This window comes from Pseudorca crassidens, chromosome 17, assembly GCF_039906515.1.
Source record: "Pseudorca crassidens isolate mPseCra1 chromosome 17, mPseCra1.hap1, whole genome shotgun sequence".
In the NCBI taxonomy this organism is placed as follows: Eukaryota; Metazoa; Chordata; class Mammalia; order Artiodactyla; family Delphinidae; genus Pseudorca; species Pseudorca crassidens.
Window position 1 is genome coordinate 36,555,207 of NC_090312.1, and position 72,089 is coordinate 36,627,295.

The 72,089-nt window shown below is 43.6% G+C and overlaps 2 long non-coding RNA genes across 2 annotated transcripts; both read right to left on the minus strand.

Annotated features, from left to right (window-relative positions):
* Positions 1 to 27,721: 27,721 nt before the first annotated feature.
* LOC137210525 (uncharacterized) lies at positions 27,722 to 36,831 on the minus strand. Its single transcript, XR_010936598.1, has 2 exons — positions 36,620 to 36,831; positions 27,722 to 28,861 (listed from the first exon to the last, which is right to left on the minus strand). It is a non-coding gene; the product is annotated as an uncharacterized lncRNA (long non-coding RNA).
* Positions 36,832 to 45,530: 8,699 nt separating this feature from the next.
* On the minus strand, positions 45,531 to 58,677 carry LOC137210526 (uncharacterized). The gene is made up of 3 exons (XR_010936599.1): positions 58,298 to 58,677; positions 53,384 to 53,480; positions 45,531 to 45,746 (listed from the first exon to the last, which is right to left on the minus strand). It is a non-coding gene; the product is annotated as an uncharacterized lncRNA (long non-coding RNA).
* Positions 58,678 to 72,089: the final 13,412 nt, after the last annotated feature.

Consider the following 72,089-nt stretch of genomic DNA (forward strand, 5'->3'; position numbering starts at 1 on the left):
AACATTACAGTCCCATGGCGGATCTCGGGCATCCCCCAGAACTTGGCAGTGAATGGTGTCTGACGTTGCTGTTTCTCTTCCCCCTTTCGGTATCCTCTTGCAGATACCTGATGGGCTCACGTAGCCTCCTGGCTGCCCCTTCCTCCCTTTTCCTTCCCCTGCTGCCTTCACCCCAGCCCTGAAGTTCCCTATCCCCCTGGACATGCCATGCCATCAGAATTCTCTTTCAGGCCCCATATCTTTGACCTTTCACATTCAGAATTAAAAATGAGCATTTATTACGTGCTGTGCCAGGCAACGAGCTAAATGGCAATGAGCCAACTAGAATGGACGACTATGTGACAGGCTCTGGTGCCAGACTTCCTGAGCTTGAATCCTGACTAGGAATTGGAATAATAGTAGGAATAATAATGGTTCTTACTTCATAGGACTGTTATACAATTTAATGCATGTGAAGTACTTAGAACAGCAGCAGGCACACAGTAGTTGCTCAATTAAGTTATTATTCATGGGTGAAGATAACATTGTTCCAACTTGAAGACACATGAGCATCCCAAGGACGCCAACAATTTGGTGACCCTTCAAAGCAATATTACTAAATCCCTGTTCAAATTGTATTTAGAGCCATGGTGCTCAAACTAGGCTGTACATTGGAACTTTTTAAACACTCAACTCCCGAGTTGTACCCTGTGGAAATAAATGAAGATGACCCAAGGAGAATCAAAGGCTATTTATTCAGAGCTTGCTCTAGCAAGAAGAAGAGCCACAATCACTTGCATTTGGTAGCGGCTCAAAGGCAGGCAGAAGAGTAGGAAAGCTTTATGGTGGCAAAAGGCAAGGCTCCAGGTGTGCCCTGCCTGGGGTTGTTGACGCGGGGAAGCTGGAAGCAGGCTCACTGGAAGAAGAGCTTCCTCCTGTGTTAGGGGCACATGTTTGACTTTCCCTGGCTCTTCCTGAGTTGGAAGCAGAGGCCAAAATTAGGCAGATATTAAGTACTGGGTGTTTGGGGCCAGTTGCTACAGAAGTTGTAGTTTGTTTTCCTGGGCTGGGTGCTGCAGACAGCGGGTCAGGGTTCTGTTGTCATATGTGGTCTCGCCGTTGTCCGTTTGTATATTCAGTCTCTCAACCCAGATCAATTAAATCAGAATTGGTGGATCCAGGGGTGCGAGCTTAAATCTTTTCTTATAAACTCTCCAAATGATTTCCTTGAGAGCCAGGGTTAAGAACCATGATTTTGAGAGAGAGCCTGAGTACTCTGCAGGGGAAGGGTGGAGAACAGAGGTACAAGGGAAGTGTGTTTCCTCTGCCCTGTTCCCCTCAGGAACAAGTCCCCTGGGTGAGGTGACCCACCCTCCAACAAGCTGGTTAGTGACCATCTTACACCTTGAGGTACCTTTAGAGGATGTGTCCCTAACCCCAGTGCAGAAACTTACCAAAAATACGACAGCTGGCAGGATCTTCCCTCTGTTTTAGCATCTCCTATAGATTGGCTTTCATTGAAATTAGAATAAAAATCCAAACTCACCAGGACCTACAAAGCCCCTGACAATTCTCTGGTCCATCGACTGTCCCTGTTTCCCTCAGTCTCCACACCCGCCCTTTACATCCCCAGTTCAGTCTGGTCCTGTTGCAGGGCCCGTGGTCCTCTCCATCGACCATGCTCTTCCCTCAGATCTTTCCATGGCTTGCACCTTATCATTCAGGATTCAGAGGAAATTCACGTCTCAGAGAAGACTGTCCAACCCCCCTTGCTAGGGTACTTCTCTCCTCTTGCAGTCCTATTGGTTTATTTTATTTTCCTCATAACACTTGCCTATCTGAAATTAATCGGTTTATATGTTTATTGCCTCTCTCCCCCAACAGCAGGATAAGCTCCCTGAAGGCAGAGGTTTTTGTCTGTTAACAAGACACAGCTGATTCTTTTTTATTTTTCCTAATGAGTTTAGAACTCAAACCTTTATTCATGCTGTAAAGGGGAAGAAAAATGATGAGCAGTCACTACATGGTGTAACAAGACTGGTTCTTCCCATACAGAGCAACATAAAAGTACTTTGTTTTGTTTTGTTTTGTTTTGTTGCGGTACGCGGGCCTCTCACTGCTGCGGCCTCTCCCGTCGCGGAGCACAGGCTCCGGACGCGCAGGCTCAGTGGCCATGGCTCACGCGCCCAGCCGCTCCGCGGCATGTGGCATTTTCCCGGACCAGGGCACGAACCCGTGTCCCCTGCATTGGCAGGCGGACTCTCAACCACTGTGCCACCAGGGAAGCCCCTCGACATATTTTTAAACATTAAAAAGAGAACCTAGAACGATCCCAAGTGTATAAATATTGGGGATTTAAAATTTTCAAAGTGAAATTCAGTGGGAAGAGGGACATGATGAAAAAGCCACTGGTATTACTTTATCACAAAGGATTCAGATCTTGCCCTGAATTTTCACAGACACACCATAATCTAGTAATAAAGCACCTCCCCATCCCCAGTTTTGCTTATTTCCCAAACTGATTTTGGCTGATAGTTTCCCCTCTAATACGGTTATCACTTCAAACACACAAACATTCAAACTAAAGATACAGTGGATTACTAACTGTAACCTTAGCAAGCCTACACGGATTGTTCGCTACCAAATATTACAGTAATTTTACAGTGATCACAAAAAGTCATTAGGTTCTCCTTGTTACAATGACGACGAAAAGTAAAAACTCTTGCACAGCTGTAGTCTTAGTGCTTGAAACGTAATAGGCGCTCAATACATGTTTGTTGAGTGAATGAAGGGGGTTAGGACTTTGCTCTTAATGCAGCCCTCTGTCATTTACTAACTGTTGTGAATTTGGATCAGTCACTTCAGCCTCTCCGAACCTCAGTTTTCTTATCTGTAAGTGGGAAGAAATACCTTCCTAGACTATCTTTCAGAGCTGCTGTCATGGCCCAATCACATTTTGATGGATTTAAGCTGAGATGTGCTCTTCACTGTGGGGGACACGATCTGCATTTCAAAAGGGGCTTCACCCAACATGATGAGTTGAATGTTCAAGAGCAAGTCTAGTGAAAGTGGGGATATTTCGAGGAGACCGGGCACTTCCAGGGTCCTCAAATTCTGCCACCTAAGCAACTATCATCTCCAGCTACACCCAGAGCCAGCCAATGGACTACCTTCCAACAGAGTCTGTATCGCCATGACAGGGGTGCTGCAATTTCTTGGGGTCCTTTGGGTGAAATCTACATCAGCTGGTTCAAGGGTGGAGGTGTGGCGGCCAAGGAGGTGCTCTCCTCCCATCTCCTTTCAAGAGGACCGGCAGGAAGCATAGGTAACTGACAACTTCCAGCGCTATACGTTTGTCTCCACCATGGCATTCAATGCCAAGACCGTGCTTTCCCAGCTAATGGCTGAGCACAATAAAGATTCTGGAGCTGGGCATTCCTGTCCCCAATGTGGGACTCTGTATTGTCCAGCTAAGACCTTCTCAACCTGCACCACTGTTAGAGGTTATTCTCATCTGGGGCCCCTCCTTCCCACTCTCCTTGCACAGGTGTCAGACCTGCAATGTGGTCTGAAGCCTCTCCCTGCCTACTCCTGATTCCTCCCCTTTATCCTTCACAGGTATTTCCCTCAATATATCTCTGGCACATCTAATCCCACTTTGGTATCTGTTTCTCAGAAGACTTGAGCTGACATAGAAGATTTGGAGACAACTCTATTTCTCCCTGTAACCATAACCTCCTCGTTTTGACCTAGGCCCTGTAACAACTGGCAAGGTATAAAATTTTAATAAGCATCATCGATTAGGAAGCATCCTGTCTCCTCCTCCTTTAATGGAGTCTGGAGAAAGCTGAGCTAATGGAGTAGATATCGCTTTCCTAGCTCAGGGCTGAGTGAGGCAGCCCAAGGGCCCTGGTAGAGTAGAGTTGTGGAAATCACAGAAATGCATACTTTGGGAAGTCCTCTCTTTTCTAGAATCCCCAGTGGACATACGATTCATTGTTCTTAAATCCAGCTCATCCTATAAGGAAAGAAGAGCTGGAAAAAGAGGGTCAGCAATTAAGACAAACATGCCAAGTAGAAGAAATCAATGATAGGATGCAAAGGAAGTCAGGGGGAGGAATTAGAAATGCACTTAGGAAAATGTGCCAGTGGACGAGATCCAGGAACAATCCCCACTCATCATCTGAAAGTATTCAGTAAGCCCCGAGTGCAGAAAGTACTGCTTGGAGGGCTTGTCCAGAGTAAGTGAGAGACGGGACCACAGGACTTTAGAGCAGGGGTCCTGAGAGAACATCTTCCAGCCCCGTGCATTTCAAACAAGCCTCCTGGCATTACCTCTGACATTTTTTGGAAGGGGATGTGGAGGTCCCTAAGGATATGAGTCTTGTCTTCTCACTCTGCAATCAAAACACCTCCACCACGAGGGTTCTGCCTCTCAAAACAAAGTCTGGAAATCACTAAGGTGGTCTCACCCTTTCCTGTTACCTACAGCATAATGGAAGCCCAGAGAGGCTGGGTGATTGCTCAAGGTCACACAGCCAGTTAACAGCAAAGGTGATAGGATTAGAACTTGGAACCCTTAGTCGACCTTAGTCGTTCCTGTTCTCTTTTTGCTTCATAATGCCACTCCCCTGAGGAATTTATAATTTCCATGTCAGCTTGGACATAATCCATCAAACTGAACTGACACATTAACCATACCAAGCAGATGTTCAGGCTGGGGTTGGGCAGATGTGTCAATTTTCTGTTCAAAAGGTGAGTCCAAAGAGATTTCCCTCTTTTTCCCTCAAGTTGTCAATTATACATACATTACCTGGATTTACTCATGGATATTTAAATCCATCATTTGACAAATGTTCTACTACAGAGGCAACAAAGTGATTGAAACAGGTAGGTTTGACAGTCGGACAAGTCTAAGGTTGAGCCCTGACTCCTACACCAGGACCTCAGAGAAGTTTGCACAATCTTTTGGAGCCTCAGGTCTTCATCTGTAAAGCACGGAGAGCACCTACTCTTAATTTTTTTTTTTAATTTTTTTAAAAAGTTATTTATTTATTTATTTTTGGCTGCGTTGGGTCTTTGTTTCTGCGCATCGGCTTTCTCTAGTTGTGGCGAGCGGGGGCTACTCTTCATTGCAGCGCGCGGGCTTCTCATTGCGGTGGCGTCTCTTGTTGCGGAGCACAGGCTCTAGGGAGCGCCGGCTTCAGTAGTTGTGGCGTGTGGGCTCAGTAGTTGTGGCTCGCAGGCTCTAGAGTGCAGGCTCAGTAGCTGTGGCTCACAGGCTCTAGAGTGCAGGCTCAGTAGTTGTGGTGCACAGGCTTAGTTGCTTCACGGCATGTGGAATCTTCCTGGACCAGGGATCGAACCTATGTGCCCTGCATTGGCAGGCAGATTTTTAACCACTGCGCCACCAGGGAAGTCCAAGGAGCGCCTACTTTTTTTACCGCTTGCTTTGAGGGTTAGAAATGATGTAAGTGAAGCAGCTAGCTGCTCCTGGCACATAGTAAGTACTCTGTAATTGGTGGAGAGTGTAATAGAAAGATTAGTTTTTTTGTAATTTATTTTTATTGGAGTATAGTTGCTTTACAATGTTGTATTAGTTTCTGCCATACAGCAAAGTGAATCAGCTATACGTATACATATATCCCCTCTTTTTTGGATTTCATTCCTCTTTTAGGTCACTATAGAGCACTGAGTAGCGTTCCCTGAGCTATACAGTAGGTTCTCACTAGTTATCTATTTTATACATAGCATCAATAGTGTATATATATATATAGCAATCCCAATCTCCCAGTTCATCCCTCTCTTTCCCCCCTCGGTGTCCATACGTTTGTTCTCTACATCTGTGTCACTATTTCTCTTTTGCAAATAAGATCATCTATACCATTTTTCTAGATTCCACATATATGTGTTAATATATGATATTTGTTTTTTTCTTTCTGACTTACTTCACTCTGTATGACAGTCTCTAGGTCCACCCACGTCTTTACAAATGACACAGTTTTGTTCCTTTCTATGGCTGAGTAATATTCCACTGTATATATGTACCATATCATCTTTATCCATTCCTCTGTTGATGGACACTTAGGTTGCTTCCATGTCCTGGCTATTGTAAATAGTGCTGCAATGAACATTGGGGTACATGGGTCTTTTTTTGAATTATGGTTTTCTCGGGGTATATGCCCAGTAGTGGGATTGCTAGATCATATGATAGTTCTAGTTTTAGTTTTTTAAGGAACCTCCATACTGTTCTCCATAGTGGCTGTATCAATTTACATTCCCACCAACAGCGTAGGAGGGTTCCTTTTTCTCCACACCCTCTCTAGCCTTTATTGTTTGTAGATGTTTTAATGATGGGTGTGAGGTGATACCTCCTTGTAGTTTTGATTTGCATTTCGCTAATGATTAGTGATGTTGAGCATCCTTTCATGTGTTTGTTGGCCATCTGTATGTCTCCTTTGGAGAAATGTGTATTTAGGTCTTCGGCCCATTTTTGGAGTGGGTTGTTTGTTTTTCTGATATTGAGCTGCATGAGTTGTTTGTATATTTTGGAGATTAATCCTTTGTCAGTTGCTTCATTTGCAAATATTTTCTCTCATTCTGAGGGCTGTCTTTCCATCAAGCTTATGGTTTCCTTTGCTGTGCAAAAGTTTTTAAGTTTAATTAGGTCCCATTTGTCAATTTTTGTTTTTATTTTCGTTACTCTAGGAGGTGGGTCAAAAAAGATCCTGCTGAGATTTATGTCAAAGAGTGTTCTGCCTATGTTTTCCTCTAAGAGTTTTATAGTGTCTGGCCTTACATGCCGGTTGTTAATCCATTTTGAGTTTATTTTTGTGTACGGTGTTAGGGTGTGTTCTAATTTCCTTCTTTTACATGTAGCTGTCCAGTTTTCCCAGCACCACTTATTGAAGATGCTGTCTTGTCTCCATTGTATATTCTTGCCTCCTTTGTCATAGATTAGGTGACCATAGATGTGTGGGTTTATCTCTGGGCTTTCCATCCTGTTCCATTTGTCTATACTTCTATTTTTGTGCCAGTACCGTACTGTCTTAATCAAGCTACCATACTGTAGCTTTGTAGTATAGGCTAATGTCAGGGAGCCTGATTCCTCCAGCTCTGTTTTTCTTTCTCAGGATTGCTTTGGCTATTGAGTATAATAGAAAGAATAGAACACTGCCCTGAAAACCCTTGAGGAGTCCCCGTGCTGTGGGGAAAACAATGCAAGTGGCAATGAGGGAACAATGGGCTGCTCGGTTATCTCCGGATGGTAAGGGATTCAGAGATGCGAGAAGAAGGAGAATTACTTCCCAAAGATGATTTAGAGAAGGGACTTGACTTGAAACTTAAGGGTTGAGGAGGTGGAAGGTATATGAGAAGGGCATAATAACATGAGCAAAGAGGCAGAGGAATAAGAATCAGGGGTTCCTGGGAGCGGCCTCTGCGAGCAGTGGCGAAATCGCTGGAGTGTCAGGAGGAGCTTTGGAAAAACCCATGTCACCGGGTAGATTTTTACCACCCCAACAGGAAGGAAAGTTCTGTGACGTTTCAGTGATTCCAGAAATGGTTACTTGTTGTTAATGTGAATGCTGCTTTGGTTTAAGAGCCGAGGAAGGCGTTAACCCTTGGTTTTCTCCTTTTCCTGTCTCTGAGCCCTTACCCCAGTTTTTCAGAGGTGAGGAAACTGAGAACCAAATAACCAAGTGCCTTTCCCAAAGTCACCCAGCTGGGAAGTGGCAGAGCTGGAATTGGAGCCCAAGCCTTCTGACTCCCCACGTCTATTGCCCCCTCCGGTTTCTCATTTCTTTGGTTTCTCCGTGGTGTCCAACACAGGACTGGGCAGATAGATGAGAAATACTTGGGGGGAAAGCAATTAAACCTTGACTGCAGTTCAAAGAAATCGCAAAGCCTACAACAGTGTTCTTCAACACTAAGTGCACACTGAAATCATCCAGGGAGCTTTTAAAAAAAGAGATGTTGATCTCCAGGCTCTGAAGCACCACGTACAGCAGAACCTCAGGGGCAGGGCCTGGGCATAAGCAGGTTTTAGGGCCCCCAGGTGGTTCTAGTGTGCGGCCAGGACTGTGAATCATCGAGCTGGACTGTTTAACACGCCTGGTCCAACCTACGTCGGCGTTTCTCAGAAGAGCTCTTGAATGACACGCCATCTGTTTGATCCACGGGCCCTTCTGTGCTCGCCTCTTCCGCAGGCAAGGATCTCCCTCCCTCCCTCATTCTCTGCCATATTGTCTCTGGATTTGGTCTTCATACTCGCAGTGGTGACTAATTAATCCTCCTGGAACAATCAAAGAAGACCTAATTGTGGGTGAGCCATCTGGAGGTGCTTTCTGGTTGACTTGGACTTTGGGGAGGCTGAGGGGAAGAAAGTGGGAAATGACTCATACTCAAGATGAAACGCAAAAATTGCACTTATTCAAGGAGGGTTGTGGTACTTGGGGCTGTAACTTTTCCTCCTGCTTTTCAGTGCTTCCAGATGGTCCATTTTCCCTTTCCACACCCCCGTGTCCACACTCACCGCCATATATAGGGATGGTGTTTGAGCCCTGCCCAGATCCCCGTGCCTGGGTCAGGGTGCTCAGCCCTCAGCTGCAAAGCATGGCGGCCGCAGATGGCTCGCAGCTACCTCCCTCTCTGAAGAAGGGGCCTCGGCCATTAGGTGCCTCCCCACCCAGGAAGTGGCGCCCCTCAGGCCGGCCCATAGCCCATGACTGATAGGGTGTACAAGATGCCAGCCCCTTGCTTCAAATCAGGGGTGGTTTATGCCCCTCAAAATCATGGCTGGTGTTGACCTGAGCCACATCCTTGCTTGGCACTTTCCCTTCTCTGTTTCGGGCTTCCCCTAACCCCCTTACAAGTCTTTTCTCAGGCCACTGCCTCTAAAAGTCACAGGCTCTGAGACCCTTTCTCAGAATCCTTTCAAGGAAACTGACCAGAGACAGAATGTTCTCTAGGTGATATGAGAGCTGCAAAGATGTTTAAGACCCAATTCTTATTTGTAAAATGCTTCTTGGTCCATTACAGAGGCAACGCATTGACATGCAAAAAGTGAAAAGGAAAAGAAGTGAATAACAATGAGATACTTTGGGACCTGTCACAAGGTACTAGACAATATTTAGATGAGTTTTAAAGGTAGAATGGCTTGAAGGAGGGTGGCAGAAGCATGTGGGAGGAGGAAATGGGATGAACAAAAATAAGAAAAACAGGGTACAGGAGGCACAGCTGTAGTGCAGGCTTCCCAAACGTTAGCATGCATCAGAATTACCAGCAGGGATTGGAAAAGCATGGATTACAAGCCCCACCCAGTTTCTGATCCCGTAGATGTGTGCTGGGATGCAAGAGTTTGTAATTCTAACAAGCTCCCAGGGGATGCTCGTGCTGCTGGCCTGGGACCGCACTTTGAGAACCACTGCTGTCATGAGATAAGTTTTGTGAATAAAGCTTTATTGGCGCACAGCAACACCCTTTCATATACATGTCGAATAGGTGCTTTCCTGCAGCAATGGCAGAGTTGAGTAGTCGCCACAGAGGTAGAATGTTCCACAGAAGCACCAATATTTAATAACTGAAAAAGTTTGCCAACCCTTGCCATCAACCACAGAGTAAGGAAAATAGGGCGTGGAAGAAGGGGTTTGATGATGGGAGAGCAGTTTTCCCATCTCTGAGAAAGAAGACCAATGTCTTACCAGCTGGAGGGAAAGTAGAAAATCATTCAGGTTATAATGAATTTCTCTCTGAGGCCCCTCATGAGCATACAAGCAAAGTTATGTTCATTTATAGGAAAAAAACTTCCACTTTTGCATTTCTGAATGATCTATAAAATTCATATCTGCACAGGGGTAATTTAGCAGGATCAGGACAGGAAGAGTGGAAGAAGGTGAGAGAAAGGTATGTGTGGGTCAAACTGTAGAGCGTCCCTGCACTTGGAGGGTGGGGACCGGGTGTCCAGCCCTGGTGCAGAGCAGGTCGCTGGCTGGGAAGAGCTGTGAAACTATCGTCATTCCAAAGCTGTCCCTCATGCTTGGCGAGCTGCTTTCAGGCACCTCATCTCATCGGAGGCTCACATCACCTCTGAGATGGGACTTCCCGTTCCCTCTTAGAGTGGAGTCACCAACGCTCTGAAAATCCCAGGGGAGATCATCTTGGGATCAACACCCAGGTATCTAACTCCCTCTTTGGGGGTCTCCCGCTTCTGCCCAAGGAAAGGAGAGGGTGGCACATACCCCAGGATGATGACGGCCGGAACTTCCTCCTGAACTGGGTAACTGGGTGTGAGAGAAGATAGAACATGCAAGGAGGCTGTGGTTCTATTTGTAGTCAAGGGAATACATTCACTCATTCATTCACTCACTCATTCATTCACTCATTCATTCATTTTCTATTTCCAGAGGAGTTATTCCTCCTGACTTCTGAGGAGAAATGCATTTTGGTTCTTTTTTTTTTTTTTAAGTCCTTAAAAGCTGTTGATCATCCTTCACAGTTACCCAATCACATTAGTTTAGTAAAGTGGCACAGCAGAAAAAAGAAAAGCATAACGTTCTGTAGTCAGATAACTTTAGATTTAAATTCTAGTCTTACCCATTTGTCTGCCAAGTGACCTGGGGCAAGTCATTTAACCTCTCTGTACCCCAGTTCTCCCTTCTTTAAATTAGGGTTAATAAGACCTGCCTTCAAGCCCGGTAGGTAACAGGTGTGTGAAGTGAGACAGGTAGGATTTTCTGCTGAGTGACTAGGTGCAAACTCCAGGTTGCCCGGTGCTGAGCTGCCTGAGACATGGGCTCCCCCTCCCCCAGGAGAGGGGCTGTGCTCACCCCCCTGCAGGGTTGTTGGCTGCTATCAGCTTGAGTGTGCACCTCCAAGAAGCCTTTCTCTGCCAGCAAGACCACGCTAAGGACCGCAGAAGCCTGCATTGTTATATGCTCACCAGGTGCAATTCTGTCCCCACCTGGAGTCCCTACATAAAAGGACTTCCCTGGTGGCGCAGTGGTTGAGAGTCCGCCTACCGATGCAGGGGACACGGGTTCGTGCCCCAGTCCAGGAAGATCCCACATGCCGCGGAGCGGCTGGGCCCGTGAGCCATGCCTGGACAGGGCCAAGCAAGGTGGGCCCCTCGTAGTTCCCACCTGTGCTGCACCAGGGGTTAGGATGAATCCCACCATTCACGTGGCATGGGTTAAGGAACGTGCTTTATGGGAGAAAGGGGCAACTTGCAGAGGCCAGTGGAGAACCAGAGAAGAGGAATCTCCCTGGATTCTCCCTTTAGCCACAGAGAACTGTGCCTGGACCCAGGCTCTGCTGTCCTGCAGTTTGGTCTGTGTCCCATGATGAGGCCCTGCCCCATGGGCCCCTCTTGGTCTAGGGTAATTGCAGGACAGTAGCCTTGACCCTGAGGAACAGCTAGGCAGCTGGGGCCAGTGGTCTGGCCTGGGGGGGGACAGGCAGGGCGCAGAGAATGTGTTTCCTGGCCTGAGGAGCCAGAGCAGCTCCAGGCTAGTCTTCCCCTTCCTCTGGGCCGGGGAAGCCTAGGAAGAGAAGGGGGCTCTGCATCTCGTCATTCTGCACGAATACCACCCACGAGGACGTCTTTAACACTTGGGCCTGGACCCCAGGCTCTCTTCCCAAGGAGGGGAGACAACCAGGCTGACAACATCGAGTACAACCAAGCTCCAGGCCTTCTGGAAACATTCACACTTCACAAAGCAGAGTCGGCTTTTAACAGAATCATGGGTTTCGTTGGGGGATCAAATAGGATCTCCCTCCCTGAGAAGTGAGTTGAATCAGAAATGCTCTATTTCGGGCTTCCCTGGTGGCGCAGTGGTTGAGAATCTGCCTGCTAATGCAGGGGACACGGGTTTGAGCCCTGGTCTGGGAGGATCCCACGTGCCACGGAGCAACTGGGCCCATGAGCCACAACTACTGAACCTGCGCGTCTGGAGCCTGTGCTCCGCAACAAGAGAGGCCACGATAGTGAGAGGCCCGCACACCGCGATGAAGAGTGGCCCCCGCTCGCCACAACTAGAGAAAGACCTCGCACAGAAGCGAAGACCCAACACAGCCAAAAATAAATTAATTAATTAATTAACTCCTACCCCCAACATCTAAAAAAAAAAAAGAAATGCTCTATTTTGACTCAGTGACAGAGTCGCAAGTCTGGGTGAGATTGGATGACTGAAGGATGGCTCACAGAAGGGTTCTTATTTAATCCTATTCTTCCTACAAGGTGGAGAGTCAGTGCACTCACCGGGCATTGATGCCACTGACAGCCCTGCAGAAGGAGGGACGAATAACGCCAGCTGATGGGTGAGGCCGGCTGCAGGCACTGTCGTGAGCACCCACAAGTCCTGGGGTGAGTTAAGGTAAACTATTGTATCCACTTTGGAATAAAATGACTAAACAGTAAGATCCAAGCCTTGTTCTGAAAGCAACGATTTATTTAAAAATAAACTTTCCCCAGGGAAGAAAAGAAAGGCAAGCAGCTCACATTTCCAGTGACGCCTTCTACATAAAAACCTGAGAGTTCCGAGTGGAGGCTGTGAGACATAGAGTGGGCTGGACAGGAAGGCCGTGGGGTCTCCTGCCCTGGCAGCCATGAGTGTTAGGCCGTCCCTGGTGGTCCAGTGGTTGGGATCCACCCTCTCACTGCCGAGGGCCCGGGTTCAATCCCTGGTTGGGGAACTAAGATCCTGCAAGTCGCGTGGCGCAGCCAAAAAAAAACAGCCGGAATTCTCATTGGCCTGAGATGATTGAAGTGTAGTTCTGCCTAAAGGCAAGTAACTGAACAATAAAAGGGCAAGCCTATGGGGCAGACGATGGTGTCTTTAGCTGCGAATCTTGTTTGAGAAACCATTTACTCAGCACCAATATCCTCCTGTTTTATCCTAGTAATAACTCCATGAGGTAGATTTTAATATGATTGTCCCCATTTTACAGGTTAAAAAAACTGTGGCAACGTCCTTCAAAAGGTGAATGGATCAGCTGTGGAACAGCGAGGTGATGGAATATTATTCAGCACTAAAAAGAAATGGGCCACCAAGCCGCAAAAAGCCATGGAGGAACCTTAGATGCATATCACTAAGTGAAAGAAACCCATCTGAAAAGACTACATACTGTATGATTCCAACTATATGACATCCTGGAAAAGGCCAAACTCTGGAGACGGTAACAAGTCAGGGGCTGTGGAGGAGGGAAGGATGAATAGAGCACAGAGGATTTTGGGGACAATGAAAATACTCTGTGTAACACTGTAATGGTGAATACGTGTCATTATGCATTTGTCAAAACCCATAGAATGTACAACACAAAGAGTAAACTCCAGTGTGCACTATGGATTTTGGTTGATTAGGAAAACAAAACGAGGGAGGGGAGGAATAAATTGGGAGTTTAGGGTTAACAGATACATATTACTGTACATAAAATAAACAACAAGGGTCTACTGTGCAGCACAGGAACTATATTTAATAACTTGTAATAACATATAATGGAAAAGAATCTGAAAAAGAATATATATATATATATATATATATATATATACCTGAATCACTTCAAGGTACACCTGAAACATTGTAAATCAACTACAATAAAAAACAAAACAAAAACATATTGTACAACACAGAGAAAATATTTTAGAATAACTATAAATGGAGTATAACCTTTAAAAATTGTGAATCACTATATTGTCCACCTGAAACTTATATATCAGCTGTTCTTCAATTAAAAACAAACAAAACAAAACTGTGGCAGCTACTTACCCACCATTCGTGTGCCCTGTGCCACACCTCCACCATCCTTCATGCTGTGCCCGGCATGCAGGGCTCAATAAGTATTTGTCAGGTGATCAGCCTAATGAGTACCTGGTCACAGGCCCAATTGCACTCGGTTAGCAGGTGGACATTTCTTTTATCCCCAGGGATGAATCATGATTAGTCCAAACCAGTTGTGGCAATTTGGTTTCCTTGCACAGTGATTGGCCTAGGAGTGGGTGTGTGGCCTGGTCTGATCAATAAGACAGAGCAGTACTGACATTTAGCAGGAGCACATCAGAATGGTGGTACTAGTTACTAAAATAGTGAAATACTTCTGCACCAGGCAGTAAATACTGCTCCCCTGGTCTCGTCTCCCCTTGCCCCAGCATCTACAAGGTTACTTCTGGCATAGGAGGGGCTTCCAAGACTTTGCTCTGGGGCTATAACCAGCATTTGATCTGTTCTGATTACCCAAGGGAAGTTTCTAAGGAAAATTTCTCCTTGAATAGAAAAGCAAAGGCTCATGCCTTTTGCTCATATCCTTTCTTCCTGCTTTACCACTGTTGTTGGCACCATGGCAGCCATCTTATAACCATGAGGCAACAAGACAATGAGAAGACAAACAGAGCCTGAGTCCGTCATGGTGCTGTAAGCCACACCACATCAAACCTGGAGCTGTCCTCCCTCTAGATGTGTTATTACTTGAGACAATTAAATACCTTTTATAGAAGGCTTAAGGGGTTCTGTTATTTGCAACTAATCAAACACATCCTAAACAATACAGACTCAGGCTCAAAGGGTTAAGTAATAAGCACGTTGACACTGAGCGCTAAGTATGTGTCAAGTGCTGTGCTAAACTATTTGTGCCCATCATCTCCTCTGCTCTTCTCAGTAACCTTAGAGAGAGGTACTATTGTTATGCCCACTTTTCAGATAAGGAAACTGAGGCTTGGGAGATTTAAAAAACTTACTCAAGCTCATGAAACCAGCAAGTAGTGAAGCTAGAACCTGCACCCAGCTGTGGGCTGGACTAGAACACAAATTGTTTCATTCTCAGCCTTGTCTTTATCTTAATTCTGACTGCACACGAAGAGGAGCTTGTGGGGAGGTTGTTGGGGGAGGGAAGAATTCACCCTGGGAAGGCCATCATCCCTCATATGGGTCCCTGGCTTGTGGCAGCTCCTTGACCTGGTCCCACATACCACTCCTGGCCCCTGCTGTACAGGTTGAGAAATTCAGTTGTGAGTTACCCCAGGGCTGAATGGGTTCCAGTTACCTGCCTCACAAAAACCCGTAAGTGGGTGAAAAGAAGAGCTATCAAGCGGATCAAATGCAGGTGAGATTTTGCTGACACCTGATCTTCCTTGAGGCTTGAAGATGCAAGTACATGGAAAACTAGATTACAACCAGGAAGCTGCCTGCTAGGCATGGGATCTGAGAGGGTAGAGAGGTGGTGATCCCGCAGAAGTTCCCAAGCTCTGCAGCGTCTGCAGACAGATGGGGGAACTCGCTGGGTGGGCCAAGGCACCCACCCTGCAGACACTTACATCACTGGGTCTCCTTGGATTTGCACATTTTTTTCTTGGATGTGTGAATGCCTTCAGGCAGCTCTCCTCCAGCTTCCCAGCTGAAACCAAGCCATTCTCTTTCAGGGTGATTTTGCCTAGTCCGCGTGCAGCCATTACGATCTTGCTTCATCATTAACCCCATTCACAGGAATGGAATTGCCGAGTCAAACCTTTAATTTTTTTATTGTAATGGATGTTGTCAGATTGCTTTCCAAAATGCCTGGAACCATTTGCCGCTCCACGAACAATGCAAGAGAGTTCCCTTTTCTCTGTATCACTGCCAACAAAGGTGTTCTAGCTATTTTCATTTTTTCCAGTCCGGTAGATATAAGGTTACTTTAATTTGCATTTCCCTGGTGAGTTTGGGCATCTTTTCAGATGTTTGTTGCTATTGAGCTCTGCCTTTCTCTGAGTTGGGTTTTTTTTTCCTTTCTTTTCTTTCCTTTCTTTCTTTTTTCTTATTTTTTGGTACTTTCTTGTCAATTATATATTATATTATTTATATATTACAAATATGCTCGTATATTATAAATATTTCTTATTATAAATATATTTGTATATTATAAATATTCTATATTTGTATATTATAAATTTGTATATATGCATATATTACATTATACATATCTAAATATTGTATATTATATACATAATAGATGCATATTTGTATGTTATAAATATTAATATTATAAATATTTTACTCTGAAGATTGATGTCCTTCAGCTTGAGAAAATTATTTTCTGTTATTTATTTGATGATTTTTCACCCTTATTTTCCATGTTCACTATTTCTGGAACTCATTAATCAGCTTGAAGTCCTGAGGGCAGGCTGTTGGAAGGGGAAGATAGGGGTGAAGCGGGAAGAGCACGGACGAAGTGGAACCCCAAGTATGAGCTGTGCCCCACAGGGAGGACGGAGTGACACCAGTGCCTGTTGTTGCTGCCTCTGCCCTTGGTGGTGTGGAGTGGGTGTTCGTCTTTGGTCATGGGGCCAAACATACCCAGCCCAGGAGTCAGAGCAGCTGAAGGAGGATCCAGGGGAAGACAGAGCAGGTGCTGCTCGTCAGGAGATGAGCCCACAGATAATTCGAGCTGCAAATTGGTTGCTGATTCACTTCCACCCTCAAAATTGCTCAAGAGTCTCTCTTGTGGCCAAACCCAACCAAAATATACAGGGAAGGGAATTCTGGGAAATGTAGTTCAGCCTAGTCACGTGGGCCTATCACAAAGCCAGCACAGCGCACTTGGAAATCATACTTAACACTCATATAGCACACATATAAATATATGCCAACTACTATTCTAAGCATTGTATGTATATTAACTCATTTTTTATAATGCTCCTAAGAAATAGCTATTATTATTAATATCCCCATTTTACAGAGGGAGAAACTGAGAACAGAGAGGTTAAGTAAGCTGCCTAAGGTCACACAGCAGGTAAGTGGCAGAGCTGGGTTTTAAACCCAGAAAGTCTGACTCCAGGGTTTGTTTGCTCCACTACTCCACTGTGCAAAGGCAGTGTTGCTCCCTGGCCAAACGGATACTTAAAAGTGGAACCTGGTGAGTTGTAGAGCTTTATTTGGGGAGTTGTTTATGTGATTGGTTGTGTTTTTATTTTGGACTCTCCCAATGGAGGTGGTTTGTTGAATTTTGGGGGGCTAAGGAATGTGTGTTTCAATAAATAGAGGGTCAAGGTGAAAGCAAACTGCTCAGAGAATCTGCATTTTGTCCTCTCTTGGTCCCTCTGCTTTAATCTTATGAGTGCAGGCCCTGCCACCAGAGGGGTGAGGTGGTTTCTCAGGAGGAGGGGCGAGCGCCACCTCTAGGCTCCTCCTGTCTCTCTGCAGGTTCTGGACTGCTGGGGACTGAGTCCCCTGAGCTGGGTGTAACCCCGGCAGGCCTCTGCATCCCCCGCCTCTCTCTTCACCTTATAAACGTGAACTAAGAGTCTGCTTTGGCCCCGGTGCTGTTCTCCTGGTGCAGAGGACAAAGCACTGGTGTCTCCATGTTTACGCACAGCCGGGTCTTCAATAGCGAACGTTCATCCTGTCGCAGCCACCAGGGCGGCACAGAAACGGCAAGCCACCTCCCCAGCCGTTTGGCCTTGGAGTAAGTAGGCCATCGGAAGGAGCGAGGGTAGCGATCTTCTCTTCTGGCATTTGATAACCCCGGCCTCCTGCTCTGAAGCCCCGTCACCTGTGTCTGCAGAAGCCTGGTGCGCCCAAGGAGGAAGGGGAGGGTGGGGTCGCCCAGCCCCCTAGCCCCGCCCAGGAGCCAGGGACCAATGCTCTCCTCCGGGAACGGCCTTCCCATCTGCGCTCCTGGGTCCCACCTGGGGCTGCTGCGGCCAGTGCAGGATTTAACAGAGCAGCCTCCGGCCTGGCTTCCCTGCACTGATCCCCAAGCCTGAGTTCAGGGGAAGGTGCTGGAATGGATGTTGGGACTGGCCAGTTAGACCCTTGTCTGCTCGGCAGCTGGCCCCTGGGAGTCCCCACGGTGTGAGAAGGCAGGCTAGCATGTGACTGCGGGGCCCGTTCCCAGTGATTCGCAAACTCGAGTGCACGTCGGAATCCCCTGGAGGGCTTAGTCCAGCAGGCCCCGCACCCAGAGCACCCGAGGCCCGAGAATGTGCATTTCTTACAAGTTCCCAGCTGCTTGCAGCTACCTCTGCGAGGAGGACCCCACTTTGAGAACCACTGCTGTGCAGAACGCCGCCTTCTCCTCTGAGGCATGACACCGTTCCAAGACTGACTGCTGAACTGTTGCTGCCCGCCCAGCCTGGGAGCAGCCTGGAGGCCGTCCTTTCCTGCCCCCTCCCAGCACAGAGTTGGGCAGCATCAGCAAAAGCCGCCAGGGAGGCCCCAGCCCTCTGCTTAGCTGATGGTCCACACAAAGCGTCCTCTGTGGTGCAGACTTGCTGACAAGCACCACCCTGTGTTTTGGGGATGAACCAAATCTTCATAACATTAGACCCGTGGATTCCTGGCTCTGAAAACTGAGGCGAAAACTCCCCCTGCTTTCCCAGCCAACCCACCCTGGCCACCCTCTGCAAGCAGGCGGAACGGGAGGCCCAGAAATGGAGCCAGGCCGGCAGGAGGTCTGAGAGCTGCTTCCTGTGTCAGCTGATACCAAGACCCCGTGCAGCTAAATCACGAACAGATACTCCACAGCTGCCTAGCCTCTTCCCCTTTGGCCTTAAAGAGCCTGTGCCCCGACCTAGCGCTCAGAACCGGAGACACGGGCCGGGGCTGGCGGTGGGGAGCGGCTCAGGCCAGCCCAGGTGTGTCAGCTTTACAGACAACCGTGGAGCTACAGGGCAGCCCCACTTGACTTGACTCTCCTTCTCCGAGCTTCCATGGACGCCCCATGGTTTCTCCCTCCTTGGCTTTCAGGTAGAGTCACAAGTTTCCTGTTCTCTCTCCCTTTACCCATCACTGTGAACTTCAGGTGAAGCGAGAGGGATTTGCGCATACACAGAGCTACTGCCGACCTCCTTGGTGTTTAAACCCGGACTGTCTGGTCCACGGGTCTTAACCCGGTCCCTGAGCCCAAATATGGACTACAGGGTGGGTAGGTCACAGGTGTCATCTGTAACGTGCCCCCAAATGGCACTGGAGGATTCAGAAAGATGGTGCCTCCTAATTAAAGTTTCCACAGGCAACACTTGCCCAAGTGGAAACACCTCAACTGCCCCTGTTCTCAGCCTCTAGCAAAGAAAGAGAACATTCCTCACTGGGGTTCTTTCTGTTGAGTGTTTTTGCACGGTGCCCAGCCAGCAGGCAGCTATTTGACATTCGCAGTCAATGGAATAAATCATGGAGTTGTGCTGGTTACCAAAAGCTAGTAATTTATTTCACTAGCTTTCAAATGAATTCAAGAAGTTCGGAAAACTGCATGGATATGAGTAAATTCTAAACTCAAGCACAAAGGGGTGCAGGAGTTTTCTTTCTTTCTTTGGTTATGCTGGGTCTTAGTTGCGGCTCCCTGGCTCCTTCGTTGTGTCATGTGAACTCTTAGCTGCGGCATGCATGTAGGATCTAGTTCCCTGACCAGGGCTTGAACCCAGGCCCCCTGCATTGGGAGCGTGGAGTCTTATCCATGTGCCACCAGGGAAGTCCCAGGAGTTTTATTTATATAAAATTTGTTTCTCTCTGCTACTGCTAATAAATATTAAATACATATTTGTTAAAAACTGATTTGAAGGGGATGCAAAATGATAGCTTGCTTGCCACAGATCTCAATCTGACCCTGTGTAAATGTTACCGAATTAAGTCCTAGGGACCTAGCTCAGGCCCTAGGCTGGCTGAGGCTCTGCGCCGGAGGGGGAAGCTTCTTCTTCTGTTCAGGTTCAAGTAGACAAATAACCGAGATGGAGACAGCGCAAACTTTATTCAGTGACCAAAGAATGGAGAAGCGGGAACTAAGTTCACAGGTTAACTTCTCACCCACCTGGCGAGAGGGATTTAATTTTAGAGTAAAGACAAAGGGAGGACGAGTGAGGCTGGTGGCGGGGAGGCGTGTGCATTAGTCTACTGGGGAAGGGGCAGGGCTTCTTCTGAGGGAGTGGGTGCCACCCTCTTTTCATCCTTTTTGGTCCTTCCTGTCGGGTCACGGTCGCGGATAGGTGTGTCATTTTATATGCTGATGTAGTACAATCAGAGTATAATGAGACTAAAGCATCTGTTGGAGGTCAGATTCGTCGTCGCCATCTTGGTCCCAGCTGGTTCCATCTGGCTTTTGTTTGTTTGCAGCTTCCTTTCTAATCTCTGGACGCTTTAACTTAAAGATTTATGTTAACTCTGCTAAAGGTGCCGGTTGGAGGGTTGTGAGCAAAGACCTAGAGCAGCTCTGGCAACATCAGCTCTATGAAAACGTGTGCCTGTCCAGTTTTCTGGGTGAGTAGTCATAGCTTTCATTGCATTACTAAAAGCACCACCAACTGGAAAAGGACAGGAACCAATGGCTTAGATAAAGCTCTCAAGCCACTCCCGACCTCTCCTCCCTCCCCTCCTTCCCTCTGCCCAGCTGTCTCCATTCCTGGCTTTCCATGTGGATCTGATGAGGGACTAGAATGGAACCACGTGTTTCACGAGTCGCCACCCACCTGTGGATGATTAAAGTGAGCTGGAGGGGTTTTTTGAACCAAGTGAAATAATAAATATAAAAATACTTTACAAAATCATACAGAAGGAAGGAGTTGAAGAGGTAGGGGGTTGCCAGTATTGTAAGTGTTAGTGTAATGACTGATTGCCCATCTCCTGACCGACCTATCCACGGGCTGTTTACTTAATGTTGTAAGTGCTGAAGGGTACTGATAATCACAGCTAAGGTGTGCTGGTAGCTTCCTGTCCCACTGATTTCCCACACCAACCCTATGAGGCAAGCAGTGTTACCCCCACTTTACAGATGAAGAAACCGAGGCCTGAGAGAGTTTAGGTAACTTGTCCTAGTTACAGGAGAAGGGTTTGAACTGAGGCCTTCTCGCTTTGGCCCCTGGGTCTTAACCACTATTGAGCAGCTGCTCCGTACCAGGAGCTGGGCTAACGGTGCTGTGAGTATTAACCTACTGAGTCAGTACAACAAATCTGTGAAATGAGTGGTATTATTATTCCCATTTTACAAAAGCCCAAACTGAGCTGAAGATTACCTAGCCCTGACCACAAGATCACAGAGCTAATAAATACTGGAGCTGAGATCTACCCCAATCTCACTCCAGAGTTCATACCCTTAACCCTTGTGCTGAAATGCTAGGCTTTCAAAAGCTGCTTAAATCAGCCTCCAAATAACTATGGGGGTGGTGGGGTGCCTTCGTTAAAGGCGATTTCTCTTAGAGGAGGATCTGAGCTATTTTCTTAAGATTCAAAAACTCAGCAGAGAATAATTTCACATTCTCACACTTCAACGACCACACTTTGGTTTCAACAGATGTTCACGGTACACCTACTGTGTGAAAGCACTGGGCGCAGGGCGTAAGGGCTGCAAAGTTGAAGAAGGGTCCTCGCCCGCTGGGAGTCCCCGTCTAGACTAACAGACCCATCCATGTAAATGTCACAGAAAGCAGACTGATGAGACGGCCTGACAGCTGCTAAGGAGGCTGGGGAGCATTCTGTGGCTTTTGCTGACTGTTGAGTTCCCTGTTCAGGAGGGGTGGGCAGGTGTCCCAGGCATCAGGGTTTTAAGAAGTACCTGCAGGCAGGGGAGACATGCAGGGCTGAGATACTACTCGGCCCACTAGCTCCTCTGCTGGTTCCAAGCGGTAAGAAAAAGGAGGATTTGGTCTCCACATCCGCCTGGTCACATGCCCCAGGCAGCTCCTTGTTTCTTCTGCCCGATTTCCTTGTCCATGCCTTCCCTGCCCAACGCAGGGACACATCTCAGGGTTGTGGGTTTCTGCAGGGTCACACAGGAACAGACCCATCTCTCAACACTTCCGGACTTGTGTTGGGGGCATGGAGCTCTTGAGGCGCCTGCCTGTCCATTTCCCAAATGATGATTAACTGTAACTGACAACCCTGCATTACATAAGAGGATTATGAAACTCTGTAACAGGGAGGTAGGTGATCTGTGTGTATAAATAGACGAAGACCTCATTATTGTGCTTCTTTAAGACTCAGAGACATCTAGTGGCAGAAAATTGTATCTGCAGCCCTAGCAGATCCTCTCCAAATAAGTGACTTGAAAAAGTTCTAATTTGTGAGACTTTTGTACGTACTCAAATTGGGAGACTTTAGGTTAAATTACTTTGAAAGAGAAGGAATGTACAGGTTTTCCATTTGTAGAAGTACAGTATGTTTTTAAACTTGAAGTATAGTTGATTTACAATATTTCAGATGTACATCAAAGTGATTCAAATATATGTATATATATATATATATTTCAGATTCTTTTCCATTATGGGTTATTACAAGATATGGAGTAGTGTTCCTTGTGCTATACAGTAGGTCCTTATTGTTTATCTACTTTATATATAGTAGTGTGTATCTGTTAATCCCAAATTCCTAATTTATCCCTCCCCACCCCTTTCCCCTTTGATAACCGTAAGTTTGTTTTCTATGTCTGTGAGTCTGTTTCTGTTTTGTAAATAAGTCCATTTGTATCATTTTTTAGACTCCACATGTAAGTTGTATCATATGATATTTGTCTTTCTCTGTCTGACTTACTTCACTTAGTATGATAAACTCTACGCCCATCTGTGTTGCTGCAAATGGCATTATTTCATTCTTTTTATGGCTGAGTAATATTCCATTGTGTATATATATATATATATATATATATATATATATGTACCACATCTTCTTTATCCACTCATCTGTTGATGGACATTTAGGTTGCTTCCATGTCTTGGCTACTGTAAATAGTGCTGCCATGAACATTGGGGTTCACGTATCTTTTCGAATTAGAGTTTTCATCTTTTCTGTATATATGCCTGGGAGTGGGATTGCTGGGTCATTTGATAACTCTATTTTTAGATTTTTAAGGAACCTCCATACTGTTCTCCATACTGGCTGTACCAATTTACATTCCCACCAACAGTGTAGGAGGGTTCCCTTTTCTCCACAACCTCTCCAGCATTTATTATTTTTAGACTTTTTCATGACGGCCATTCTGATTGGTGTGAGATGATACCTCCGTGTAGTTTTGATTTGCATTTCTCTCATCATTAGCAGTGTTGGGCATCTTTAGTATGGTATTGTATTTAATAAAAAGTACCGTAAGTCTGCTTTAAGCCTGTTCTCCCCAAAGTTTTAGATGCACCCGACTGTATAAAGTCTGTGAAAGAGAAAATTAGACAATAAAAAAAATGACTCTGTTAACAGCCTCTACATATTCACCTGTCATGATGCTGAACTTTTTTGATATAATTAGGTTTTGTACCAAATTCACAATTATCACTATCAAATTGGTCTTATAGGTGAGCATGCATAGATTAAATAACTACTAAACCAAATATTTAGGAGGATGTATAAGGAGAAAGCTTCCCCACAATCAGACTAGAAAGTACCTTTCCTAGACTCGGGGGCAGTAGAGCTGCTGGGGGAACAATTTAAGGGTGGGTATTGGTGGGTCCCAAAGAGTGAGGCCCTGTAGCCTGGACCACAAGCTGGGACCCAGCAAGACTGTAAGATACATCATGCAAGCTCAGTGTGGGAGCAGCAGTGGGATGTGTGTCATGTTTCCCTGGCAAAGCCCTAGGGGAGTGGCCAAACCTAGAGAAGCAGTGGCTGTACATATGATGTGATGATGGGGCTCAGGCAGCCTCCCCTTTCTACACCCCAGAATATGACAGGAAGAGCAGAACAATACCTGCGTGCCTGTGGACAGCATAGAAGGAGGAGAAGGAAACACTGAAACTCTTGAATTGCTCTCTGAGAACAGAGGAGCAATGGGGTGTCCCAGGAGTGACATCCGATGACATCCCACCAGCCAGTGCCTTGACACCAGGAAGGCTCCCCATTTCTTAGGCATGAAACTGGGGAAAAGTAGGTGCTGGAGTAAGTCCCATATTGAGTCACCTTAAGTGTTACTACCCCAGTGGAATGGAGCCTCTTTTCCCCTTTTCCTTTCTGCTCGCCACGCACAGAGCAGAAAGGAAAAGGGAAAAAGAGGAGTTAGCATGGAAGTGGAAGATATACAACACTGACGGCTTTGTTCAAACGTCCTCACCTTAAATACCTGCTTCTACCTCAGTCTACCACTTCCCTCTCTCTCCCTCTCTCAGCTCCCCCCAACCCATGCATATTCTAGCCATTCCTTCATTTGCCTGCTCCTTGTTATTCAAGGTACAGCCAGATTTTTTTCTTTTCTTTATTTATTTATTTGGCTGAGTTAGGTCTTAGTTGTGGAATGCGGGACCTTCACTGCGGCATGCAGGATCTTTCGTTGCGGGCGCACAGGCTCTTCGTTGTGGTGCATGGGCTTCTCTCTAGTTGTGGCGTGCGGGCTCCAGAGCACGTGGGCTTAGTTGCCCTGTGGCATGGGGATCTTAGTTCCTCGACCAGCGATCAAACCCACGTCCCTTGAATTGGAAGGTGGATTCTTAACCACTGTACCAACAGGGAAGTCCCCAGCCAGATTTTTTTTTCTGATTATAAAAGTAATATGTATTCATATTTTAAAATACATAAAGGTGTAAAAAAGAAAGTAAAACTCATCTTAATTCCACCACACAGAGATGAACACTGTTAATGCTTTGATCTATATCCCCTTAGACGTCTTTTCTATGCATATCTGTATGTATATATTTAAGAAATGAACCTTACCATGCAAAGATATTTTATAGCCTATTCCCACTCCATAAATGCATAACTCTTTCCATGTCAATATAGTTGCATGTCATCATTTTTAATAGGTACATAGTATTGTAGAGTGCTTATAAATAAACCATAAGTCACTTTTTCGAGGGCCATGTAGGTGGTTTCTAATTTCTTGCAATTATGAACAATGTTGTGATAAACATCCTTGTGTTTTGGCGGTCTTTGGTTTGCTTGTCCAGTTCTTCCCCCAGGACAGTGGTTCTCAGAGTGTGTTCCATGGAGCCCGTGGAAATGCGTGAGGGGCTCCTGCAGGGGTGAGGTGAAGGCTGCAGGGCTTCAGCCCTTAATCTTCCTTCAACAATCATAGGTTCACGTCTCTCTGCTCCATTTGGGGAGAAGAAAGAGTTCCATCACTAAATGTAGCTGGAAATCCAGTGCTTTAGGACATAGTCAAGGAAGATTAAAACTGTTATGTCAGAGAGTATGCATGTTTAAAGATCTGATACTTACTGCCAAATGACTCCTGAAAGGGTATACTAATTTACATTCCTCCCAAAAGCATATGTGTGCCTGTGTTTCCCACACCAACACTTTGCCTTTACAGAGCTCTAAAGGCAAAATCATTTTTTAAATGTCTATTTCTTTGATTAGTCATTATATTGCTTTCTTATTGCTGCTGTAATAAATTACCACAAACTTGGTAGCTTAAAAGAACATAAATTTATTATGTTGAAACAGAAGAATCTATTTCTTTCTTCTAGAAGCCTCCTGCATTCCTTGGCTTGTGGCGCCTTCCTCCATCATTAGTCTAACTTCTGCTTCTCTCCTCACATCTCCTTCTCTGATTCTGACTCTCCTGCCTCCCTCTTTCACTTATAAGGACCCTTGTGATTACTTTGGGACCACCCAGATAACCCAGAATAATATCACATCTCAAAATCCCTAATCACTTCTGCAAAACCTCTTTTGCTGTCACAGGTTCTGGGGATTAGGACATGACATCTCTGGTGGGTCATTTTTCTACCTGTCACAGTAATGATATAGAGCATGTTTTATTTATTGACAATCTGTAGTTCTTTGATAAATTATCCTTCTGTGACCTTTGCTCATTTTGCTATTAAGATATTTGTATTTTTCTAGTGGATTTGTAACACAAAAATTATATATTTTGGAATTATAGACGTGTTGCTTATTACGCATGTTGCAAATCTTTTTCTTCACATTTCTGGTTTTTAAACTTTCTTTAGGCCGTGTGTTAGTCTGCTTGAGTTGCCATAACAAAATAGAATAGTCTGGGTACCTTAAACAACAGAAATCTATTTTCTCACAGTTCTGGAAGTTAGAGCTCCAAGATCAAGGTGTCAGCACGGTCAGTTTCTGGAGAGAGCTTTCTTCCAAGCTCACCACCGATGGCTACCTTCTTGCTGTGTCCTCACACGGCACGGAGAGAACAAGCTCTCTGGTGTCTCTTCTTATAAGGTCATGAGGGCCTCACCCTCTTGACCTCATCTAACCCTAACTACCTTCCAAAGGTCCCATCTCCAAATACCATCACATTGAGGGTTAGGACTTATGGCTTTCATGGAGACACAAACATTCAGTCCGTAACAGGAAAAATTTGGATTTTCATGTGGTCTAATCTGTCAGTCATATTCTTGATGCCTTTTGTCTTCAGTGATATGTTAGCTTAGCAAGGCCTCTTTCACCAGAGATACATAAACATGTACATACACTTTCTTCTTAAACTTTTATATATTTGCCTTATTTTACATTCAAATTTTAATCATTCTGGAATATAATTTGGGGTAAATTCTGACTCTGTTTTCTTGCCAGTTAAAGTACTTTGTTTACCATTTTATTCTTCAAATAACAGCTTCAAAATAGTCTCTAAGGACATAAGCTTTTAACCAGACAGGAGTCCTGGATTTGCCATTATCTGAATACTGGCCTGTTGAAACCAGTTTTCCTCCTTCCCTTTCTCTGCTAGTTGTAGAAAATTACTTTTTGTCTTTCTGGAAAATCCATTCATTCAGTAAAAGGCCAACAACTAAAGCCAACTTTTTTTTTAAAGGAAACAATGAGTTTCCTTAATATTTCAGGCTTGAACAGCATTCTGTGTATAGCAATTTACCATCAACCCATATGAATGTGTACTTAGAGCTTTCACATTCCTTTGAATCCTAAAGTTATTTGGTTTTCAAAACCAATGGAAAAACACTATCCGTGGAAGAAAACTATTTAGATATTTGAACTTTAAAAACCTTGGGCTTTATCTGTTGGGGCCACTTAGTGTTCTGCACAAGCCAGCATGAAATGTTTGTGCCTGGGAATGAAGGGTAGGGGTAAAGCTTCAAACCGCAAAAAGGCGAGTTCTAAATTTTATGACACAGGCTCAGTAATTTATAACTACACACAATGCTGGTACATTATACATTAATAATCCTAATTCTAAAATAACATAACACAGTATATCATAGTACAATAACAGGTATAAAGTGATTTTAATGATTAAATAGTCAATTGGATTAAAATTCCCATTTAATCCAATGCCTTTCTTAAGCTCCTACTATGTGTCTTGGCCCTGTGTTTCCAGGCAGTAAAAAGTGCATGACAACAAAACAAACATTTGTGATGCAAATAATTTTGAGATGGAATACAAATTTGTTGAGTTAATACATAAATTTATGTGTTGTATATATGGTGTGATATTACAGGATACATTATAACTAATACCGTGAAAGTAATTTTTCTATTTCACAGTCAGACCTTGAAAATGCGTAGTTTCCAATCCACAAATGTGTTGAATTTCAAAGGTCTGTTTCTAAATCAGTGGTTCAAAACTCAGAAATTATGTCACTATAAAAATAAGATTCCACGTAGTGGTGAGAACCAGCCTAACTATAGATTTTTTGTTTGATTGAAATTACACACATTTTCTATGAGAGGTAGTTGAAATTATATACATTTGTTACAAGGGATACTTTTCAGAGATGATACTAGTGATTAAAAGAGGAAAGCAATAGAACTTAATAAGACATGGTCTGTTTATCTAGAATGATAGTCCTTAAGGAAGTTGAAAGTTTAGTACAAAGAGAATGACTTTTGTGGAAATTCCAGAAAGTTTCAGAGACCTTTTCAAGGGGTTAGAGGTTGATGGCGTGGGTCTGAATTATGTCACAATTGTTCTTCTCCTCGTTTTTAATACAATGTGTTGTTCCACTGTTCATGCTTATCAGCCATATTTACTGCTCTGTTTTAATTAATAAATGGGACGCTGAGAAGCCAGGAGCAGTGAGTTAATGAAGGAGAGGGCACAGAATTTGCGAGATCACCCCTCGGGGGAAGAAAGGAGATGGTAGAGAAAAGAGTCAGTGGCCTCTGTGAATTGGCCCCAAGGCCATTGTGGGGAATCCTGCTGAAGATGCATAAAGTTCCTCAAATAATAACGATGGTCTCTGCTGCCCAGCTTTCCTCACCTAACTAGTGGTTCTCGTACTGAAAGTTGCCACAATTAGGACTGAGACTATTGCTCCCTCAGTGGAGGGGAGATTTACATAACTTGGGGGAGAATTTGGGGATTGGTGATAATTAAAGAAACAAAAACAACAAAGTCAGTTATTAATTCAAGAAAAAACAAAAAAAACAAGTAGGGAAGGAGAAGTGATTATAGTACACTACACGGCTCAGCTGTCAGTAAGATTTTTACAATCATAAAAGATAAACACTTATACCAGTTAGCAATTTGTTGCCTTTGGCCCCAGATTCAAACTCCATTTCTTGACCTGTGAAAGTTGATCTGGATCCTCAGTTCCTCCTTTGCGCCGACATGGTGTTAAAAGCTTCGTCAGTAGAGGGCACCGGAGGGAAACTGCAGGAGGAAGAGGCTTCTCTTCCCAGGTACCAGTGTTTTCTGTTTTCCTCCTTGCTCCAACTGTTTGGTTGCCAGCTATGGATGGGTTGGGGAAGACATTCAGTGGCATTCACCTATATTAACAAATTTTTGCAGCACTCCAATGAGTAGATTCCCACTGAATCATGCCAGCACCCCAGTGGTTGGCTTCTCAGCCCTGGCCTGACAGCCCTTCAGAGAGGCTTCTTCTGCTTGCTAGTCCTGGCCATGCTTTTCTACCCACCTGCACCCTGGAGCAGTGTCTCCTGCTTGTCCAGTAAGTGTTGACCAGCTCTGGCCTGGAGCAACTCAGTGTACTTCTCTGCCATCTGAGCCTCTGGAAGGGATGTTTCTTCCTTGAGTAGCTTTGTTCATCTCTAGGGTATATTCCAGAGTTCTCTTTCTTCCATAGATGATCCTATATTGCAGTTAATAATTCTTATGTTAAATTTTCCCTCTACAAATCACTGTGCAGTTTCTGACTCCTGATTGGACCTTGATTAATTCAACACTAAATACTTAACTAACAAAAATTATTTACCTGTTTTGGGAAGATGGGGAGTTAGAAAGAGAGAGAGAGAGAGTGTGTGTGTGTGTGTGTGTGTGTGTGTGTGTATGAGAGAGAGAGTGTGTGTGTGTGTGTGTGTGTGTGTGTGTATGAGAGAGAGAGAGGAAAAGAGAAAGAGAGAGAGAAGGTAGCTAAATCCTTATCTTCCATAGTAGGACGTTGATAACTAAAATATAAAATTGAAAAATATATAGAATACAGTATAAGATTGTTATTTGGAGATTTGAAAGGGGTTGTATTAGGAAATGGAGTGTGAGGTATCTGCCATTTTTGTAACAAACCTTGTATTTGACTCTTTATGATCATAGATAACTTTGATAAGAAATAAAATGATAAACAGAAAATCACTGAGGTTGAAACAAATAAACAAAAAGAGAAGGAAGAAGAGAAAGTTACAAAGTTTGTGGAATATCAAAAGATGTGTCATTGGGATAGTTTGTTTTTCATTAATCGCATAATACATGATCAAACTAACAGTAAAGGTAGTAGATCAATCACTTATAAACTTGGAGAAAGGTTAAAAGATAAAAGTAGTAAAATCATCAATATCCACAATAATTAGTTAAAGGAGACACATAACAAAAAGATGTAAAATATGATGCCAAAAACATTAAATGTGGGGTGTGGGAGTGAAAATGCAGGGCTGTTAAAAGGCATTCAAACTTAAGAGAGCAGCAACTTAAAATAATTACATATATATAAACTTCATGGTAACCACAAAACAAAAATCTATAAGAGACCCAAACATAAAACTAGAGATAGTTATCAACTCACAAAGGAAGAGAGCAAAAGAAAAAGAAAGAAACAAAAAAGAACTATAAAACAACCCAAGAACAATTCACAAAATGGTAATAAGTACATATCTATCGATAATTACTTTAAATGTAAATGGACTAAATGCTCCAATCAAAAGATATATAGTGGAGAATTCTCTGGCAGTCCAGTGGTTAGGACTCCGTGCTTCCACTGCAGGGGGCACGGGTCTGATCCCCGGTTGAGGAACTAAGATCCCTCATGCTGCGTGGCACAACCTAAAAAAATTTTTTTAATTAAAGAAAAAAGATATATAGTGGATGAATGGATACAAAAACAAGATATATACTGCCTACATGAGACTCAGTTCAGATCTAAAGACACACAGACTGAGTGAGGGGATGGGAAAAGGTATTCCATTGCAAATGGAAATCAAAAGAAAGCCAGGGTATCAATATTTATATCAGACAAAATAGACTTTAAAATAAAGACTTACAAGAGACAAAGAAGGCTATTACATAATGATCAAGGGATCAATTCAAGAAAAAGATATAACAATTGTAAATATATTTGCACCCAACATAGGAACACCTAAATACATAAAGCAAATATTAATAGACATAAAGGGAGAAATTGACAGTAACACAATACTAGTAGGGGATGTTAACACCCCACTTACATCAATAGATCATCCAGACAGAAAATCAGTTAGGAAACACTGGCCTTAAGTGGCACATTAGAACAAATGACTTAATAGATACATATAGAACACTCCATCCAAAAGCAGCAGAATACACATTCTTCTCAAGTACACGTGGAACATTCTCCAGGATGGATCACAGGCTAGGCAACAGAACAAGTCTCAGTAAATTTAAGATTGAAATCATATCAACCATCTTTTCTGACCACAACCCTATGGGACTAGAAATCAACTATAAGAAAAGAACTGCAGAAAACAAAACACATGAGGGCTAAACAATATGCTACTAAACAACTAATGGGTCACTGAAGAAATCAAAGAGGAAATCATAAAACACCTGGAAACAAATGATAATGAAAACATAATGATCCAAGATCTATGGGATGTGGCAAAAGCAGTTTGAAGAGGGAAATTTACAGTGATACAAGCCTACCTCAGGAAACAAGAGAAATCTCAAACAAAAAACCTAACCTTACACCTAAAGCAAATAGAGAAGAAAGATCAAAACCCAAAGTTAGTAGAAGGAAAGAAATCATAAAGATCATAGCAAAAATAAATGAATAGAGGCTAAAAATCTATAGAAAAGATCAATGAAACTAAGAGCTTGTTCTTTGAAAAGATTAAAAAAATTGATAAACCTTTAGCCAGACTCATCAAGAAAAACAAAGAGAGGGTGCAAATAAATAAAATCAGAAATGAAAAAGAAGTTACAACTAACACTAGAGAAATACAAAGGCTCATAAGAGACCTCTATGAACAATTATATGGCAATAACATGGATAACCTAGAAGAAATGGACAATTTCTTAGAAACGTACAATCTCCGAAGAAATAGAAAATATAAACAGACAAGTTACCAGTAATTAAATTGAATCAGAAACAAATAAACTCCCAACAAACAAAAGTCCAGGACCAGATGGCTTCACAGGTGAATTCTACCAAACATTTAAAGAAAAGTTAACACCTATCCTTCTCAAACTATTCCAAAAAATTGCAGAGGAAGAAATGCTTTTGAACACATTCTATAAGGTCAGCATCACCTTGATACCAAAACTAGGCAAAATATGACAAAAAAATACAGGCCAATATCACTGATGAACATAGATTCAAAAGTCCTCAACAAAATATTGGGAAACCAAATCCAACAATACATTAAAAGGATCATACACCATGATCAAGTGGGATTTATCCCAGGGATGCAAGGATGGTTCAATATTCACAAATCAATCAACGTGATACAACACATTAACAAACTGAAGAACAAAAATCATATGATCATCTCAATAAATGCAGAAAAAGCTTTTGACAAAATTCAACATTCATTCATGATAAAAACTCTCAACAAAGTGGGTACAGAGGGACCATACCTCAGCCTTATAAAGGTCACATACAACAGGCCCACAGCTAACATCATACTCAATGGTGAAAAGCTGAAAGCTTTCCTCTAAGATCAGGAAGAAGACAAGGATGCCCACTCTTGTCACGTTTATTCAACATAGTTTTGGAAGTCCTAGCCACAGCAGTCAGTACTAGGGATGTAATGTACAACATGATAAACATAGTTAACACTGATGTATGTTTTATATTAAAGTCATTAAAGGGACTTCCCTGGTGGCACAGTGGTTAAGAATCTGCCTGCCCACGGAGGGGGCACGGGTTCAAGCCCTGGTCCGGGAAGATTCCACATGTCATGGAGCAACTAAGCCCGTGTGCCACAACTACTGAAGCCTGCGTGCCTAGAGCCCATGCTCCACAACAAGAGAAGCCACCACAATGAGAAGCTCATGCACCACAATGAAGAGTAGCCCCCGCTTGCCGCAACTAGAGAAAGCCCGCGTGCAGCAACGAAGACCCTACACAGCCAAAATAAATAAAAAAAGAAAAAAAAGTCATTAAAAGAGTAAATCCTACGAGTTCTCATCACGAGGAAAATGTTTTCTATTTCTTTAATTTTGTATCTCTATGAGATGATGGATGTTCACTAAAGTTATTTTGGTAACCATTTCATGATGTATGGAAGTCAAATCATTATGCTGTACAACTTAAAGTTATACAGTGCTGTATGCCAGTTATATCTCAATAAAACTGGATTAAAAAAAGGAGCACTCCATTTGCTGCCCTCTGAGCCTTCCTCTACTGGCTCCCTAAGGATTACCCCTCACAGCCAGAGAAACAACAGCTTAAATCGATTTTCATTGGTAATAAATGGGCACAAAAGGAAATGCCTCTTTTTTCCCTGTTGGCACACATGTACTTGGTCATTTGAAATACAGCATAGCTGTTAATGAATTAGCAAAATAATGAGGAGCCATGAATATCTGGTTTAGAAAGAAGTCTTAGAAAATCCATTATCTCCTGGGCAAGATGGGAAAAGTTAGAGGGGTGTTGCTGTGAATCTTGAATCGTAGCAGAGGTGAGACCAAGTAGGATGTGCAGTTTGGTGGTGATTTTGGTGCTACAGACAGAGTTAGATTGTTGCTTACATTGAAAGGGAATGTAGTACTAGTCGTTTTTACCTGCATCTATAATGAAATGAGAATAAAGACAAATAAATACAAATTATGTAATAAATACCCAAGAACATCTACAGTGGCAATATTCTAAACAAGTATGAAAAGGAACATGTGAATATAAAACTCTCCCTTGTCCCATGGTTTCCTTCTCTCTAATATGGGAATATAAACACTGTTGTGTTTTTTTTTTAAATTTTTATTTATTTATTTATGGCTGCGTTGGGTCTTTGTTGTGGTGCGTGGGCTTCTCATTGCGGTGGCTTCTCTTGTTGCGGAACACGGGCTCTAGGTGCGCGGGCTTCAGTAGCTGTGGCTCACAGGCTTTAGAGCGCAGGCTCAGTAGTTGTGGCACACAGGCTCAGTAGTTGTGGCTCGCATGCTCTAGAGCACAGGCTCAGTAGTTGTGGAGCACGGGCTTAGTTGCTCCACAGCAGGCTGGATCTTCCTGGACCAGGGATCGAACCCTTGTCCCCTGAATTGGCAGGTGGATTCTTAACCACTGCACCACCAGGGAAGTCCCAACACCGTTGTTTTTGTGAGAATTAATGATAATCTTTGGATAACATCACTAGCACAATGTCTGGCTTGCAGTAACATTAAATAACTGGTTATTACTGATAGTTGCAGGATTTTTCTCATTGTTTTAATTATTGTTTAAAAGCTGAGTTGCAACCTCAGATGGTTTCAGACCCAGGCCAGGAACATAAATGAGGCATGTGGGCCAGGTGGAGACTGTGGTACGTGGAGCGAGCGCATTTCTCCCAGGGGAGCAGCCCCCAGTCAGTTCCAGCCAGTCCCTGGTCAGAGAAAAATGCCGGACTCCTCATCATTCTCCTCATTCTTATTCTTTTTTCAGGAAAAGCTGGAAATCCAGATTTTTACGTGAAATCTCCTGATTTTATATATTGAGAATTAAGCAATTCATATCTTTGGAGAGGATCGGGCCCACAAGCCTTGCACGCTCTGCTTTAAAGAAACAAAAGTGTCCCCCAGCTAGAGAATGTCTGTGGGATCCTGAGGGAATCACTCTTTTTTAGCCTTTCCCCCAGTGTCCTCCAGTCACTCCACACATTGCTTTCTCTGGTGAGCCGGCCAACAGTTCTGTCAATGTTTCTGCAGCCTGGGGAGAGGCAGGTTACCCTGTGCAAGGCTCTCACCAGGGGTCCTCCCTGACCCTGTTGGCCCAGGATAATCAGAAAGACCTTATGTGAAGCCCTCTCCTCCCCATTTTGGGCCCTCTTCTCACCCTTCTCCCAGGACCCTCTAAGGGCATGGCTAAGACAGTTTTTCACACTGAACTGCTAATGAATTAACAGCTCCCCCTTCACAATGGGTGTCTAGCTTTTCAAAGAGAACACTCGAAAGGAAATAGATCTGGTTACTAATGCAGGGATTTTAGGGTCCTTTGCACTTCAGAGGTGGGTCTTCCTTGGCTTTTCAGATCACACCAGGGGAGCAAAACCAAACTCTGTCTTTGTAGCAAGCTGGCTGAGCTCCAGCTTCTTCTGGGGCCTCGTTTAAAAGTCTTCAGGGATCCAGGAGAAGATGCTATTAGGTCTTCCCTGCTGTTGAATAGTCAGTTGACTTCTATTTAACGTCTGTTGTCAAGTCAAGAGCAGTTCAGTATCTACCAGGTATTGTTCAAAAAACACATCAAAAAAGGTACACTAATGCACAGAAGAGAGTGATCAGTATAGGTTGATGTAGAATGATCAGTTATTATTTCTAGGTTAAAAAAATTAGCAGTTTTTTGCTATAAGTTAATTTCATTGGCTTTCTCCATTCAGCCAAAGGATGTCCCCCGGCTTCTAAAAGCAGGCCTTGCAATTTAAGTGTGTGGTCACCAGGTGGTGGAAGTGGGCCATGTCCGTGGAATCTTACTGGTAGCTGGAGAAGCTGAGCTCACCTTGCCTCAAATCATCTTAAAACCACAGTGAGCTAGGACTTCCTTTCCTTTCAGCCATATTCAACCCGGAGTTCATCAAAAGATGTTTGCCTTTCTGGCAATTCCTGGCTATAAAGGTCTAGGTTTTAACCCAGAGTGCTCTTCCTGAAAAATTCCACCCTTCTGTTCACCTCAGAGAAAGTCAAGAGTTCAGAACCCTCCTTTTCCAATCAGCTCACCTTTGTCATCTAACACGTTCTATTTTCCTTTCCCCTCTTTGTACAGTAGAGGAGCCCCTCCCCTCTCCTTGTATTCCTAGGAAGGACCACACGCTCTGCCCGGGGGCAAGCCTGGAGGCTTTACTGAGTTGTAGAGGCAGGCTGAAGGCTTGGAGGACCTGTCTAGGCAGGAGGGGGTGTTTCTTCTGCTTCCACTGCTGTTATCTGACAAGTTGATCAGTACCTCCATTTGGATACTTTTCTCAGCTGGGAACAGATGCATCAGGCAACTCAGACTTTTTACTGATCTGCACCATATATTGCTTAGGGGGTTACAAAGTAATTTTAGCAAGTAGGCAAATTTGCAAAGACAGAATTTACGCATAACAAGGATTAACTGTACAAATGCACCCAAAGATAGGATCTCGGCTCTCTGCACTTTTTTCTTTCCTCTTCCAATAAGAGCTCCTTTATTCTTACATTGTTAACTATCATCTCCAGACAGAGTACTTCAAAACATTCATTATAAAGCCTTTCTGGGGAATTTCCTGGTGGTCCAGTGGTTAGGACTCAGCACTTTCACTGCCATGGTCCCAGGTTCAATCCTTGGTTGGGGAACTAAGATCCCACAAGCTGCACAGTGTGGCCCAAAAAGAAAAAAAAAGCCTTTCTGTAGATGAGCAGTCCTCAAAGTATCGTTCCAAGGTCCTGGCGGGGGAGGGGGGTAAATCCTAAAGATAATCCCTTTGGCAACTGCATATCTGCGTGAATCTAGATTTTCTTTGTATACTTCAACTAAAACAGTTTGTCCTAACAAATCGAATGTAAAAGCGGATCTGAGAATACAGCTGTCTTCTCTTAACCAGACATTAAAGAGATTAGCAAAAGTGTAAAACGATCACTGAGGTTTTTTTGTTTTGGAAAATACAGTAATATTATTTATGTTAATTTGTAACTGGTTTGCTGTTACTTTTAAACAAATTACTAAAAATTTTATATGTCTTTGTTCTAATTTCTAATACAATAAACATTGGTAGATAAAACCCACTTAATCAAAAGTTCGTTGGCTCCGCAATAATTTTTAAGAGTATAAAACAGTCCTGAGACCAAAAGTTTGAGAACCAGCATGCTAGGCCTGTAATCACTTTTTCAATAGCGTTCCTGATATTTGTACTTGGACATCCCTTCAGCACCTTAACGCAACTTGACTAACAGTATATTCACCAGCCCTGCTCACCCTTAAGCCATTCCTTCTCCTGACATCTCAGTTTCTGGCATCGTCTTTCCCTCAGCCACCTCTAACGTTTCCCCTCCGTGCATCCCCTACAATTTTACTCAGGGGAAAAAAACTCAAGAACCTCTGCAGAATCCATGTCTTCCTTTCCATCCCCGCTCTATCCACCTCTCATCTCCCGTCTCCAGTCTCCATCATCCTGTCTCTGCAGTCACCAAACTACTGTGTGCTCTGCTAGCAAGCCAGTCATCACCCCATATGGCCACGCCACCTCCCTTCTCAAACACCAGCAATAGAGCCCATTACCTTCCGGATCAAGTGCAGGGTTTTAGTCCTCCATGTTTGAATGCGAGTGAAGGTTTCTAGCAGTGTCCCACTGTTCCTTTAATCAGACTTTCATTCTTCCCTTGAGGAGAGTAGGATTGGTGGCGAGGATGTAGGGTACAGGTGGGAGGTAGGTTGCTTCACTCCATATGCCAAATCGTCTGCATCCCTGCTGTAGTTCTTCCAGGACAGACCTTTACAGGTGTAACAAGTATGACTATTTTCCACTCACAAACTTATATAAGCACATGATTCACCCTTCCCTCTTCCTCCTCCCTAGGATTAGTTCTAAATCTCAGGGCTTATGCAATAGCCTGATATTGGTGGGGAAGGGCTAACTCTTCTTGGTTTTGGTCTGGCCTATGCTGACCTCCGTTGTGATGTGAGGCAATAGGCTTGCGGGGGGGGGGGAGCATGGGGAGTTCCCACTATAGTTTCTAGTCCTGACTCACTGGAGAGGCCCTTCCACAACCTTTGCTTCCAGAAAGGTCCCAGTGGTAGCCAAACGCACATAGATTGCTCCTCTCCCAGTAGCAAGTTACTGATAATTGATAATAACGAAAGTTTATTGCACTCTTATTATGGGACAGTCTCCATACTGGAGGCTTTTAGATTTTATCTCATTTAATTGCCACAAGAGAGGAGTTTGGAGATTCTTCAGCCCTCCTGGAGGCAAACCGTGTGGCTGGCAGGGTCTTGGTGCTTTGGCTGGGTGTAAAGCCTGTGACTCTGAGGTGAGAGAGCCGAGTTCAGGAAATTGGTCCACCAGAGACCTCCTGGCTCCACATAATATCAAACGGCGAAAGCTCTCCCAGAGATCTCCATCTCAACGCTAAGACCCAACTCCACTCAACGACCAGCAGGCTCCAGTGCTGAACACCCTATGTCAAACAACTAGCAAGACAGGAACACAACCCCACCTATTAGCAGACAGGCTGCCTAAAATCATAATAAGGTCACAGACACCCCCAAACACACTACTGGATGTGGTCCTGCCCACCAGAAAGACAAGATCCAGCCTCATCCTCCAGAACACAGGCACCAGTCCCTTCCACCAGGAAACCTACACAACCCACTGAACCAACCATAGACACTGGGGGGCAGACATCAAAAACAATGGGAACTACGAACTTGCAGCCTGTGAAAAGGAGACCCCAAACACAGTAAGTCAAGCAAAATGAGAAGACAGAGAAACACACAGCAGATGAAGGAGCAAGGTAAAAACCCACCAGACCAAACAAATGAAGAGGAAACAGGCAGTCTACCTGAAAAAGAATTCAGAGTAATGATAGTAAAGATGATCTGAAATCTCGGAAACAGAATGGAGAAAATACAAGAAACGTTTAACAAGGACCTAGAAAAACTAAAGAGCAAAGGAACAACACAATAAATGGAATTAAAAATTCTATAGAAGGAATCAAGAGCAGAATAACTGAGGCAGAAGAACAGGTAAGTGACTTGGAAGATAAAATAGTGGAAATAGGGCTTCCCTGATGGCGTAGTGGTTGAGAGTCCGCCTGCCAATGCAGGGGACACGGGTTCGTGCCCCGGTCTGGGAAGATCCCACATGCAGCGGAGCGGCTGGGCCCGTGAGCCATGGCCGCTGAGCCTGCGCGTCCGGAGCCTGTGCTCCGCAACGGGAGAGGCCACAACAGTGAGAGGCCCGCGTACCGCAAAAAAAAAAAAAAAATAGTGGAAATAACTACTGCAGAGCAGAATAAAGAAAACAGAATGAAAAGAATTGAGGACAGTCTCAGAGACCTCTGGGACAACATTAAATGCACCAACATTCAAATTATAGGGGTCCCAGAAGGAGAAGAGAAAAAGAAAGGGACTCAGAAAATATTTGAACAGATTATAGTTGAAAACTTCCCTAATATGGGAAAGGAAATAGTTAATCAAGTCCAGGAAGCACAGAGAGTCCCATACAGAATAAATCCAAGGAGAAACATGCCAAGACATATATTAATCAAACTACCAAAAATTAAATATAAAGAAAAAATATTAAAAGCAGCAAAGGAAAAACAACAACATACAAGGGAATCCCCATAAGGTTAACAGCTGATCCTTCAGCAGAAACTCTGCAAGCCAGAAGAGAGTGGCAGGACATATTTAGAGTGATGAAAGAGAAAAACCTACAACCAAGATTACTCTACCCAGCAAGAATCTCATTCAGATTTGATGGAGAAATTAAAACCTTTACAGACAAGCAAAAGCTAAGAGAAGTCAGCACCACCAAACAAGCTTTAAAACAAATGCTAAAGGAACTTCTCTAGGTAGGAAACACAAAAGAAGGAAAAGACGTACAATAACAAACCCAAAACAATTAAGAACACGGTAATAGGAACATACATATCGATAACTACCTCAAATGTAAATGGATTAAATGCTCCACCCAAAAGACACAGACTGGCTGAATGGATACAAAAGCAAGATCCGTATATATGCTGTCTACAAGAGACACACTTCAGACCTAGGGACACGTACAGACTGAAAGTGAGGGGATGGAAAAAGATACTCCATGAAAATGGAAATCAAAAGAAAGCTGGAGTAGCAATTCTCATATCAGACAAAATTGACTTTAAAATAAAGACTATTACAAGAGTAAAAGAAGGACAGTACATAATGATAAAGGGATCAATCCAAGAAGAAGATATAACAATTGTAAATATTTATGCACCCAACATAGGAGGATCTCAATACATAAGGCACATGCTAACAGCCATAAAAGGAGAAATCGACAGTAACACAATCATAGCAGGGGACTTTAACACTCCCCTTTCACCAATGGACAGATCATCCAAATAAGGAAACACAAGCTTTAAATGATACATTAAACAAGATGGACTTAATTAATATTTATAGGACATTCCATCCAAAAAAAACAGAATACACTTTCTTCTCAAGTGCTCATGGAACATTCTCCAGGATAGATCATATCTTGGGTCACAAATCAAGTCTTGGAAAATTTAAGAAAATTGAAATTGTATCAAGTATCTTTTCCAACCACAAAACTATGAGACTAGATATCAATTACAGGAAAAAATCTGTAAAAAAAATACAAACACATGGAGGCTAAACAATACACTACTAAATAACCAAGAGATCATTGAAGAAATCAAAGAGGAAATCAAAAAATACCTAGAAACAAATGACAATGAAAATACGATGACCCAAAACCTATGGGATGCAGCAAAAGCAGTTCTAAGAGGGAAGTTGATAGGAGTACAATACTATATCAAGAAACAAGAAACCTAACCTTACACCTAAAGCAATTAGAGAAAGAAGAACAAAAAACCCCCAAAGTTAGCAGAAGGAAAGAAATCATAAAGATCAGATCAGAAATAAATAAAAAAGAAATGAAGGAACTATAGCAAAGATAAATAAAACTAAAAGCTGGGGGCTTCCCTGGTGGCTCAGTGGTTGGGAGTCCGCCTGCCAATGCAGGAGACACGGGTTCGTGCCCCGGTCCGGGAAGATCCCACAGGCCGCGGAGTGGCTGGGCCCGTGAGCCATGGCCGCTGACCTGCACGTCCGGAGCCTGTGCTTCGCAATGGGAGAGGCCACAACAGTGAGAGGCCAGCGTATCGCAAAAAACAAAACAAAACAAAACAAAAAACTAAAAGCTGGTTCTTTGACAGGAAAAACAAAATTGATAAACCATTAGCCAGACTCATCAAGAAAAAAAGGGAAAAGACTCAAATCCATAGAATTAGAAATGAAAAAGGAGAAGTAACAACTGACACTGCAGAAATACAAAGGATCATGAGAGATTACTACAAGCAACTATATGCCAATAAAATGGACACCCTGGAAGAAATGGACAAATTCTTAGAAAAGCACAACCTTCTGAGACTGAACCAGGAAGAAATAGAAAATATAAACCTACCAATCACAAGCACTGAAATTGAGACTGTGATTAAAAATCTTCCAACAAACAAAAGCCCAGGACCAGATGGCTTCACAGGCAAATTCTATCAAACATTTAGAGAAGAGTTAACACCTATCCTTCTCAAACTTTTCCAAAATATAGCACAGGAACACTCCCAAACTCATTCTACAAGGCCACCGTCACCCTGACACCAAAACCAGACAAAGATGTCACAAAGAAAGAAAACTACAGGCCAATATCACTGATGAACATACATGCAAAAATCCTCAACAAAATACTAGCAAACAGAATGCAGCAGCACATGAAAAGGATCATACACCATGATCAAGTGGGGTTTATCCCAGGAATGCAAAGATTCTTCAATATACGCAAATCAATCAATGTGATAAACCATGTTAACAAATTGAAGGAGAAAAAACATATGATCATCTCAATAGATGCAGAAAAAGCTTTTGACAAAATTCAACACCCATTTATGATAAAAACTCTCCAGAAAGTAGGCATAGAGGGAACTTACCACAACATAATACAGACCATATATGACAAACCCACAGCCAACATCATTCTCAGTGGTGAAAAACTGAAACCATTTCCTCTAAGATCAGGAACAAGATAAGGTTGTCCACTCTCACCACTATTATTCAACATAGTTTTGGAAGTTTTAGCCACAGCAATCACAGATGAAAAAGAAATTAAACAAATCCAAACCAGAAAAGAAGAAGTAAAGCTGTCACTGTTTATAGATGACATGATACTATACATAGAGAATCCTAAAGATGCTACCAGAAAACTTCTAGAGCTAATCAATGAATTTGGTAAAGTAGCAGGATACAAAATTAATGCACAGAAATCTCTTGCATCCCTATACACTAATGATGAAAAATCTGAAAGAGAAATTAAGGAAACACTCTCATTTACCACTGCAACAAAAAGAATAAAATACCTAGGAATAAACCTACCTAAGGACACAAAAGACCTGTGTGCAGAAAACTATAAGACACTGATGAAAGAAATTAAAGATGATACAAACAGATGGAGAGATATACCATGTTCTTGGATTGGAAGAATCAACATTGTGAAAATGACTCTACTACCCAAAGCAATCTACACATTCAATGCAATCCCTGTCAAACTACCAATGGCATTTTGCAAAGAACTAGAACAAAAAAATTTCACAATTTGTATGGAAACACAAAAGACCCCGAATAGCCAAAGCAATCTTGAGAAAGAAAAATGGAGCTGGAGGAATCAGGCTCCCTGACTTCAGACTATACTACAAAGCTACAGTAATCAAGATAGTATGGTACTGGAACAAAAACAGAAATATAGATCAATGGAATAGGATAGAAAGCCCAGAGATAAACCCACACACCTTTGGTCACCTTAACTTTGATAAAGGAGGCAAGAATATACAATGGATAAAAGACAGCCTCTTCAATAAATGGTGCTGGGAGAACTGGGCAGCTACATGTAAAAGAGTGAAATTAGAACACTCCCTAACACCATACACAAAAATAAACTCAAAATGGATTAAAGACCTAAATGTAAGGCCAGACACTATAAAACTCTTAGAGAAAAACAGGCAGAACACTCTATGACATAAATCACAGCAAGGTCCTTTTGACCCACCTCCTAGAGAAATGGAAATAAAAACAAAAATAAACAAATGGGACCTAATGAAACTTAAAAGCTTTTGCACAGCAAAGGAAAACATAAACAAGACCAAAAGACAACCTTCAGAATGGGAGAAAATATTTGCAAATGAAGCAACTGACAAAGGATTAATATCCAAAATTTACAATCAGCGCATGCAGCTCAATATCAAAACAACAAACAACCCAATCCACAAATGGGCAGAAGACCTAAATAGACATTTCTCCAAAGAAGATATACAGACTCCCAACAAACACATGAAAGGATGCTCAACAACACTAATCATTAGAGAAATGCAAATCAAAACTACAATGAAGTATCACCTCACACCGGTTAGAATGGCCATCATCAAAAAATCTATAAACAGTAAATACTGGAGAGGGTGTGGAGAAAAGGGAACCCTCTTGCACTATTGGTGGGAATGTAAATTGATACAGCCACTATGGAGAACAGTATGGAGGTTCCTTAAAAAACTGAAAATAGAACTATCATACGACCCAGCAATCCCACTACTGGGCATATACCCTGAGAAAACCATAATTCAAAAAGAGTCATGTACCACAATGTTCATTGCAGCTCTATTTACAATAGCCAGGACATGGAAGCAACCTAAGTGTCCATCGACAAATGAATGGATAAAGAAGATGTGGCACATATATACAATGGAATATTATTCAGCCATAAAAAGAAACGAAATTGAGTTATTTGTAGTGAGGTGGATGGACCTAGAGTCTGTCATACAGAGTGAAGTAAGTCAGAAAGAGAAAAACAAATACCGTATGCTAACATATATATATGGAATCTAAAAAAAAAAAAATGGTTCTGACGAACCAATAAAGACGTAGACTTAGAGAATGGACTTGAGGACATGGGGAGGAGGAAGGGTAAGCTGGGACGAAGTGAGAGAGTGGCATGGACATATATACACAACCAAATGTAAAATAGCTAGCTAGTGGGAAGTAGCCGCATAGCACAGGGAGATCAGCTTGGTGCTTTGTGACCACCTAGAGGGGTGGGTTAGGGAGTGTGGGAGGGAGACGCAAGAGGGAGGAGATATGGGGATATATGTATATGTATAGCTGATTTACTTTGTTATAAAGCAGAAAGTAACACACCATTGTAAAGCAGCTATACTCCAATAAACATGTTAAAAAAATTGTCACAAGAATCCTATAAGTATTAATATTGTCTCCCCTTTATAGATAGGCTCTGAGGAAAAAAATAGTTTGCCTAAATTAATGGCTAAGTAGCAGAGCTGTTGGATCTTACCCACAGATCTGTTTGAGTACAGTGTTCACACTCTTAGCCACTCATGGTAAAACACTTCCTCCTCTGGAAGGCTCCGGAAGGCTTCCTACTCTCCACTTTGCTTCAATGACTCTTGAGTCCTGGTGCTAGATGAGGATTAAAATTAAGTAGTTGTGTGTGCTCTGTTATACTGCAGTCAACTGTTTATTCTATAAGCCAGGGTAGAGAGGGGAACCAGACTGATACCCTGCCCTCCAGAAGTTCACACCAAGCTGTGCCGAGTGGTTTGCTGTAAATGCTTCTTTTGCCTAAGACGAGTCCGTGTGTCCAATGTGTTACCAAGTCCAAGCTCGCTCTGTTTGCCGCACGACAGACCAATAAATTGGGAGACGAGGTGTTGAGGCAAGGAATAGCGATTTTATTCAGAAAGCCGGCAGACCGAGAAGATGGCAGACTAGCATACCCAAATAACCGTCTTAATGGGGTCTGGATGCGAAGAGGGAGAGGAGGTGAGGAAGTAAAGTAAAAAGGCCATTTGTCTTGCAAAACCTCCTTGCTCAGCTGCATGGGGAGGGGGATGTGTTAATTTCTTCTTTTCTGCAGCCATTCATAGGTGGGCAGGGTCAGAATGTCTCTCTCTGAGCTGAACAAAGGCCTTTTAGTTTAATAGTCAGGCAGAGGGGCAGGGTTCCCTGTGGCAGGCCATTATGTACGCTTACAGCTATAGACAGTGATTATAATAATAACAAAAGCAACGAAAAGCAAAGGTTAAAATAAAAGATGCAGAAGAAACATGGAGTCAGCATTAGGTCTTCCCTGTTACAAATGCACAGTGAGGCCAAACATACCGAAACATGAAGCGCAGAGAAAGGTTCATTGCAGGGCCAAGCAAGGAGACCTGGTAGCTTGTACTCAAAAGACCTCAACTCCCCAGTGGCTTTTAAGGAAAGGTTTTTATAGGCAAAATTTGGGGCGAGGGCTGCAGAGTGTGTGACTTTCTTCTGACTGGTTGGTGGTGAGGTCACAGGGTGGTGCCCCAGGAATCTTGTGCTCAGCTTAAAGTTTTCATGCTCCACCTGGGTGGGGGCCTTAGTTCCTGCAGAAGAACTCAAAGATACTGTTATTTATAGTCTTTGAGGAGGAAGCAGGACCCTGCCCCAAGGCTGCAGGATTGTTTCTTGTTTCTGCATTCCCCCCCCACCCCGTTCCCTAATTAGTAACTGTTTGAATCTGCCCTTCGGAACTCAGGGAAGGTCTAGGAGGCTGAAGCCTTTTCCCTATAAACAAGAAACACGGAAAGGCTTTTATACCCTGGAGGGTTCCATAGGGTCCTTCTCAGTTTCATTTCAGGACTGCCAGGGTGGATGCTGTCCTACTGTTGAAAAAAAACCCACCACCATTGTTGCTTAAGGCCACCACACCTCTCAGTTAGGCCCACTAAGAAAAAGGAAAAGGGCTGTGTTGACTCTGACATGAGGTCTTTGAGGAGTCCCTGAGCCTTCTCCAGAGGCATTGTTCTGCAGAGGGAACCTCAGTTGGCCAAAGGTACAGAGAGGCAGAAACAGAGATTGGAAGAGGGAAGGTAGCAAGAGGTGGGGGGAGAGGGAGCAGAGTGCCCGTCACAGACAAGATGCCTGACGTTCCTGAGGAAAGCTCTCCAAGATGCTGCTCCACAAAGACTTGCTCTGTGCTGAAAATGTCATCCAACTGGGAGTCCTGTCTGTTGCCATTCTGTGCCAACTTCACCCAAAGGTCACCTATTGTCAGATGGAGCCCAGGTGGAAAGTGAAGTGAGAGGGAGTCCAGTAGGCTGATTTCATTCTGGCTTTTCTGGTTTCTGTTTTTATTTTTAATTTTTTTAATTGAAGTATAGTTGATTTACAGTGTTTCAGGTGTACAGCATAAGTGATTCAGTTATACATACATACATATACATATGTTAATGCAATTTCGTGTGCCAGATGCACGGTGAGGCCAAACAAACTGCAACGGCGGAGTTTGGAGCAGAGAAAGGTTTATTGGTTTTAAAGGTTTATTGCAAGGCCATGCAAGGAGAAGAGGTGCTCATGCCCTGAAAAGCCTCAAGCTCTCCGAAGGGTTTCGGCAAAGCATTTTTAAAGGCCAGGTGGGTGGGGGTGGTAGGGTGCGTGATCAGCTTGCACACAATTCTCTGATTGGCTGATGGTGAGGCAGCAGGGTGGTGTCACAGGGGTTAACCTTATCAGTCCTTAGGCTCCAGGAGGCCTGGAGCTGTTTGCTCATGGTCATCAAGTAGTTCTTCCATTTGGTAGGAGTGGGGGGGGGCGTGACTCACATCTGCAAAACAACTCAGGAAGTTTGCATCAAATACTATTATCTAGGTACTTCAGAGAGGAGCTAAAGCAGAGGGGATGGGGGAAGGTCTGTCCCAGGAAGGCCCCATAGGGTCCTGCTCCATTACATATATATATATATGTGTGTGTGTGTGTGTGTGTGTGTGTGTGTGTGTATACACACACATATATACACATACCCACATATATACACACATGTATACACACATGTATACATATATACACACCCATATATACCCATACACACACATATATATACACATACATATATACACACCCCACACACACATATGTACACATACACACATATACACATACATACACACATATACACATATGTACACACATATATATACACACACACATATATATATATACTTTTTCATATTCTTTTCCATTATAGGTTATTACAAGATATTGAGTAGAGTTCCCTGTGCTACACAGTAGGTCCTTGTTGTTTATCTATTTTATATATAGTAGTGTGTGTATGTTAATCCCAAATTCCTAATTTATCCCTCCCCCTCTTTCTCCTTTGGTAACCATAAGTTTGTTTTCTATGCCTGTGAGTCTTTTTCTGTCTTATACATAAGTTCATTTGTACCATTTCTTTAGATTACACATATAAGTGATATCATACGTCTTTCTCTGTCTAACTTAACTTCACTTAGTATGATACTCTCTAGGTAGCTGGTTTCTCTTTAAGTAAATGAGTAGGGGTAGAGCTCCACCTGGTTTCCAAATGGCAGTGAAATGTACCCTGTCATCCCAAAGTGATAGCTGATTTTCATGTAAACAGGATAGTTCCACATTTTCCAAAGGCAATGGTGATCCAGGGAAGCAAAGGTGGATACTCAGGTACCTGGAGAGGGCTGGAGAAGGTAGCCTAAGAGACCAATAACCTGGTAGCCAAGGCTTAAGGATCCACACTGATCTGTGTGGCAGCAGAAAAGAGTCTTAGATAAATCACAAGGAAGAAATAGAGGAAGTTCTCAAATAATTGCAAACACTTGTATCACTCAGGACTCTTGGGTTGCAAACAACAGAAAGGAACTCTGGGTAACTGAAGACACAAAGAAGAGTGTTGAAAGACTATGAGTAGCCCAGAGAATGAGGAAAAGCCCTCAGCAGGGGCAGAACTAGGGCAGCTCCAGAATCCAGGAAGCAGGAAGTAATGAGCAACCCTGTCCTTGGGGATGAAACTGTGTTGCCATTTTGGGTCCTTGTGTCATGAGGCCCAAGATCTAATTTCCACAGGACAAGAGACCCCATTTGTTTAGTTTGGTTGGGAGTGGGGCACCTTGAGGGACAGCCCCACCAAACCTGCGTGCCATGGATGGGGGCAGTGTCTGCATGGGAAATAGATGGAGACACGGAGGCTGCGCAAGTGATGCCCCCATGTGTATTTACTCACCTGGGCTTTCCCTAGGGATGTGCAGGTAGGCTCTCACTGGAGTGAGTTTTAATGCAGCACTGGTCATTAGAATTGAGACTGGAAATAGTAGAAACAGCAATAGAGAAAGTACTGCAGGAGGGAGTACAGGAGAAACGGGAGGCAATGTCAGAAAGAGCATCCTTCAGAGATGTGTGTGAGGAGAGGAGGGACAATCACTTCTCTTCCTGTTCACTGCTCTTCAGAGCTACCACGTACAATTTGGGAAAAACGCCCCAATTAGCCGTGCCCAAGGGAAGGTACTAGTGCTTTTACTTAGGTAAAAGACAAATATGGAAGAAAGAAAAGGAAAAAATTTGCAAATTTTGAGCCAAAGCATAAGGGCTAGCCTATGTTTGGGTGTCTAAAGAAAAAAGAAATAAATGTCTTCAATCAACATAGTCCCTCTTTATTCTTGTGCATGTTTTTAAAAGTACACATTTCCATCTAGGAAGAAAATAAAATTAAAGCTTCTAATAAATAGTTCTTCAGAGAGATAGATCATATTAGAGATCAAATGTTCAGAAAAATCACATAAACACACACACATACCTATAATGAATTAAAAGTCAGGAAGGGGACTTCCCTGGTGGAGCAGTGGTTAAGACTCCACGCTCCCGGGCTTCCCTGGTGGCGCAGTGGTTAAGAATCTGCCTGCCAATGCAGGGGACATGGGTTCGAGCCCTGGTCCGGGAAGATCTCACATACTGCAGAGCAACTAAGCCCGTGTGCCACAACTACTGAGCCTGCATGCCACAACTACTGAAGCCCATGTGCCTAGAGCCCGTGCTCTGCAACAAGAGAAGCTACCCAATGAGAAGCCCACGCACCGCAACGAAGTGTAGCCCCTGCTTGCCACAAATAGAGAAAAGCCCATGCGCAGCAACAAAGACCCAGCGCAGCCAAAAATATAAATTAAAAAAAAAAAAAAAAGATTCTGCGCTCCCAACGCACGGGGCCTGGATTTGATCCCTGGTCAGGGAACTAGATCCCACATGCATGTCGCAACTAAGAGTTTGCATGCCGCAACTAAGGAGCCCGCCTGCCACAACTAAGACCCGATGCAACCAAATAAATAATTTAAAAAATAAAATAAGTCAGGAAGAAAATGAATTACATAGATATTCACAGGAAATGAGACAGATGGTTGCAGTGCTGAGAGAGAGAGAGAGAGAGAGAAACAGAGAGACAGAGAGAGACAAGCCTAGAAGACTAGAAGGGCTGAACTGAGAGGACACCTGAAATCAAGACCAAAGGTCTACAGAGCAACAGAGACAAATATGTCCCGGAATAGCAGAAGGCTGAGCAGCCTCTCTCTCGATTCATTCACTCAACAAATAGGTACTGAGCTCCAGCTGTGTTCAGGATGCTAAGCCATGTCTTGAGGAGATATCACCACTGACTCAGGGAATCTGCATTTACTACCACCTTACCCTCTCCTACTGAAATTCTTCCTTAAAGACCTAGTGACAAAAATAGGGCAATATAATGGTCACCAAGTTTGTTTCTGTTTAGCTACTTGAATCCATCATTTGAAAAAAGAAACACAAAAACTGGAAATACAGTATGGAACTTCAAATCAAATTTCATATTGATTTTCAAAATTTTTCTAATTAAAAAAAAACTTTTGAAGCTTACCAACTCATTTTAATATTCTCTCAAAAGCAAAGATATACTCTGTATTTAGAAGGTCATGCCTCTATCATGATAATAAAATGGTTTTTTTAAAAAAAATTATTTAACATATTACTCTACTCAGTTGGAAAAATATAGCAAAACATGAAGCAGGTTCAGAGCTGAGAAAGATCTAGGTTAGTCTTGTGGGTTGTTTTTGGAGAGAAGAAATAGGGTAAGAAATTTTTTGGATTTTGTCCAGGTCAGATCCAGTTCAAACTTCAAAGAGAGAATAATATTGTTATTTGAGTTCAGTTTCAATTCAAATTAAAATACCAGTTTCCTACTTTGGGTTTAGTTCAACTCTCTGCTGAGAGTTGAGAATGTCATTTAGTGGAAGAAAAGATGCCAGGGTAATTATTTTTTAACTCATTTTGTTACCCCCTACTCCACTGTAAACTGAGCGTAGCCGACGGCTTTCAGATCCACAGAGCACGGTGGAAATCCTCCAGGGCACAGAATTCCTTGGGCCCTAGAATCCATGTGGCCAGAAAGCCTTTTCGAGCTTGCACCCTATTCTGAGGAGAGGCAGGAGGGATGCCAGGGTCTGATAGGGCCCGTCTATGTGGGTTGACCATGGGTGAGAAGGCTAAGGAAGTGGGAGGTAGGCTCTGGGGAAGCTGACACTTGGCATCTAGAAGCAAGGCAGAGGTATGCAGTGGACTCCATCCTACACCAGGAGAAAGGTCAAGACAGGCGTGAAGATACCTGTTTTCTCCTCTTCATACATTCCTAGAGACACTGACAAAGAAACCGTGTCCAGAGGGAAAAGCAAAGAATAGGGGAAGGTGATGATTCAAAAGTGTCCTTCCCTGGTCCCACGTGCTAATACGTCCATCAGAACCTTGCTGAGAGAGGGCTGGCTTGGCGCTGCTGCCCCACTGTTTCTGCCGTCAACACCTACACCCACCCCTGTCTCCACCCAGCCCTGGTCACCTTGCTTTCTTATGGAGGAAGCCCAAACACTGCTCAAAATGACAACAACCTGAGCCCCTTCTCCACCCCATCTCCACCTTTAAAAAAGCAGCTTCAGAGACCTCATGGGAAAGTCTTTAAGCAAAACTGGTAAAGGGATTTACAAAGCCCTCTTTTAAATCTATGTACTGCTACACCTGGGTGTCTGTCGCCCATGCCCTGTTTATAATACTTTGAGGGATAACAACAACAACAACAAAAACAACAACAGCAAAACCCAAAAGCTGTTGCTCAGGCGCTGAGAGGATTAAATGAGATGACATACTGAAAAATGCCTTAAAAAAACCAAAATCACTGTAGAACTGCAAGTCCACTTTAAATATTCTGGGCTCCTTACTGGCTTCTAACAGCCTAGAATTACAAATATAATTAATATATATCCCATGGTTAAGTTTTTAAACTATTCTATCATTTATTAACTGTTGTAATCACACTATTACTATTATTACCACTACTAGTAGCATTTATTAAACAGGCACTTTGCGTAACACTTACACACATCATTTCAATGAATCCTCCCGAGAATCCTAGGAAGTCACTGTCCCCAGTTACAGAGAAGGAACTGAGAGGCTCAATATTTATTTACTAGTCCATTCTTTTATCCACTGATTTACAATGGCACCTTTAACATAAAGTGAATTGCGGTATACACATGACTCTGTTTTAACTCTCTATTCTGCTCCACTGATGTGTTCAACGATTTCTGCCTCAATACCAAAGCCTTTCATGATGGCTTCATTTACTGTATATTTTCCTATTTGATATCATTACACTTTTTTTTTCAAAAAAAATCTTCTTTTCAAAAAGTAGCACTCCAGTGGTTAGGACTTGGCGCTTTCACTACTGTGGCCTGAGTTTAATCCCTAGTTGGGGAAATAAGACCTGCAAGCCTCATGGTGTAGCCAAAAAAACCCCCAAAAACAAAAGATTTTCCTCACACAAGGCCTGTATTTTCGTTTTATATCATTTGTTGTTTAGGGAATATACACAGGAGGGTGTATATTACAAAAGACACAGGAGGGTAAACAGCAGGTAAGTGTCTCTCCACTACATCCCATCATTCAATTCTCTGTCAAGAAGGAACTGCTATTACCCGTTTCTTATTGCCCTTCTAGAAATAGCCCAGACACATGAACTTTAAAGTAAGTTTATCAAGTTCTGCCCAAAAAATTCAATTAACATTTCCATTAGAATTGAATTGAGTTTATAGATTAATCTGAGGGAAACTTGACATCTATACAATAACAAATCTCATTCAGCAGCTAGAATGCCTTTCCATTCTTTTGGTCTTTTTGTATGTCCTTCAGTAAACTTTTACGATTTTATTCATATTTTACATATTTCTGATAATATTTTTGCCTAAGTATTTTAGTATTTTTGTGTGTATGGCAATAATAAATAGAACACTGGTGTGTTGCTTTTGTATCCTTATTAGTCTCATAATATCTCATTTGACTATCTTGCATTTTCTATATAGACAGTGATATTGTTTACAAATACTGACAGTTGAATCCTCCTTTTCAGGTTTTTTTTAAATTGAAGTATAGTTGACTTCTAATATCACGTTAGTTTCACGTGTACAGCACAGCGATTCATTTATACGCACATACGTGAAAAAAATATATATATATATTCTTTTTCAGATTTCCCTTACAGGTTATTACAAAATATTGAGTATACTTCCCTGTACTATACAGGAGGTCCTTGTTGGTTATCTATTTTATATATAGTAGTGTGTATATGTTAATACCAACTCCTAATTTATCCCTCCCCTGCCCCCCCTTTCCCTTTGGTAACCATAAGTTTGTTATTTATTTACTTTTTAATAAAGTTATTTATTTATTTTTATTTTTGGCTGCGTTGGGTCTTCGTTGCTGCGCGTGGGCTTTCTCTAGTTGCGGCCAGTGGGGGCTACTCTTCGTTGCGGTGCGCAGGCTTCTCATTGCGGTGGCTTCTCTTGCTGCGGAGCACGGGCTCTAGGCACGTGGGTTTCAGCAGGTGTGGCGCGCGGACTTAGTTGCTCTGCGGCATGTGGAATCTTCCTGGACCAGGGATCAAACCCTGTCCCCTGTATTGGCAGGCGGATTCTTAACCACTGTGCCACTAGGGAAGTCCCATAAGTTTGTTATTGACGTGTGTGAGTCTCTTCTGTTTTGGAAACAAGCTCATTTGCAATTTTTTTTTAAGATTCCACCTATAAGCAATGTAATATGATATTTGCCTTTGGCGTACTTCACTTATTGTGATAATTTCCTTTCAGTCTTTATACTACTTTTCATGTACTAATTTTATTGATTTAGTAAGATTTTTAGTAGATTCCAGTGAATAGTAGCAGAGGTAGAAAATAATACCATCATTTTTCTGGCTTTGTGGGAATACTACTTTTGCAACCCTAAGTATCTTATTTGTTGTGTGGTCCCAGTAGCTAAGTTTCCATCTACTCCATGTACTGAGAGGTTTTTTGTTTTTAAGTATTTATTTATTTAGGCCACACCGCACAGCATGTGGGATCTTAATTCCCCAACCAGGGATAGAACCTGCATCCCCTGCAGTGGAAGTGCAGAGTCCTAACCACTGAACTCCTTACTGAGAGTTTTTAATAGCAATAGGTATCGAATTTAATGAAAAGTTTTTTGACATCTCTGAGATACTCAAATGATTTTCCTCCTTTAATCTATTAATGTACTGCATTATATTAATAGAGTTCCTGATGTTGAACCACTTTTGCATCCCTAAAATTGAACTTTGGTCATAAAATATGACCAAAGGGTCATAGTGCTTAAGTAAAAAATTACTTTAAAATTTTTTTTTCTTTTTTTTTAAGTATTTTTGCATCTATGTTCCTTAAATGAGAATAGGACCTTAATTTTTGAAGATCCTTGAATGCCAGGCTAAGGAGTCTGGATTTCTTTGCTGAGAACAATGAAGATTTGATTAATATTTTTACCACCTTTGAACATCTTACTGTGACCAGCCCAGTGATAAGAATTTATCTTCGGTTAATCGTCTGGGTCTCTGCTCTCTATTGCTGAATGCTTGTGACTTTGTCTTTTTCCAGACAGCATTGTTTAGTGACTATAGTGGAGACATGGCTGCAAAATCTTTCCTTTTCTCTTGTATTGCAAGGGATGGATTCTATACTGACTTGTAAGCATTTTAACTGGAAAGCAATCTATTTTAGGCAACTATTGTCTCTTCCATGCTTTCATGCCACATGTTTTTGCACAAAAATGTTTTGCCAAGAAGGAGCTTGGAGCTATGTGGGTGACAACTCTATTGGGAAAGGAGATGATTCCCCAAGGCCCCTTCAGTGGATTGTTACAGGAGTAGCGCAAGACGTGAGCGTGGGCAGGGTGACCATATGTGCTAGTTTCTCCAGGACCGTCCAAATTTTAGGTATCCTGTTCCATTGTCAGACTATGTGTCATGTCCTTTGTTTTTCTAAAACTAAGGTCACTGTAGGCATAGGAAGACCAGCTAAAATTCATCAAGTGTGCCAGAAAGCCTAAGATAATGCCAAAGAATTTAAATCCTCAAAATACCTTGAGTGGGTAACATGTTTGTTGGCCCCGTGGACTCCTGAAAATAATCCTCCAGCAGTCATGGTGTCAGAGGCCACACAATGCCTTTAAGATGACACTAGGAAAAAAAAGAGAGAGAAAAAAAAAAAGATGACACTAGACAAGATGGTGGAGACAGCAGCAGACGTTCAGAGAATTTGTCGTCTGACTCCCAGCTATCATCTTGGGTTCCTGGTTCCTGGAATTTGAGATTTTAGTTCTACTTGGGAATGGGCCTTGATACCTGTGTCTGACTGCTGGTTGTCCTTCTATCCAGTCTCCCCTTCTTTCCACAATAACAGGGTTTAGCTGAGTACACGGCTGCCCAGGCAAAGACTACAGTTCTTAGTCTGCCTTGCAGCTAAGTTCCTCCCAGGAGCCTGTGAGCAGAAGTTATGTGTGCCACTTACAGATCTTTCCTATAAAACAGTTAGTTACAAAAAATGGGTGCAAGACCTAAATAGACATTTCTCCAAAGAAGACATACAGATGGCCAAGGGGTACATGAAAGGATGCTCAACATCACTAATTATTAGAGAAATGCAAATCAAAACTACAGTGAGGTATCATCTCACACAGGTCAGAATGGCCATCATCAAAAAATCTACAAACAGGACTTCCCTGGTGGCGCAGTGGTTAAGAATCTGCCTGCCAATGCAGGGGACACGGGTTCAATCCCTGGTCTGAGAACATCCCACATGCCACGGAGCTATTAAGCCTGCGTGGCACAGCTACTGAGCCTGTGCTCTAGGGCCTGCGAGCCACAACTACTGAACCTGTGTGCCACAACTACTGAACCTGTGTGCCACAACTACTGAAGCCCACACGCCTAGAGCTCATGCTCCGTAACAAGAGAAGCCACCACAATAAGCCCGCGCACCACAACGAAGAGTAACCCCACTTGCTGCAACTAGAGAAAGCCAGCACATAGCAACGAAGACCCAACGCAGCCAAAAATAAATAAATTAATTAATTAAAAAAATCTACAAACAATAAATGCTGGAGAGAGTGTGGAGAAAAGGGAACCCTCCTATACTGTTGGTGGGAATGTAAATTGGTACGGCCACTATGGACAACAGTATAGAGGTGCCTTAAGAAATTAAAAATAGAGCTGCCATATGAGCCAGCAATGCCACTCCTGGACACATATCTGGAAAAAGAACACATAATTTGAAAAGATACATGTACCCCAATGTTCATCGCAGCACAATATCCAGGACATGGAAGCAACCTACATGCCCATTGACTGAGGAATGGATAAAGAAGAGGTGGTACATATATACAATGGAATCTTACTCAGCCATAAAAAAGAACGAAATAATGCCATTTGCAGTGACATGGATGGACCTAGAGATTGTCATACTGAGTGAAGTAAGTCAGACAGAGAAAGGCAAATATCATATGATATCACTTATATGTGGAATCTAAAGAAATGGTACAAACGAACCTATTTACACAACAGAAATAGAGTCACAGATACAGAACAAACAAACTTAAGGTGACCAAGGGGGAAAGGGGAGGGGAGGGATAAACTGGGAGATTGCGATTGACATATACACACTACTATATATAAAACAGATAACTAATAAGGACCTGCTGTATAGCACAGGGAACTCTACTCAATACTCTGTAATGACCTATATGGAAAAACAATCTAAAAAAGAGTGGATGTATGTATATTTATAACTGATTCACTTTGCTGTACAGCAGAAACTAACACAACGTGGTAAATCAACTCTACTCCAATAAAAATTAATTGAAAAATAAAAACAAGCAAACAAACAAAAACCCAATTAGTTACACACTCCAGATGGTACATTTTCTACTTCTGCAGAGGTAGAAGCTAGAGATGGAAAAGGCCACAGATCACACATCTGTCCCTCACTCTCCTGTCATAAAGGTACTAAGTTATATATCTCTTTAGGGTTTGCTTAACTATAGGGGACAGTCAAGCTTTGGCAGCTGAGGGACTGGGGCCAAGCATTTTAACCTCTTCCTATTTTTAGGGATATGCCAGTTGTGTGCATCCTGGTGGGGGACAGGCCCCACTTCCCACTGAGGAAGCCCTAAAGGCCTGTTACTCGCACATGAGAGAGAGACCAAAGCTTAGCCCCTGCCAGCTCTGATGTAGGAGGTCTGGGGACACAGGGCAGTTTACTATCAGTTGGAGGGATGGATAATAACTGTACAGTAGTTAAACATGTATTAGTTCAAAACACAAAGAAAGACTGAGAAATTAAGTAGCATCGTATAGCAGATACAATCAGACATACTGAAATAAAGTTCAGGGGGAAAAATTTAAATTATAAACACAAGGGAAAATTCTAATATCAAGCTAAATAGATTATTACAAAACATTTTAAGAATACCAGCAGGCCTCCTGCTTCTCTGCGAGGCAGATTAAACAACACATTTTTCACTTTAATTATAGCAAGAAAACCTAAATGTTGGTTAAAGCTCGGAGAGTAGACGCCCTGGGTTGGGCACAGTGGCAAAAACCTCCAAGGAGAAATTACATTCAGAGGCACAAGCTGAAAAATATAAATAAATGAAATAAATTTACAAATCAATGAAACAAATGAACATTAAAAAAAATAAATGTTTTTTTCAACAAATGGTGCGGAACAATTGGACATCCACATGCAAAAAAGTGAATCTAGACACAGACCTTACACCCTTCACAAAAATTGGATCATAGACCTCATTGTAAAGGGTAAAACTGTAAAACTCCTAGAAGGTAACATAAGAGAAAACCTAGATGATTTGGGGTATGGTGATGTCTTTTTCAGATACAGCACCAAAGGCACAATTCATGAAATAAATAATTGATAAGCTGGATTTCATTAAAATTAAAAGCAGAGGATTTTTTCAGACAGTAAGATTATTCTATGTAGTGGTGGATACGTGTCTTGATACATTTGTCCAAGCTCATAGAATGCTCAACACCAAGAATGAACCCTCCATCTGCAGCAACATGGATGGACCTAGAGATTGTCATACTGAGTGAAGTAAGTCAGACAGAGAAAGACAAATATATGATATCGCTTACATGTGGAATCTAAAAAAAGGGTACAAATGAACTTATTTACTAAACAGAAGTGGAGTCACAGATGTAGAAAACAAACTTATGGTTACCAGGGGGTAAGGGGAGGAGGGATAAATTGAGAGACTGGGATTGACATATACACACTACTATATACAAAATAGATAAGTAATAAGGACCTACTGTATAGCACAGGGAAATCTACTCAATACTCTGTAATGGTCTATATGGGAAAGCAATCTAAAAAAAAGTGGATATATATATATATATATGTATAACTGATTCACTTTGCTGTACATCTGAAACTAACACAGCATTGCAAATCAACTATACTCCAATAAAAATTAAAAAAAAAGAAAAAGAAAAAGAATGAACCCTAAGGTAAACTACGGACTTTGGGTGATTATGACGTGTCACTGTAGGTTCATCAGTTGTAACAAATGTGCCACTCTAGTGGGGGATGTCGGTAATGGGGGAGGCTGTGCATGGGGGCGGGGGAGGGAGTATATGGGAAATGTCTGTACCTTCCTTTCATTTTTGCTGTGAACCTAAAACTGCTTTAAAAAAAACAAAGAAAACCAAAAACACTATTTTTAAAAAGGATTGTAAAGAGCTAAAATGACTAAGACCAGGCATTCTTATAAAGTTCACTTAACAGAAAGGGCAGGAGACTAGGACCCAGTTAGTACCGTGCTCTCCAGGCCCGCAAACCCATCAGAGAGTCTTTGTAGCACTTAGCAATACCTGTCGTTTTCTTAGTTATTTGTTCCCATTGAGTCTCTGTCTCACACACTGTGGAGACAGGGACTCTGGCTGCTTTTCTCTGTAGGAACCCAGCACCTTAGAACAGTATCTTAGGCACACAGACCAGATGTTCAACAAACATATATTTGCCGTGGGCTGGTCTCTTTCCCCTTTCTCTGGGACACACCAGAACCTAAGCTCCCCTCACTTCCCCGCCAACCTTCTCACCTCCTTCCCTCCAAGCTGAGGAGTCCTCACCAGATCTGAGAAGGCTGGGAGGGGGGGTTGGGGAGCCTTGCCCTATGTCATTGCCAAAGATTCTCCAGGATCTGTCTTTGCGAGAGTGCTGCCTTTCCCCAATCGGCCCAGATTATTGAAGCTGGAAGGCTATGAAAGACCTCTTTCCCTCTGAGCCCCTGCCTTCCCAAGGATGGCCAGGCTGAGCAGCCCCAGCCAGTACAAAGTTCATCTGAGCCACAGAGGCAAGCCACATACATGGATAATTTTCAATTTTCTAGTAGCCTCATTAAAAAATATAAAAAGAACAGGTGAAATTTTTACTATATTTTACTTAACGCAATATATACAAATCATTATCATGGCAATACGCCATCAGCATTAAAAAGAGTTATTAATGAGATAATTTCCCTTTTTTTGCACTCTTTGAATTTCCGTGTATATTTTACACTCACGGCACACCCGTTTGCACTAGCCACACTTCAAGTGCACAGTGGCCACACGTGGCAGGTGGCTTCACAGCCTGGAGCCAGGAAACTGGAGAGAAAAACCTCCCTCGTATTTTAAAATGGCCCCTCCCACCCTCACGCGGGCATCTCCAGTGTCGCACACGAGGCCCCAGAAGATGCCGCGGCCTCGGAAGGAGAAGGAAGGGTGGGCGGGGGATGGGCGGCAGGGACGGGGCGCAGAGGAAATTGGCCGTCACCCGGCTCTTTCTCGGATCGCTTCACTGCCTCTAAGACACTTGCCCCTCAGGGTGTCTGGCAGGCTGCTTGGGCTGTGCTGGGGGGCTAGCGGGGGGTGGGAAGGTTGACGACGGACAAAGAAGCTAGCAAGGGGTCAACCGGAGGCCGCCCCCTCCGTGGTCCTACCTGGCCCGGGACTGGTGCGGAGGGCTGGCCCATCTCCAGACTTCACGTGGGCTTCCCCTGTGTCTCTAAGCGTTGTAGCGTTGCTGCCAAACACCAACACCCTCGTGCTATTTTGTTTGTGTTCCAAAAAGATGCTTTTACAGCGTCTCTGCACCAATTAGCCTAAAGCGTAATTGCCCTCTTGTGAAGCGGGCCTTGCTTTAGAGCCTGCCATCAAAGGTCTCCCGGGCTCCCTACCAAGTACTCGTGAGCTTCTTGCCCCTTTTTACTGGAGGGGAAGCGGCCTGAGAAGCCAGCGGCTGCCTGTAAAGAGCCAGTGAGTCAGGCAGGACGCCATCGTCTCGCCCTTCATCAGCAGGAGTCCGGAAGGATGTTAAGTAAGCCCGGGGAAGCCTTCCTTGTTGAATGAGGTCACGGTCCACCTAAGGGAATGTTTCACATGCTTGCAGCTCCCCCTTGTAACCATCTTTTGACAGAAAACCTGAAAGGGATTACGTACGGAGGATGCTGAACATGATCTAACTTTTTCTTAATGAATCATGCTGATGCTTATGGCTAGTAATTCTTTTTTTAACATCTTTATTGGAGTATAATTGCTTTACTTGTTACGTTAGTTGCTGCTGTATAACACAGTGAATCAGCTATACATATACATATATCCCCATATCCCCTCCCTCTTGTGTCTCCCTCCCACCCTCCTATCCCACCCCTCTAGGTGGTCACAAAGCACCGAGCTGATCTCCCTGTGCTATGCAGCTGCTTCCCACTAGCTACCTATTTTACATTTGGTAGCGTATATATGTCCATGCCATTCTCTCACTTCGTCCCAGCTTACCCTTCCCCCTCCCCGTGTCCTCAAGTCCATTCTCTATGTCTGTATCTCTATTCCTGTCCTGCCCCTAGGTTCTTCAGAACCATTTTTTTTTAAGATTCTATATATATATATGTGTTAGCGTACGGTATTTGTTTTTCTCTTTCTGACTTACTTCACTCTGTATGGCAGACTCTAGGTCCATCCACCTCACTACAAATAACTCAGTTTCGTTTCTTTTTATGGATGAGTAATACGGCTACTAATTCTTAAATTATGCTTTCACGTAATAGTTTTTTTTCTCTTCTCTAGCTGTCACTCCTAGCTGTCACTTCTGTTATGTGAGCCCTGCTTGCATCAATCATCCTTTTTCAAATTGTCCATGAACATCAGACACCATGTCTTGTAGGAATGTGTGCAAACTAAGAGCCAATAAGCCCTGAAGAATGATGGGGGGGGGGCTCCCTCTTAGCTAGGGATGCGTAAGTGCTTGGGGTTTGTCACAACTCTTTTAGCTGCTCAGAGATTTTTTTTCTGAATGTGATATTTTTCCCCCTAAATTTCCGCTTATCTACAGAACATTGAGAAGTTCTTTGATTTGTTTGTAAACATTACTTTCCCAGGTTATACCAAGTTTCTCTACCTTTTATTTTAGGTAGTCTTTTAAGATATTGGAGCAAATGATTCTAGCTTAGGATCCAAACTTGGGGAACTTCCAGGAGAACACAAAGCTGGTATTATTTGCTGTATCAAATGTTCTTAGTTTTCACTAACCTCTGGGCACGTTTACAAATATTCTTAAAGAAAGCATTCATAGCTTATTACCAACCAAAGGAAAAAAATGGAAACCAAACCTGCTTTCACTCACACCTACCTTTAAAAAATATATTCATGCAGTTTCTTACTATGAAAATGGAAAGGAATGATTGCCAGTTGGCAACAGATGAGGTTGTTTTGGAATTTAGTGTAATGGTTGTTTCTGTGGAATCAGAGGTCCCTCTGTTTTCTTATCCTCGGGAGCATTTCTTCTTTTCCCCTAACTCTATAAATCCTAAGTTGTGTGAGATCTTGACCAGCATAAGTCTCATTCGTGATAGAGGGAGAAATGTCATTGCTCCAGATTCTCCCTTCAGACTAGGACAGAGTGAACAGCATCCCTGGGAAAGAGACCAGACAAGGAGCTGGTGGCAGTGTGTAAAGTGTAGGGGCAAAAAATTTAGCAAAGCTTATCTTCATGGAAATGGGATAATGTAACAGCGGGTGAAACAGACGACCCCGCCATCCCAGATAGTTTTGCTGTTACAAACTGGGGTAGGATTTGGGTGGGGAAAGCGATGTGACACTGCAGGACTTCTAAGCAGTAATTTGCCAAGGAACTGCTGAAAGGTATTGCAACAGATCACAATAGGAGGAGGCTGGATTCTGAGGACTGCAAATAAACCTGCCCAGGGACACCGGTGTTGACCAAGGAGGCCCTTTTCTTCTTACTTCCTTCTCAGAGACACAACCTCCTCCGACCTGGGGAAACTTTTGGAAGCTCATAGCAATGCTTACTCACCAGATAAGTCGTAAAGAATCTACCCCCTTCCAGGAAGTCTGTGACGGTAGGGGGTAAGCATATGTGAACAAGAAGGTGTAACCAGGTGTAGCCTGCTCCATCTCTGACTCACCTTTTGACCACGTGCTTCTGGCTTCACCATGCCTCAGCTTCTCTACCTGTCAAATGGGAGCAAGAGGAAGTGGTATTGTTTGATAAAATTCTCTGAAATCTTTTGCTGAAAAGTTCTTTGAAAGGGCAAGATAGTATAACTATCCTTTAGCTATTCAGTATGAGGTTGCTATAAATAGAGTCTGGAATAGGATCACAGTGTCATATACCTGTTTACAACAATAAATGGGCCATATAATGATCCAGGGAAAGCTTGGCAGAATTCTTTGGTAGGACATGCATGTAGGAAAGCTGAAACTCGGTCCTCCCAAGGACCAAATAGCCGCTGTTCACGGGCTTTCAACGAAAGTTGTTTTTCATCCTGGAGCCCTGCTTCTCAACGTGACTGCCCAGTTGTAGGTTAGGGTGTTTCTGGCTGCTCTAGGAGACTTGTCCAAAATCTAATTTATACTGAGATGGTGTACAGGCATGTGTACATGTGTGTGTGTGCACATGCAGGCATCTTCTTGCCAAATCGGAACAGAACTATAAAAATACATAAATAAGTGTAAACATTTAGCCTAGGTGACCCCCACTAAGTGAGTTCTAGGATGACGCGTGTCTCTGTTATAAACATAGTGGTGGCCAGCAGAAGGGCAAACGAGGGGGTTCCTGAGCCTTTAGCTCTACTAGACTAAGATGGGAGGCATTGGGCACGGGGACTGTGGCATCTTCTGAAAGGATGGGTCAGGGAATCACACTAATTTGGGAAGGGGCAGGGGCAAAAGTGTTGGCGGGGCCAGGCTTTCGGTAATGTGAATATCCTACTAACAAATAAGAGATGGCTGGGGCGTGGCAGAGGGGCAGGTTCAGGAATAAACACTGAAATGGGGTGTGTGACCTTTGTCAGTTATCACAGGACACTTTGGTAGACATATATGGGACACATGGGTGTATGGGGTAGCCAAACGTTCAGCTTTAGCCAAGTAAGATGGTGAGGTTTCTATTCTACTTCCACCTGCAATGCAGAACGAAGGAAGGAACTTCTTAAGAAAAGATTTAATTATTGACATGAGTGTAAGAAACGTATCAGAACTCGCTTTCTCCCTCTCACTCCCTCAAACCTCTTATTTCCTCATTATTTTTGTTGACCTAGGTGATTAAATTTATTGGTTTAACTGCCTGGTACACAGTAGTGGTTCAACTGATATGCAATGATGGAATGAAAAAAAAGCATTTAAACTTTTCAGAAACATACTGTGAAGCAGCCTGGTAAAGGATGTTAAGTCCATGACCAGTCAGCAAAAGGAAGGCCATGGGGAGAGATTCCGCAGAGCATAGATTCATTTCCTGCCTGGCCTTCTGCCTCTCTTCTTTCATTTGGGCCTCACTGCACCTACTTTGCCTGCCAAGAGCCTCTAACGCCTTGGGAAATGAATGTTGGTGCTACATGACCGGGAATTATCCTGGACTCCAATGCCCTTGAAGGCCCAAAGCTAGATTTCCCAAGTCATTCCATGCCTGCCCGGAATAACAGGGGACACTGCACTGAAGAGTCAACGTCGTGTAGGAATGACAGCATGATGATGTATCCCTACATCCCTGGTAAATCCCAAGTGAACTTCCCAGACAGCATTGTGAGGTAGTTTGGAGCTTGGGTCTTAGAGTCAGGCTGCCTGGGTTTGCATCCCAGCTCTGCCACTAGCTGGATGTCCTTGAGCAAGGTCTTAACCATTCAGGGCCTTATTAAACCCATCTGTAAGTGAGTTTAATCATTGTATCGACCTGTCTGATCAGGCCACCCAAGATGGCTGCTCTCTTGCTCTCTGTACATCCCCTGCTCGACCAGTGCCTGCTTCACCTACAGCTACTCACATAACTGACTGGACTGACCTGCCCTCTTAATCATAGAGCCTCCAGCCCCAGCTATAGTGATTGTTCTAATCTTCATTTATTTATTTTTAAATATTTATTTATTTATTTGGCTGCGTTGGGTGTTAGTTGCGGCACGGCGAGATCTTCACTGCGGTGCGCGGGCTCCTCTCTAGTTGTGGCGCGCAGGCTCCAGAGCGTGCGGGCTTAGCTGCCCCGCGGCATGTGGGGTCTTAGTTCCCCAACCAGGGATTGAACCTGCGTCCCCTGTATTGGAAGGCGATTCTTAACCATTGGACCACCAGAACTTCTCTACTATGGTAGCTTCTCAAACGGGCTGTGAGGGGCTTGCCCCTCTGCTGGTTTCCCTGGTAACCCAGGACCCAACTGACGTCAATTCCCCCTATAACTGGTAACCTCTGCCTCTCCCCGGGGAGCAAAGACTACTTCCGTGGTCTGCCTGCCTTCTGCTGCAGGCGGTGAGATGTCGCTCCAGGACCTTGCTTCAGACATGTAAGGTCCCCTATCCATTAAACCACTGATGTCTCTGTCGCTGTCTCCGGGCTCTTTCTTGGGTCTTGAGACTGGGCACGTACAGGGCTTCAACCAGACCTTACCAAGTTGTCGTGAGAACTAAAGGAGAAAAATCCATGTAAACCATCTTAGTGCAATGCTTGGAACACAGTAAGTATTCAACAACTGTTGTATTATTATATTCCATGATTCCTGCTAAATGGTCTCCTACCCATGCTTCTCAGGTGACAAAATGGGCCTGCATCACAGCTACATTGGTTCATCCACTCATTCTCTGAGCACCCGTTCCTGAGGATCTATGATTTTTTAAGTCAGATTTTCGGCGCAAACTGTGGGATACACATATGAATCAGACCTGGGTCCTCCTTTCAGACAACTTATACCAGGAGTGACGAAAGTGTGAGAAACAGAAAGTGTCTGAAAAGAGATAGAAATAAAGTGTGATATGGGTGCTCAGAAGAGAGAACACAATGGCTTCCAGCTGGGGAAAAGAGTCATTTCAGCTGGGCCTTGAGAGCTGGGCAGCTTCTGGAAGTGGGTGGAGGTAGGGGTCGGAGCAAGAAATTTAGGGCAGAAGGCAAAGGAGGAGAATCCACAGAGTGAAGGAAGCAGGAAAAGCTGTGCTTGGCTAAGAGCATCAATGGGAAAAGCTTGGAAGGTGGGTTGGAGCCAGTTAAGGGGCACACGTGTTTATCCAGAGCCTCTTTTAAGCCCCCATGTCTGTTTCTCATGACCAGGGTCCCCAGCCACAGGTGAGGGCACCTAACCCAAATGCAGGTGACAGGCTGGCTGGTAACCTGAAGAACAAAATCAACCAGCCGAAGTCTTCTTTCTCGAGAACCTGAATAAAAAAATCTTCTGGTCACTATTGCTGCGTCACAAGTTATCCCAGAATATGGCTGCATTCGCTCTGCCACGGCAGAACTGAGCCGTCATAACAGAGGCCCAGTGACCCTCAAAGCCTAAAACAGTTATAATCATCTGGCTTTTTAGGGAAAGTTTACCAACTGTGCTCTAGGAAGGCTAGTCCAGGAGCTGTGTGCACGATGGGCTGGCAACAGAGTGGAGGCTAGAAGATGCATTGGGAGGCCGCTGTCAGGATTTGGTAGGAGATGAAGAGGGAGAGAAAAAAGTAAAGGATGTGTCACAGGCTAATCAACAGGTCTGGAAGTTACTTGTGTAAGGAGAACCCAGAGAACTTGAAGCCTGAATTTCCAAATGGTTGTTCAATATGTTCTTTACTCATATCTAGTAACAGGGATGGTATGAAGGAAAGGTAGAAACCTTAGTATTTCCCACCAGACCCAGGGGAAGGGAGATATAAGTGCATATGCAGCCGTGACCCAGGATGCTCTGCTCTGAACTGATTCTGGGATCAGATAATAGCCAGAAACAAAAGTGAAAAAATAGACCGTGAAAAAGTAGGTAATTTCAAAATTCCTCAGATCCTTTTCTTTCTTTCTTTTTTAGTTGAAGTGTAGTAGATTTACAATGTTGTGTTAGTTTCAGGTGTACAGCGCGGTGATTCAGTTATATATATTCTTTATCAGATTCTTTTCCATTATAGGGTATTATAAGATATTGAATATAGTTCCCTGTGCTATACAGTAGGTCCTTGTTTATCTATTTGGTATAGAGTAGTGTATATCTGCTAACACCAACCCCCTAATTTATCCCTCCCCCACCCCCTTTCCCATTTGGTAACAATAAGTTTGTTTTCTATGTCTGTGAGTCTGTTTCTGTTTTATAAATAAGTTCATTTGTACCCAGATTTCTCAGATGCCATGAAAGGGGACAGGTGGCCACTGTCCCCACCAGCACCGCTGCTCCTGAGTGGCCCATAGTTCTCCTCCCAAAACACTCCAGCAGCTCTAACAGCCTTCTGGGCTCTCAACCTCTTATCACCCTTCTTTCCACTTCCTCTCTGAAATCTCCATCATAAAAGCCCCACTGCCTTTGGCAAGGCCTCAGGGAAGATGGGAAACTGGGCAGAACTGGCCGGAGTCCTCGTTAGTGGACTGAAGAACAGCCATGGGCTAACACATCTTAATCTCATCAAAATGTTTTATTTTTTATTCTTTTCCCATTTTTTTTTAATATACCTTATTTTTTACAGCAGTTTTAGGGTACAGCAAAACGGAGCAGAAGGTATAGAAATTCCCCATACACATCCTGGTCCCGTAGACACATAACCTCCCCCATTACCAGCATCCTCCACCAGAGTGGTACTGTGAGCAGATAGGGTAGGGGGTTCCCAGAGAAAGAGAACCAGGCATGGCTTTCTGGACTTAAGAGAAGCCATTTTGGCCTAAGCCATTTTGTGATCTAAGCCAGTCTCAGCGCATGTCCCTGAACAGGTCTCAGTAATTAATGGTCTTAAGGGAACAAAAGAATGCAGGAACAAATGACCATCATCGTCAAGAGAAGTAACGATAGTAAAGATAATACATCAGTTGTAAGGATTCCCAGTTCTCTCTTTTTTTTTTTTTCCGGTACGCGGGCCTCTCACTGTTGTGGCCTCTCCCATTGCGGAGCACAGGGTCCAGACGCGCAGGCTCAGCGGCCATGGCTCACGGGCCCAGCCGCTCCGCGGCATGTGGGATCTTCCCGAACCGGGGCACGAACCCGTGTCCTCTGCATCGGCAGGCGGACTCTCAACCACTGCGCCACCAGGGAAGACCCCCCCCCCCCCAGTTCTCTTTCAATGGTAAGGATTAGCCTGAAGCCTCAGCCTCCAGATAGACTGGAACCTAAGGCCTGATGATGTTGATTTTTTCTGGCCTTTTGACTTCAACTAAAGCTTGGACTCTGTTGACCTTTGCCCCAATTCTATGCTGAATTCTCATTTGCTCAAGCCCTTTCATGAACATACATGTACTTCCCCAATTTTGCTGTTCATGGAGACGCTGCTTTGGGAAAGATCCCCGGTGTTCTCCCTACTTGCTGCAAGTGATAAATCCTTCTCCCAATCTTTGGCTCGACTGCATCTTTTGGACCAACACCCACCAATAGGCAAACCCAGTTTTTTGGGTAACAGTACATTTGTTACAATTGATGAACCTACATTGACACATCATAATCACCCAAAGTCCATAGCTTCCATTGGGGTTCATTCTTGGTGTTGTACAATCTATGGTTTGGATGCATATATAATGACATGTATCCACCATTATAATATCATACAGAGTAGTTTCACTGTCCTAAAAGTCCTATGTGCTTTTTCCATTCATCCATCCCTCTACCCCAAGCCCTTGGCAACCACTGACCTTTTACTGTCACCATAATTTTGCTTTTTCCAGAGTGTCATATAATTGGAATCATACAGTATGTAACTTTTCACATTGGTTTCTTTCACTTAGTAATACACATCTATGAGTCCTCCATGTCTTTTCTTGTCTTGATAGCTCATTTCTTTTTAGCACTGAATAATATTCCCCTGTCTGAATGTACCAGTTTATTGATCCATTCACCCACATTCAAATACATTGTGGCTAATATGATTATGAACAAACTATTATCTATTGTATCAATTAAGAATAAAAAAAGTTTTTGTTTGACCTTCACTTATTCCTTCTCCTATGCTCTTCCTTTATGTAGATCTAAGTTTCTAACCTACATCATTTTCCTTCTCTCTAAAGAACTTAACATTTCTTGCAAGGCAGATCCACTGGCAACAATTCCCTCAATCAATTTTTGTTTATCTGAGAAATTATTTCTCCTTCATTATTGAGGGTTAATTTCACAGGGTACAGAATTGTAGGTTGGTGGAGTCTTTTTTTTTTTCTCTCAACACTTTAAATATTTCACTCCATTCTCTTCTTGTTTGCATGGTCTCTGAGGAGAAGTCAGATATAATTCTTATATTTGCTCTACTATAGGTTAAGAATTTTTCCCTCCCACTTTTTTCAGGATTTTTTTATCTTTGATTTTCTCTAGTTAGAAAATTATATGCTTGGGTGTAGTTTTTTTTTTTTTTTTTTTTGCTATTTATTCAGCTTGGTATTCTCTGAGCTTCTTGGATCTGTGGTTGGTGTCTAACATTAATTTGGGAGAAATTCTCAGTCACTATTGTTTCAAATATTTCTTCTGTCCCTTCCTCTCTTTCTTCCCCTTCTGGTATTCCCATTACACATATGTTATTTTTTTGTAGTTGTTTCATAGTTCTCAGATATTCTGTTCTGTTTTGTGTGTGTGTGTGTTTGTGTCTTTTTTTCTGTTTGCTTTTCAGTTTTGGAGATTTCTATTGCGGTATCCTCAAGCTGAAATATTCTTTCCTCAGCCATGTCTATTAATAAACCCATCAAAGGCATTCTTCATTTCTCTTGTGCTTTTGTTTTGTTTTGTTTCCTGTTACAGCGTTTTAGATTTCTAGCATTCCCTTCTTATTCTTCCTTAGAATTCCATCTCTCTGCTTACATTGCCCATCTATTCTAGCATGCTGACCACTTTGTCCAATAGAGCCCATAACACATTAATCATAGTTGTTTTAAATTCCCAGTCTGATAATTCCAACATCTCTGCCATAACTGAGTCTGGTTCTGATGCTTGCTCTGATTCTTCAAACTGTGTTTTTGCCTTTTACTACGCCTTTTAATTTTTTCTTGAGAGCCAGACGTGATGTACTGGCTAAAAGGCACTGCTGTAAATAGGCCTTTGGTGCAGTGGTGAGTTGCCGGGTTAGGGGACGCATTCTATAGTCCTAGGATTAGGGCTGGATCTTTTAGTGAGCCTGTGCCTCTGAACTGTGAACTTCACAAGCGCTTCTCAGCAGTCCCCTCATTTTAGGTGGGACAGGGTTGCTGGAGGGGGTCGGAGTTTGGTATTTCCCTTCACCTATGTGGAAGGCTACAGACAGCTGAAATCAGTTAGGGTCTGATAAAACCCCAGCAGGTGAGGATCTGGCTAAATAGTTTCTCTTGAGAGTAGACCTTGTTAAGAACAGAATGCTCTTCAATGTTTCAAAATGGCTTCTTTTCCACTTCCCCGGCCAGAAGCATGAGAGAATTTTTCTCCAGTATTCACGGTGAGGATCTGGTGGAGCTCCAGGAAGCAAAACTCACAAAAGGGTTGGGGTGCCCTGATGACTGGACCACCCTGGAGGTTTTTTTTGTTTGTTTGTTTTTGTTTTGCGGTACACGGGCCTCTCCCTGTCGTGGCCTCTCCCGCTGCGGAGCACAGGCTCCGGACGCGCAGGCTCAGCGGCCATGGCTCACGGGCGCAGCCGCTCTGCGGCATGTGGGATCCTCCCGGACCGGGGCACGAACCCGTGTCCCCTGCATCGGCAGGCGGACTCTCAACCACTGCGTCAGCAGGGAAGCCCCGGCCTGGAATTTTTAATCTGTCCACACTGAGCCTCCAGCAATTCATCAATTACAGTTCAGGTTTCCCTGATTCCCTGGTTCCCATGGAGGCTTTTGCCTTGGTAAGTGGTGATTCTCTGGATTTGCCTGTCATGCTCTCCAATTTGGGGGCCAGTGATTTGCCCTGTGACCTCACTTCTATTATGGATCTAAGAGGAGTTGCTAATTTTTCAGTGTGTTCAGCTTTTTACTTGTTGCTAGGATGGAGTGGTGACTTTCAAGCTTCTTACGTACCAGACCAGAAACCAGAAGTTCCATCTTTATGTTTTGAAAAGTAGAAAGACAACTAATACGTATTGAGCACCTGCCCTAAATCAGGTGCTTTACCTGATCCATTGTTTCATTTTCTCCTTTCGACAATCCTATGGGGAAGGTATGATTCTCTCCATTTTCCAGATGAGAAGGTGAGAGTTAGAGGAGGGAGGCGATTGCTCAGGTATCCGTGACTAGTACATGGTCTCCCTCACTCCAAATCCCATCTACTCCCAGCTATGTTCTCATGTTGGAAATAAAGGAGGAATAAAGGGCAGAAATAACTTAAGCATCAAAAACCATTTTCCATGTTTATAAAACCAGCTCATACTGTAATACTTATGAATAAAGGATCTTTTGTGTGATTAGATTCTAAAGAGACCAGTTTGGTAAAGCCCCAGGGACTGGGTTTTGGCATTCTGCTTGCTATACATAGAATGGGCATTTAATAAGTTCTTGCCGAATGAATGAATGAGTGAGCATTCCATCGTGTGTGTTGTATGTCATTAAAGCATTCTTTCAGTGGGTCTGGCACTGTGCTAAGTGCTTTGCATTCTTTATCTCATGTAATCCTCTTAACAACACAAGGGAGGTGCAGTTATTTTCCCCATTTTTACTGTTGAGGAACCAGAGACAGAAAAAATAAATAACTTGCTCAAGGTCATATAACTAATAATTGTAGAGGTGGGGCTTGGCCCAGGCCTGTCAGGCTGTACAGTTCAGGCTCTTGACCTGGGCTTTCCTGCCTCCTGAGAGGAGCAGGGGAGGGGCTTCCTCCACACACCCACCTGGGCAGGAAGGCACCCCTGCTGACGCTCCCACTAAGTGCCTCACATCCACTACACATACTACTACATCCACCTCCGCCAGATGCCGTCTCTCACCGTGCACAGCTGAGGGTGTTTAAAGCTTCCCCTAGACTATAGTCCATGACCCCACAGAACCCTCTAAACTAGAGAATCAGGCAGAGGACAAGCCCAAGTGCCGCTGCCTGAACGGACTTGTAATGTGGCCCAGGAAAGCATGGTGTCAAGGAGGGTCTTGCAGTCCCTGCCTGGGAATGGACATGATTCCTACTCTGGCTTCTCTTACCCTAGGGCATCAGATGGACGGAGCACAGGATTAAAAGAAGGTCAAGCTACAGAGACCTGAGCTAGGAGTCATCTTTACCAGTTGCTGGCTGTGTCATCCTGGGAAAGCCCCTTAACTTCACGAGACTCTGTTTCCTCCTCTACTGCACAATAATCACGGTACGAATAATTCTGTCTCAGGGGCTGTGGTGCTAACTCAGTGATACCGGGCAGAGGAAGGTTCTTTGTAACCTCAAAGCACTCTACAAGTGACTCAGTTCCCAGAGCCCAGGACAGGGGCTTTTCTACTCTACCTTGCACCTCTTCGTGAGGGAGAAAGGAGCACTTTTCATGAAGCAAGGATATCCGAGGACCTGGTGTTTTGTCTGAGTCTTGTTTCTGACCCCAGTGTTTGGAACAGTAGCCAATGAAGGAGCCAGTACAGCTTCCTGGGCTGTACTGGCTGTGGTCACCCCCATGAAGGAGTGGGGTTCACAGCCTATCTGAGGTCCATAAATCTTTAGGAACCTGGAACATGTATCCCCTCCTTTCCCTCCCTTGATGATCACTGACACCTCTCTCTCTATTCCCTGCCTAGGCCCACCAGTTCCTCTCCTCTCTTGGAAGGTAAAGTTAAGCCATTTTAAGTGACATGGGGCTTTTTCCTCCCTCAGGACACTAATAATCGTCCCCAAACCCTCTGTTGCCCCTGCTCTACCCTAGGACAGCCAACAGTCTGCTGGGAGCAGGTGCGGGTGAGTAGGAGTTGTTTAACCCCTTAACCTACATTCCTACCCACCCCGAATCACAGAAACAAAACACATACACACACAAGTTAACTACTCACTCTTCCTGGACCTCATTCTTCACAAACTGTTGCTCAAATAGTATGGTTATCTGAGGCTTCATGGGGAACACAGTCTTCTGCTCTGAACTGAAAAGTTTAACATAGAGGGAGTGGCCAAGATGGTAGAGTAGGAAGACCCTCAGCTCACCTCCTCCCACAGACACACCAACATTACAACTATTTACAGAAAAATGATTGACAACAAAGACCTGAAAACTAGCAGAATAGATTTCCTACAACTAAAGGTACAAAGAAGGAGCCACAACAAGATGTGTAGTAGGGGTGGAGACAAGTAGGTAACCCACAAATGGGAGGATAATTATAATTGCACAGGTTCTCCTAAGGATCCAATGGTCCAAGCCCCACAGCAGGCTCCCCAGCCTGGTGGTCCTATACCTGGAAGACAAACACCCAGAATGTTTGGCTTTGAACACCAGTGGGGCTTACTTTCAGGAGAGCCAGAGGACTATGGACAATAGAAACTCCACTCTTAAAGGGTGCATGCAAAATCTCACACACTCTGAGACCCAGAGAAAAAGCCATAATTTGAAAGGAGCCTGGATCAGACCCACCTTCTGATCTTGGAGATCCTTCCAGAGAAACAGGAGGCAATTGGAACTCACCCTAGGGACATAGAGACTGGCAGTAGCCATTTGGGGAACTTATTCTACCAGGAGGACTCTGGTACTAGCAAGCACCATTTTGGAATCCTCCATCTAGCTTATTAACTCTAGGACATGGCCCCATCCACCAGCTTGTCAGCACAGTACTTGAACATTTCAGGCCAAGCAGCTAGCCAGGTGCGGACAGAGCCCCACTCACCAGCAGGCCAGCTGCCTTAAGACCTGCTGAGTCCCCAGCTGCCCTGGGACACAGTGCCAGCCACCAGAAAGCCCAGGACCTGGCCTCACCCACCAGCAGACCAACACCTGCTCTCAAACCCCAGGCCCTGGCCCCAGAGATCCCAGGACACAGCCTCATCTATCAGTGGGTGGGAACCAGCTCTGAGATCCCCTGGGCCCTGATTCATCCCACCCACCAGCAGGCCAACACCAGCTCCAAGACACTTTGGACCCCTCAGCCAGCTGCTGCACGATCCAGCCCACTCAGGAGTGGGATGACAGTAGCTTTGGGACACACTGGACACTTCAGCCAGCCATGTCAGGAACTGGCCCCACCTAACAGCAGGCCGACACTAGATCTGGGACCCCTGGCCCCGCAACCATCCACCCCAGAACATAGCTCCACCCACCAATATGCCAGCACTAGCCCCGGGACCCCCCAGCACTTTGTAGCCAGCCACTTCGTGACCCAGCCCCACCCACCTGTGGCTGGCAGCCTCCACACACAGCAGGGTCTGGCAACCAACCAGACTGGGGGCCAGCCATGTCTACCAGA